This window comes from Chiroxiphia lanceolata, chromosome 9 (genome assembly GCF_009829145.1).
Source record: "Chiroxiphia lanceolata isolate bChiLan1 chromosome 9, bChiLan1.pri, whole genome shotgun sequence".
In the NCBI taxonomy this organism is placed as follows: Eukaryota; Metazoa; Chordata; class Aves; order Passeriformes; family Pipridae; genus Chiroxiphia; species Chiroxiphia lanceolata.
In genome coordinates this window covers 25945274-26016100 of record NC_045645.1, presented here as the reverse complement: position 1 = coordinate 26016100, position 70827 = coordinate 25945274, and the positions used below count along the sequence as shown (strand labels likewise).

General features: G+C 52.2%; 1 protein-coding gene across 2 annotated transcripts; it reads right to left on the bottom strand.

Moving 5' to 3' along the window:
- Nucleotides 1-21715: 21715 nt before the first annotated feature.
- Nucleotides 21716-64110, bottom strand: LMX1A (LIM homeobox transcription factor 1 alpha). Of its 2 annotated transcripts, XM_032697256.1 has the most exons (8): nucleotides 64035-64110; nucleotides 63266-63452; nucleotides 27801-28033; nucleotides 22831-23000; nucleotides 22601-22678; nucleotides 22421-22490; nucleotides 22121-22291; nucleotides 21716-21908 (listed from the first exon to the last, which is right to left on the bottom strand). In XM_032697256.1, exons 1-8 carry the CDS (start codon nucleotides 64108-64110, stop codon nucleotides 21748-21750), a joined length of 1146 nt encoding a protein of 381 aa, XP_032553147.1. In that variant the 3' UTR covers nucleotides 21716-21747. The 2 variants fall into 2 exon arrangements, with proteins under 2 accessions (XP_032553147.1, XP_032553148.1); XM_032697257.1 differs by lacking the exons at nucleotides 63266-63452; nucleotides 64035-64110 and having other exon boundaries at nucleotides 22121-22296; nucleotides 22411-22490; nucleotides 27801-27990.
- Between the last annotated feature and the right edge of the window lie 6717 nt (nucleotides 64111-70827).

Sequence of the window (70827 nt, the reverse complement as noted above, 5' to 3'; positions counted from 1 at the left end):
TCCAACCCCACACAGTCCTGCACCCAGAAACAACTTCTGTACACATGGCCTTTAAAATTATATAAAAAAAATAAAATTATAAAAAAACAGAAATATTTTTCAGTACCTCCAGCCAACTCTGGCTTTGCACACTTGGGTTTGCCTGGGAGAGACCTCTTCAAATCAACCTGGAGCAGGCAGATGGAAAGAGAGGTAGCTAGTGGCACCCAGAGCAGAAACCACTTTTTCATGCTCTTCTTTGCACTGTCACCTGAAGGTAAGGGAAGGAGGCCATGCCATCTCCCCCTAGTTCCAGAAGTCGCTGAAAACTGTTGCAAAAAATGGTTAACAAGCTTGAAGTGTCAGGGACAAGTGGGGCTGATGGGAAGGATTAGACATTAATGAGAGCCATCTTCCAAAGCATCCATCACTCCGCTTTCATGGGTTTCTTAATGTGGTGGGAACTCTGCCATGGCTGGATTCCTTTATTTAAAGCAGAGATAAAAAGCTAGAGTGGTATTAATATTAATTAAGAGACAGACATTCGCAGAAACTTTCTTTACCCCACGTCACACCCAGCTCTCAGTCCCACTTCAAGGAACAACCAGATTTTTTCCAGAAAGAACTAAACTGTTCTGCAGAATTTATGAGTCTTTGTCACTTCTGCTGTGACTTTCATCCCACAAGGCAGGAAGAGAAGGCTGCACCAGATGAAAGCTGCTCACAACCCAATTCTCTGTCCTGGGGCATCTTGCAAATGTTTCCATTTTTCTTGAAATTCCCTGTGGAATTTCTGAAATGGGAAAAAAAATTAAAAAATAATCCTGTGCTGATGCTGAAATAAGATCTTAATTTTTGAAAGGCAAGAAAATAAAGAAGTTGGAGGGAAATGCTGTCATTTTGCATGATCGCCCGGGTAGATGAGGCAAGGGGGAGCTCCAGGCACAGGGTGGTGCTGCTGGATGGAGAGCTGGATGGAGACCCGAGCCCTGCAGCAGTGGTGGGACCTCCACCCCGGGGTAGGGTATGGACTATGAGGATACATGCAAGAGGTTTCCCATCATAATGAGGTGCTTGGCCCATTGCAAGTCACCCCATGCTCCTCACTGGCCATGAGAAGGTTAATTCCCAATCCCCTCGGAACACCAGGTTTTAACTGATGGGTGTCAGAGTCTCTCAGCCCTGGTTAAAGGCTTCACTTTTAGCTGCTGTTTGTCTCTTGGGATTTTTGTCAAACTTGGTCTTTGATGGCCCTCCCAGCCAGATGCTCTGTGGGGCAGCTATCTCCGGATGAGAGCAGGTAAATTGAGGAGCTGTAGCTCGTGTTTAAATGAAATGATGACCTGGAAACACCTGGGCAGACATGCCATACCTGCACCATAACAGATGGGGGACAGCATAGACAGGAGATGCTCTTCTCCATGAAAGCACCACAAAGCCTCAACAGTCCCTCCTGATTTTCTGTATTGAACTTGAAAGCAGACGGAAAGCTGAAGGCAGTGGCTGAGGCTGGCACAAGCTCCCCTCTCTCCAGCTGACCAGAGGCTGTGGGGTGTCCTCTAGTTAACCAGGTTTGCCAAATCTGCAGGCAACCCATGAAAAATCCATCACAGGTGAGAATTAGGCTAGAAAATGGGTAGCATCGTGGTCTCCTCACTTCTGCTTGGTTTGACTCCTCCTAAGAGCCACTGAGGCTGCAGGACCCCAAGGCCAGCATGAATCAGCACTGAGAGAGCCCTGCAGCACAGGAGGACAAGTCAGAAATTAGTTGTCCTATGAAAGATGCCCCATTGCACTAAAAAGATAAAGAAAGGCCAGAGAGCTCATTATGTGAGCTGAGGATTTTAGATGACAAACCTGCTGGATGCTGTAAGGCAGAGCTGGTCTGCGTATTGATTAAAGGGGTTGGAATAAGGACCAGGCTGGGAAAGAAGGAAAGGCAGAACAAGCTCATGTGAAATAGGAAGCTGAGGCACACAGACAGACATGCCTCAGCCCAGGCTCACCAGGGTTAGCATTCCACACCCTCCACGTTTAAGGGATGAGAGAGCAGGAATGCACATGTTACAAGAGACCAGGATGGCAACCATGATGGGCAAATCCTGCCCAGGCACAGCCCCATTCCTGATGTCCCCAGCCAAGGGCCAGCAGAGTCTGGGGGGGGGTGGGAACCCAGGGCTGGTGGAGGTCCCCTCTCTCCTCTTGCCCTCAGAGCCAGGGCCCAGCATCCTTAGTGTAGGCAGAGGTGTGAGGATGCACCACTGCCTAATTTTACCACTCTGCCTCTTTGGTTGCCTTGGACCTAGCTTCAGAAATAAAAACTAGGAGGAAAAAAAATGTAAATAAGACTTGTAACCTTCTGGAAAGCGTTTGCCTGCTGAAATAATGCGTGCACAGAAGAGATATAAATAAAAATAATCAGCTCGATTGGGGGGTATTCGAGGAATTTGCAGTGGGTGAAAGGTATTTCCATGCCCAGTGAGGAAGAAGAGGGCTCTGGGTTGGGCTCCCCCGCAGCCCTTCAGGCAAGGACACAGCTTCAGGTCGTGGCCCTCCTGTCCCCCGTCTGTCGTTCTGGGCTCGGCCACGAGGTGGAGGCTTCTGCCCGCAGAGAGGAGCAGGGCAGACCTGCAAAGGCCCCAGAGAGGTCCCCAGCCAGCTGTGGTGTCCTCAGCCGCTGTCCTCATCTCCTGGGGACACACCGGGGCTGCGCAGGCACTGCGGTGCTTTGGGGATGGATTGGGAGCCGGCCCCGGAGCATCCCCTGAGGTGATCACTGCATCCTCATCCTCCGTCCCTGAAGCCTGGTCACCACCGGGGTGTGCTGCAAAATATAGTAGTTCAAGTCAGTGGAAAGCTGGAGCAAACAGATAGAAGAGGGCTTCTTCCCCCCTCTCCAGCACTGCTGTCCCCCTCCGGGCACACTGTGTAGGCAAAGGGGGCTAAGGTGGCTCCTGGCTGGGGGAAAATTGTCAGCAATTTGAGGCAGATATTCCCAGGGAAAAAAAAAAGCCACAAACAAACAAAAAAGAAAAACAAAACAAGTTTCAGCAATATTGTGACACTCTCCAGCTGGGATTTTTTTCCATCTGGCTAATGAAAAGACAACCAGTCTGTGTGGGTGCTTGAGGTTCTGTGCCTCTGGGGAGCTACATTGGAGCAGCAATGCCTGGCTGTGCCAGAGCAAACAGGACAACATCCCCAAAGTTCCATTTTCCTGCAAAAGAGAAGTCGTGCTCTCTGTATTATTTAGAATTTGCAGGTCTTACCAGTGGGAAGGGAATCCCCTTTCCTGCCTGCCCGAACCCCTTGCAGCTGCAAGCACAGACGTTGTGTCTCCCTGTCCCCCAGGGTTCAGGTGAGGTGCCGGGGTCTCGTGTTGCCTGATTTCCCACGGGGGCTCAAGCCGGGGTGGTGCCAGGAGGGATCCCGCTGATTTAGAGGATACTTGTGTCCGTGTGAGGGGTGAGAACAAAGCGCCCGGCTTTTCCAGCCTCTTCCTTGCAGTAGCCAAACCCCGACTGCATTAACCCTTGCTAGCGGAGTGACCCATCATCCCACAGACGGGACGATGTGGCTCAAAGGGGACAAACACCCAGCGCCACCCCGGCAGCGCCACCGCACCCTCCGCGCGGGGCAGGGGCTGCGGCGGAGGTGATTAATTAGCGGCGTGGCGGCGGTGAACATGTGTCGGCCTCCACATCTGCCCCTCGACAGCAGGGCGCCGTAAGCGAGGTGTCACCGCTTTCCCGCTCACCTCCCTCCCGACCGTAATCGGCTGCGACATCCGCGCCAGCTGCTCCGAGCGCCGAACACCCCGGCCGGTCCCCGCCCGGCATCCCGACCGCGGGCAGCTCCTGCCAAGGCGCTACGTGGGTGTCTGGAAGTAGGTCCCCGTGGTCAGCTGTGGGGTCAGGGGCAGCGAGCGGTGGCACCTGCGTGTCCCTCTCAGCGAGTCCCTTATGCTGAGGCGGGAGGGGAGCAGAGCCAGGTGAGCAGCAGCCATTCCCTACCCTGCCTCGCAAACCTTTGGATATCGGAGGAGTCTGGTAACACACTGGTTTCTCATGCTGCATTAGTAATTAATATAATCGTTAATAGCGTGCTGGGGGTGATTGGTTCAGCAAAACCACTTGCAGCTGCTGTTAGATGGGGTGGGATGATGACAAGTGTTTGGAGCCTTTGAACCAGTGCTCTGCAGGCAGAGAGGGATGGCTGGCACACACCACACTGTCCTGGTAGCTGCCATACACACAGGCAGGGCTTTTTATCCTTAAGAAATTTTTAAGGAGTTGATGAGACAAGTCCTGCCTTTGTTATCCACATGTGAGTTCCTTTGTGGGATGCACCAGGATCTTACTGCTCCGGGGTATCCTGTGTGAAATCCTACCCTTTCCCCAGCTGACCCAAAGTGGGAAAACCCCCGTTAAACATCATTCCCTGATTTCCCAAATCATGTCCCAGGAAGGGCTTCCCACAAACAAGGCAGCCACCGTTTCCTGGCTCAGCCTTTCCACCGCAGAAGCCTCATCACATCCTTCTCCTTTGCCTGTCTACTTTCACAAAACTTGCAGGAACTTAATTATCTTTGAGACTTCTCCCCCTGTCAAACCAGGCTGCAAAGGGCCAGCAGCTTTCAAGAGATAATAACGGGGATGGACAGGCGGTGAGCACGGGAGCACTGTCTCCTCTGCAAGCAAGGTCAAAACCATCCCTCCCTCCCATCGAAGCCCTGGGCCAAACGCAAGCGCGAGGGCAGGGCAATCCCTTCCTGACTGGCAGGGAGATCCCTTCCTCCCTGACTCACCGCTCCTGTAGCCACAAGTGGGAATTGGGAGGACGAGGAGGCGAGAGGTGCTGGTGCCGGCCGCCAAGCAGCGGGCCAGTAATAACCTCATTATGAGGCTGGAGATGCCGGGGAGGTGGGGCAGATGCCGTCCTTCTGCCGCCCGCGCACCACCGGCAGCTTGCGGAGCCAGTAAGTTGTCAGCCCGTCTCCTGCCTCTCACCTTGCTTCTCATTAGCTCCCCGCCGCGCTGCTGCACGGGCAGATGGGGCAGGTCCCGCATCCGCCTGCCACCGCCAGGCCGGGGGGGTGCTGCGGGGCACTGGCTAATGCACAGCTCCCTGACACATCCCCTCGGTCTCCACCGCAGGGGAGAGATGCTCTCCCCAGGACGGGGTGTGGGCACGGCTGGTCCGCATCGTGCTTCCCAGGCTGTGGATGGGTGGCTGTGCTCACCAGCTGCCTGGCCGAGGTGGTTCCTGTGCATCCGGGTGTGTGATCTCTCTGTCAGGAGGGTGAGCTGGAAGCAGGAAAGCAGTTGTGGCTCGGTGCAGTGCAACAGCCTTGATCATCCTTGCAGGGCCAGGATGCTCAAAGTACTCAGGCAGCTTCAACCAGGGAGCCAGGCCCATGCCCGAGGACAAGGGGACATCCTACAGCCTGGTGCTGTGCCTTGGGTGTCCAGGGTGTTGAGCTCAACAAGTCACCACAGGGTGCTCTTGAGCAGTCCAACCCCTACGAGGATGCACTTCCTGCCAAAGCAAGGCAGACATCCTCCAGCAACAGCAGCCAGAGCTCTGAGATACTGCCTGGGGAGTTCCAAAAGCAAGAGAGGGACCAAGAGATACATAAGCCCAAGCCAGGACTCACCGGCAAGGACCAAGCCAGGACAGGCACAAACAGAGGGAAAGGGATGTGAGGCTGGTTGGTCATTTCCTCATAGATCCCATCTCCAGGAAAGGTGCTCTTACACACTACCCCAAAGTCCCACACATCTCTTATCTGTCCAGGGCAAGAGACATATCTCCTGGGAACACAAGTCTGTGCTTTCCACAAGAACAAAGCAAAGAATGAGTCCCTGCATTTGACCAGAATCAGCAATGCTTCCAGGCTGGATGGATATTCCCAGCCACAGATATGTTACCCAAGAGTATTGCAAGACCTGACCCCACTACGGAGAGCAAAGGCTCTCCCACATTTATTACCTAAGCATCTCCAGCAGGCCAGATCCAGCAGGAGCATCACTGGCTATGGTGGCGTCTGCTCCCCCTTCCTGCAGGGTCACTGTTCAAGGCCCCCAACACCATGACATGACCCACTGCAGCTGTTCTGCCACACTGACTGTGTAAGATCCCCAGACCCACATGCCAAGGAAATGAGAACCTGGAGAAAGTATGGAGTTCTTCCCAAGCCTAAGCACCCCATGGTGCTTTTTCACCACCACTGAGGGCTTTCTCTGGTGATCTGAGCACTGCTCAGCCCCTGGGCAGCAGGGAGCTGTGGAGGGTGCTGGTAGTGCCATGTCACCATGTGAAGAGATGATCCCATGTATTCCTCTCATTCAAGTGTCCAAAGCCTGAGCAATTTTATCATGATCAGGATATTCAGCCACTCGGATACTATCTTTGGTCTTGGCTACCTGGCAACACCTGGTTCAGAGGCACCAAAGCATTGAATTAAGGGAGGATGGGGAGGGGACCATCCACACCAGCCAGCCTTCCCACCTTCTCCTGTGCCCAGATTTTTCTGCCAGTCCTTACCAGAAAGATCCAGCTCTCTTTCTAACCACAATGATTTCTCCCTCTACTTGAGGGAATTCATGTGCTGCTCTCACTGCAGCAACCCACACAGCCTAGACCAGCTTCTCTGTGCTCCTGCAGCCCTCCTGGCCATGCTGGGGGGTGGCCTTGCTCTTGCTGCAACCGTGGTGGTGACCTGAGCACCAAGAGTCATGGCCCAAAACAGGCACCCTCAAGCTAATATTTGCCTAAAGCAGCATTCAAGATCACCACAGATGAGCCCTCTCAGTTGTTCTAAAACAAACTAGGACACCTCTGCACCAAAACTACAGCAGCCCCAACAGAAGTCATCTGCCAAGCAGTGGCTGTTCAAGTTAGGGGAGAACCTGGCCATGAAAATGGGATTTTAAAATTTTTTTTTTATGATATCATGCACTTGGACAAAGCTTTAGAGCCTTTTTAGGAGGAGCAGCACAAATGTCACCTCAGTGCCCTCCAATTCCCCCACATCCAGGCCAAGAAGTTGGCTCAGCCCTGCTGGCCCCTCACCTCCCATAGGCCACCACAGGAATGCCTCAAGTACCTGCAGAGCTGAGAAAACACCTCTGCCCTGCAGCCACCACATTTATTGAGGTCCTCAACCCCACAGAGGGGACAGGGAATGGGGGGCAGCGAGTCCTGGTTCAGCCCAAGGGTCAGAGCCCCAAACGAGCAGCATTTCTGCACTAATTGGGGCAGAACGAGGCTTTTTTCCTCCTTTTGTCCACGCTGGCTGCGACGTGAGGGAAGCAGCTTTAAAGGCATGCGGTACCTGTGCGAGGCGGAGGGGGTAGGGGTGTGTGTGCAAGCGCACAGAGCTATTAATTAAAATTGCTCAGTCAGATGCTATAGAGAGATTAGTTGTCACATTGTGTTAATGGCAAGCTTGGCAACGCCGCGAGAAGGGGCAGGACTGCCCGCCGTCCCCTCAGCTGTTCAAGTGCCACGTTTATACCCAGCCAGAATGACTAATTGGCAGGTTTTGTCGAACAGAAGCCCCCTTGTTATTGGGAAGAGATCAGTGCCTTAATGAAGGAGAGGGAGGAAGGGGACATGCGGGTGCTGGGAAGCTGCAGCCACCTCTGAGGCGGAGGTCCCATGGGGAGGGAGAGCTGGTGTCCTGTCCTCGTGGCACAGGGAGGCTGGAAAAGCCCAGGGCCATGGAATGGCACAGCACTAGGTTCTTCACCAGTGCACCACACCCACTGCCAACCCCAGAGCTGGGTTCTTACAAAGAGGAGGAAATATCTTCCTGGAACACCCCCAGCTCAGAGGACGAGCACAGTGCAGGACCCCCCAGCTCTACATTTCATCCTCCTTCACAGGTATCAGATTCTCTCTACTTGTTTTTGTTCCTTGCCTCCTTTTTCTTGCTACAAAGAAGAAGAGAGCACAAAAAAAGGCTTGGGGAAGCTCCCAAATGGCAGCTCTAGGAGAGTATCATTGCCTTGGCTGCTGGAGGGTGCTCAGTGCAGGTTGGGCAAGCACAGAGCCCACCCTGTCTTGCATCAAGACATGGGGTAGGAGGCCCCCAGTGCCTGCTTCAGCTGTCATTTCTCCCTTTCTTCCCCACTGAGGTCCCATTCCAAATTTCTGCACGCAAATTAACTCCTTTTTCACATGGAAAGAGCTCTCCTGATCTGGGCCCTCTGTCCCCTTCCCTCCAGCTGGGACACAGATGTGCTGAGCTCTGTGCCTGGGCACAGTCCCTGGAGAACCTTTCGGTGAACACAGATGCTGGTGCACAGAAAAGCACAGAGACGTTTGTTATTAGCCCTGCAGCCTTCAAAAGGCTCAGTGGCAGGGGGCAATGTTTCTGCCCTCTGATGGACAACTGTACCCCAAAGGAGGAGGAACCAGAGGAAAACACTGTTCTCCCCATTTTGCAGAGAGCAGAAATTCAGATATGGAGCTACAAAGCTCTACGAGTGTCCAGCAGTCTCAGAGCCTACATGATTTACACACCTTGAGACCTTGTCCTGGTTGATTTGACAAGATGTCCTTGGAAAAGTGTCGGGTGTAAACCTGAGGTGCAGCATGACCGTGCCACCCACTCCAGGGACTCACACAGAGACTCCCATCTGGGTGTTTTCATGAGGTTTTCAAACTGGTGATCAGCCTGTTTAGTCTAACCAACACAGATCCCACAGGTCTGCTTCTGCCTTGAATAGCTGGTTCTCCTCCACTCCAAATTCAACTTTATTTTATTTTTCAGCCCAAACTCAAACTCTGTGCTGCCATACCTGCTTATTGCTACCCAGCTAGGCTCTCCTGAAGTCAGCTCATCCACCCTGCAGCCATCAGCTGTGTGTCACAGCCATGACTTCAACCTGACCACCTCACCCAGCCTTTAACCTGCCTGTGGATGGAGATGAGGCAGAGGGGTCACCATCAACACCATTTGATCCCCGAGGCCAGATTTGGACAGTGATGTGATAGCTGGAGACGCAGAAATGCCCACAGCACTGGTGTCATTCACACCTTCAAACAGCCTGGCCCTAAACAGTTTTTTAGGAGGTTATTGCATAATACCTACAGGCAGTCCTGCAAGTCTCTCACTTGGCCCCAGGGTCTACTTGCAGATGATCAATCAACTTGGTGTGTCATTCCTTAACACTGCTCCAAGACAGTTCAGAACAGAATGCTCACCTTCTCCATGTACTTTGCCCTACTGCTAGTTTCCTGCTATTTCACTTTTTTCCTAACTTTACCATTTCACCAGTCCTTACTAAGCAAATTTCTGCAAGTTACTCATTGTCCATCAGCAGACACAGTAAAGGATGTGTCCTGAAGACTTTGCTTCCTTTGCAACTCAGATTTCTGCAAACTTTATCTTTTTGTACTTAATATCTTGTTCCCAAGAAGTCACACTGACACTAGGCCCTAGCAAGGAAAGCATTGCATTGCACTAAAAAACCCAAACCCAACACAAACGGTGCTGGACCTAAGCTCTTCTTTTGCTCTCTGCTTTTGACCACTCCAAGTCATGCGCTACCATCTCCCATGCAGCAGTTACCTGTCACAGAAGACACTTTGTTCATGTATTTGAGGCCAAGTTCTAATCACTGGATGTAATAGGGCAAGATGAGTGATAGATTGACACAATTAATTTCCATGTTCCCACTAGTAACATTAATTTTAGGGCATTCAGTCTTTACAAGTCACTGAATGCAAGGGAAAACTTGGCTCTGATCTTTTCAGTAAAGGTCAAAAGGGTGCTCAGATCTCTGTATGAAAGCTCACCTGCTCAAATGCCCTTCAGGGTTTTGACATCTGCCCCAATCATGAATCTAGGAATTGCCTCTGACTGCATTTGCTGAGGAAGGACCCTCTGAGAAGGTTGTGTAGACACATCTCTAGTACTACTTGAACAGTCAAAGCTTCCCTGAGCCTCTCCACCTACAGAGCACAAGTAGAGGTTGAGTTCCATTGGCAGGTGATCTTCTAAAGACTGGCTCTAGCACCCAATCCTTTTCCAGCTTTCCTAACCAAGAGCTGATGTTGGCCAGCCCCATGATTTATTCCTACTGCAATGGCTCTTACAAGTCTCCCTAGCAGGATGTCTACCTACCCTTCCCATCCCAGCTCAACAGGAAGGCCACAGGTCCCATGTGAGCAGTCATGAACAAGCAGTTGGTGGATGCATGGGAGACAGGTCCCACTGGGCCTTTGCTCTGCTGCAAGGTGCTCAGAAATGAACCAGCCAGGAGTCTATTCTAGCCCCGCTTATGGCAACACTAGTCGTGTCCTGGCTTATGGTTTGGGGACTCCAGTTTGGGACCTGGCCTGATTTTTCTCAATGCAGAGTTGTGCACAGTCCCGTGATGTTCAGTGGGAGAGTGTTAAAGCAGCCTATGAAGACTGGTTTCACGGCTCATGCCAGGGGAAACCAGAATGCTTTAGACCCACAAGTAGGTTGAATCCAGTAACAAAAGAAGAAAGAGATTATTTTCACATCCAACCTGGACCCTTCCTTGGACCATCCAGCTCTGGGCTCACCAATCCTCTGGCCAAGGATACTCCCTGACTCTGTATTCCCCCCAGACCTTTCCCTGTCCCCAGGCTGCCCAGGGCTGCCCCATCCTCTCCTCTCTATCCCCCCCTCCAAACCCTCTCATGGAACAATGCCTGTCCTAAGAAAACCACCCCACGAGCAGGTGAGCGACCGCACAAAGCAGCCCTGCTATGCGCGGCATCCCCGCTCGCGAGCCAAGCCGGGAGATTCACCTGTGCGGCCCAGACAGTGAAGAATTGTTTGGAGCAAAACACTGTGCAATCAAGTGGAGATAGCAGAGGCAATGGGGTCAGGCAGGCTGCCTGGGGCATCTTTCATCTCCGACTTCGGGAGGTGGGGTGTAAAGTGCGCGCTGGCCGGGCCCAAGGCGGGCTCAAAGGCAGCCTTGTTCTGCCAGCTATCTGCCATCTCTCTGATGTCACACGTTTCATTTGGGCAGCTCACTTCAAAGGCCCCCTTCTCACGCTCGCTCCCTCCCTTTCTCTCTTCTGGGTTGGATTTTGCTATTGGAGGGATAATAGCCCAGCTTTCCAAAAAAGCATTTTGCTGTACAATTTAAAAAAAAAAAAAAAAAAATCAAAGATACTTAAAGAGCAGCTGCCCAAGTTAACCCAGTTCAAGCTGGGCAGGGCTGGGACAGTCACCAGGAAACCAAGGCCTCTCACTATCCTTCCAGCAGCAAATCTGGGCTTATCCTGGCTCCAAGGTACCCCGAATCTTCCTCAATTGACAAGAGGCTCCCCCTTGTATCTGCATCCCCCATAATTTGGTACAGGGACCTCTGTGTCCTGGCTCCTGCCAGCCACACATACCCAAGCCAGAGGTCCAGTTTTGGACAGAGTTTCTAGCAATCCCCTCCTTGAGCCATATCAAACACCACTTCAGCACACCCATGGCATCAGGACACACAGCATCCACCTCCACAGCACTTGCTGGGTGCCTTGAGGCACGTCCTGCAGGCAGGAGGCCAAAATACCAGCCGGAATACCAGCCATGATGTGTTGACCATGCCAAGACAAGACATCTTGCTCAGCTGCAGCCTCTTGTTGAACAACTGTATCTCTGCCAAGCTACACAAACTTGTCCAACACTGCACAAGAGAAAGATGGCATTTCAAAGGGCTAATAAGACTCTGGATGCAAATTGCCTACTGGGAGAATGTGTATCCCAGTAAGTGAAACCTAAAGAGCAGAACACATTCAGATACAGTCAGCAAGACCCAAAATAAGTACTAGGGGACTTATGGGTTTTGAGTTTAGGGAGTTTGGCAAAGGCAGTTTCAAGCTTTTTTCCACAACTGGAAGCTATCCAGTATAGCCAATATCTTCCTGCACAGCCCTTGCTTCCAGAAGCCGGGGATTTAGAAGGTGGGGAAAAAATGCTGTGGTAGGAAAGGAGTGGGGGGTGGGCTGGTACCCGGCAGAGGCCCAAAGATCCTGGACAGAAGTTATTTAAGTTGCACCACCACCCACTGCCACGCACCACCCCTTCACGTGGCAGCCACTTCACCACATGGACATCTGGCAGCTGTTCCTTGGCTCACCTCTACGCTAAGGTTGTTTCAGTTTTGGCGACAGTAGTAGGAAAAGGTGCATCAAAATTCAAATAAAAAGATTAAAAATTCAGCAGAAGGAAGAAAAATCACACTGACTCCAGATCCATCAGTCTGCTGACCTGTACTAGAGTACCTGGGCCACAGGCTATGACTTCTCTAGAAAAAGCCAAGCCTGACTGAAGGGCAGCTAGCAGCTTGTCTCAGTGATGCTCTGATCCTCAGCCACCAGACTGCAGCCCTTGAGGGTCCCCCAAATCACCCTAGGTTCTGCTCACACCCCAACACCCTCCCCTGGACAGGCAGGACCTGAGATGTGCTGCTGCCCCTCCTCTGCCCGGAGCCTGCTGGGGGACCTCCGGCCCCCTCTGAGCATCCCATGAAGAGAGGGGATCCATTTTGCAATGAAGAAGCTGTTTTGAGGCCTTGTGGAACGTAATGTCAGAAATCCCTAGAGGTCACTCCTTAATGCTGACAGCTGGGAGAGGGTCAGAGGTACCCTGAATACCAGCAGTGTAAGCAGCAGCCTTTGCTCTCCAACCCGAGCATCCACAGGAGGATTTAAGGGACTCACAGAACTTACTGGCAGGTATTAAAAGTTCACTGGGGCTGTAATAGCAATCTTTCAGCCTGCTGCTAATCCGTCTTGACAGAAACTTTATAAGAAGCTGAAGCGTGTTAAGTAGTCTGGGAGTTTAAGCAGAGCGAACGCAAGGAGGGTGATTTAAAGCAAAGGCTGTTTTCTGTGGACCTCTGACCAAAAGGCAGAGGGCCAGCTCAGGGTCTGACTCCCTAAATGGCTTCTCTCGAGGAGAAAAAGGAGAGACACCTTTAGAAAGCACCCACAGAGCACTGAGCGACACGCTGAGCACCTGACGGTCTGTCCCACGGGCAGCTGGCGCACAAGCAGCGGTGCACAATAGCGGCTCTGTGCGCTTGGGAGGCGGGGGACAGCACTCTGGAGGGGTGCTCACTGCGACCATCTGATGCACCTGCACTCACCTTCGAGTCAAGAATGCAAATAATTCACATCTGCAAATCCTGGGAAACCCATTAGAGCTGAAACTGGATCCGCTCGCCCCACGAGGGAAGTTTGCCCGAGCCGGCGCATCGCTGCGGTTTCGGGGATGGTTTTATCGGCTGGTTATGACAGAGCCCTCAGTCTGGGCTGAGTCACGCAGGTGGTGAGTTGAGAGCAGTGTTTTATGTCCTCCAATCCATGCATGTTAACAGACAGGACAACCAGGTGCACCCTCCTGGAAAAAGCAGCTCGGAGGGCCTCTCCTAGGACAGCCAGCCCGCCGCATGAGTGGCACACCAGCTACCAACCAGTATGCACCACACCAAAAGCACAGCTCAGAGTAACAGAATTGCAACCTGCCTGGCACTGAAGATCACTTCCCATTGCTCTCCAACATGAAGGTGAGGCTTCCAGGTGCATTGTAGATTTTATTAGGGACCAGCAGCTGAGATGCCACCTCCAGTGGGTTCCCGCACCAGCGGGACTGCAAACACATTGCCGGAGCAAGTTTGTGTGTGTTGGCACCGCTCTGAATATTCCCCACAGTAGGTTTGCTCTGGAGCAGATGGCAAAGTTTCATCACCATCTCTGTACTTCACTGCTCTATTTCCCATGGACCTCCTAAGATTTTTGCCTGTTAGCTAAAAGACCTGCTCCCTCACTGAAGCATCCCGTGCCCCACCAGGAACTGTTATCACTAGGGTGACTCAAGACTTGCACAAAGGAAGAGTCTTGCACACTGTTCAACTCCCAGTGAGAGCCTCCAGAGATTTTTTCAGCCTCATGTTCACTAGAACTTGCTGCTGAAAGAGGGGTGGAGAGCCAGACCTTTAGCTAGAAAAAAGAGTAAAGGATTTTATCACCCTGCCAAGACACTAGACACCTCGATCAGAGGCCAATAAATCCAATAAATAACAGCATGTTCAGAGCCAATAGAGAAGAATGAGCCAGTAGCAGTAACACATCTCCTCCACACTCCAGCACACCACATATGTGTCTCAGGTCAGCTGAGCAAAACTCATGGGGTTCCTCAGGCAGAGAAACCAGGACTCAGTAGCAGCCCAGCTACTGGGAAGCCTGGCCTCCCATGGCTTTGTGCATCCCTTGGGTGGGCAGCCATAACCCCTCCTCACACCTCAGCTGCAGGTGTGACACGATAGCAGGGCTTGCCAATGGAATTCCTGAAGTTCAGCAAGGGATGTGCTCCCACCAAAGTCTCCCCACAGAGGGGGAGAGAACAAGAAGACAGATTTATAAATCTCTTCAGCATTTCTTTATGCAAGATCCACATAAACCTACTTTTTAAGACCCATCAAAATTGGCTGAAATTAAGGTAACATTCCCCAAAATTATTTTGGCAAGGAGGTGACAGGCCAGGCAATTGCATAAGTCTTGTCTGAGCAGAAAAGCAAGGGAAAAACATTTGCCAAGGAAAAGAAGAGCCACCACCAGTCCTGCTGGGAATGCAGAGTGGGACCCATAAGAGTAGCTAAAAAGGGAGTACATGTCCTGGGGACCACACCCGTGGTAAAGCACAAACTCAACACAGCATTGCAGATGCCAGCAGGAGCAGGTAGATGCAGACCAGGTAAGCCACTAAAAAGCCCTTGCACGCTCACTGACTTCTTCCTTAGGAAGCACCTTGAAACAATCCTGGAGGAATTCAAAAACTGGCATTGTCATTTTTTTTCCAAGCCTCGCTTCCCCTCAGCACGTTGTCATTGTCTTCCCCAGGAGCAGAGTTGCTCCCAAGTAACCAGATCCCCCCCAGCCACAAAGCTCCTACTGTACTCCCACGATGCTATCAGGAGGGGCTGGCCGGGTGCACGCGGTCAGGCAGCACCTAAGCTCGGGTGGCCCAGGGCTGTGGGATGAAACAAGACTCTTCCTCCTCCCCCAGCACACCACAGCTTTGAGGCCATCACGGGGAGGACTGAAAACACAGCATCTCCTCTGCTTATTCATATTTCACGGGGAAGCTCCAGCCCTGGCTAACACACTCTCCACCAGGAGCTTCTGTCAATCCCTTCACAAAAGCCAGCACTGCCACAAACATTTGTTAGCTCCTCACGAGCTCCTGGCTGGAGGTGAGCTGGTCATATCAACAGCTGATTTTTATTTCAAGGAAAGGAAAAAGTAAACGAGTCAGGGAAACAGCTGTTAGACTGCAGGAATAATCAATTAGGAGGCAATTTCATCATCTTGAATAAGCTTGCTTGCACTTAAGAGCTTTCTGAAGGAGGTGATTAGCCTCTAATTTATGGGAACTGTAAAGCCTGGGAAAGAGGCAGAGCAGCTCAGTTTGTACAACCATTTCTGGGGCATGGCACAGGTCCCACCACTGCTGCCCCACTCATTGCAAAGCCTTTGAGGATGGCACCTGCCTTTGGGCTTCTTTATGGGTCTAACTCCTTGCCAAAGACTCACTGGTATTTTTCTCCGGATTCAGTGTCCCTTCCCCATCTCACACTCCCAGGTAACCCATCCTGACATGGGAAAGCCACTGGACAAACACCAGCCATGCTGTTCCCCTTCCCTGCTACCATTTACAGATGCTTGGCCATGATCAGCCAGCCGGTGCTGAGAATTGGCCCCATTTCTCATAGCTGAAATTTGAGGATCAAAACAGGCTTTCAGATGGCTCACGGTGCCTCTGTTCAGGCCTCCTGGTCACCCACAGTGGGGTTGCTCCGTTTGTTCTACCAGGAAGTGGCTGCCTCATCTTCCCCAACCACCCTGGTCCCAGCTAAATTACCCTTTTTAAGATAAGCTGCTCTGCCACATTTGTTACTGTCCTGTAACCACTGTGTCTCGTCTCAGCTTCCTATCATGTCTCCAGCCCTGACACCCCAGCCTTTGCTGAAGAGCTCCCTGAAAAAGCAGTCCTTGCCTCTTGGGATGAGGCTTCATGTGCCTCGGCCCCCAGGTCTTCTGCTGGGATGTCACCACTCCTTCCTCACCCCTCCGCCTACTCCAGGAGGAGACAGAGCAGCCAACAGTCAGTTATAGCTTCTGGCAAGTTCCAGCTAATCCTTTTGGAAGAGTTTCACCAGTCTCCTCTTCCCGAACTCCTCAGAGGCTCTCTAGTTACTTCCCAAATACCTACACACGCTCAGCTGCAGAGCCAAACCCTCCAACCCTGGGACACCAGTGTGAGGTTGTCAGGACAACACAACCAGCCACCCAAGGCACAGGTGTTACGCTGCATCTCTAGTTCCATGATCTCATGCTGTATTTTCCACACAGCCCCTGCCTCGTTGAGCAAATGGGTGGTTGCTCACTGTTTCCCATCTCCTCCTCGCTCTTTCGTGCACAGCCTCAGGGCTCTGTGTGCTTGCATATTATTTTGATTTTGTGTTGAGCACAGACTTGTTTCCTCGCAGATGCTCTTGGGAATGGGTAGAAAAGCCTAAGGCTTCATGGATACCTCCCTCCACGGCCCCTCCTCTCCAAAGCAGATATTATTGCATCTGTACCGCAAGAAAGGAGGGCCAGAGCTGCTGGGGGCCAGCCAGTTTGAGAGCACGGATCTGAGATGCCAAAGCTCAGCTCTCCAGAGCACTAATCCTGCCTGGGTTCTCTATGAGTCCTAAATAAGATTGGTCAGGAGCAGATTATCAGCTCTTCACCCCACTTGAAGCCATCAAACTGATAGTACCCTTGGGCAGTGCCTGCTGGGGTTCACTACCAGCTCCCCATCTCTGTGCCACAGCGCTGGCCTGCCTCCTGCCATGGGATTCACTCTGCCCCAAGACCGTGATTCAACCCACCATGCACCCCTCTGAATGAGCCCCCTGTTCTCGGGGTCATCACAGGAGAAATCTGATCTCCCCTCTGAAGCAGCAGCTCAGAGGGCCCGAGGCGGTGGGAATCTGCTGTTCTTCACCGAAAGTGCTGTCGGTATTTGATCACTTGGAGTGTTTTGACATGGTTTGCAGTTGGATACGCTCGTCCTCAGCCTGTGAACTTATGCATGTCAATCAGGCAAGCACATGTCAGCCTCCACATCAGTGTCTAGGAGGTCTACAGCTGACAAGATAACCTTTTCATGAGCAACACGTTGCTACTTCAAGGAATGGAGACAAGAATTCGGTCTGATCTCCAACAAGATAGGAGGCTATTACGCACCTTTTTACACCTGAAGAGCTTCTAACCCTTTTCTTGCCTTTCCATTGCAGGTCTTCGACACTTTATGAAGAGGTTTTGGGTTGTTTTGGGGGTTTTTTTGTTTGTTTTTGTGTTGTTTTTTTTTTTTTTAAATGAACTTTCCACGCAGATGACCAGCAGTGGAAGAAAAGACTTAGCAAACTCAAGTCACAGATTTGGACAGCTGGTGTTACCTGGGATCTTGCTCACAGACCTACCATAAAGCCAAGATACTCGTCCTCGGTGGTTTGAGCCCTGTCATGTGTCACAAGACAAGAATTTTCTAATGATGGGTGATTTTTAGTGCCCAGAAAAGCATCAGTGTAGGTATCAAACATCTGGCAAATTATTTCACCCTGGAAAAGTGATAGGAGCAACCAAAGCTTTGGCATTTTCCCACCAAAAAAACTACCCAGGATTTGTCACCTCCTGTGTCCAGTTCCAAGGAAAGAGCCTGCCTGTGGCTTCCTTGGGATGCCCTCTCCACCTTCTGTGTGCAGAAAGATGACCCACTGTTGTGGGGAGACGAGAAACATTCCTGCAGGTTCTCCTCACATAGGAGGGCCAGCCCACATCCCACCAGAAAGCAGCCCCCAAACACCCCATGCAGCAGAGACTGGGGAGATGGCCATGAGCTGGGGGTCACACATGGGTCTCCTCACTGCCCCAGGACCTTTGCTAGGTTTGGGGATTCCTCATGCCCACACTGCAGCTGGCAGGAGCCAGCACAGCTCCACTGATTTCAGCTACATGCTGAGCCAGGCCATTCGGAGCAAGGCAAGGATCCAACCCTTCATCTGGAGGTGGTTTTCCTAGACAGCAAGGTCACATCCTTCTAGGAAGGTCACTTGCTCCGGCTCCTATGTCTGTGCACTACAAGTCTCCAACAAATACCTGAAAATACCATTAAGATTCAAATACCCAGATGCAAGCTCAGCCAGCATTGCCCAATACCATTTTTGATTTTCACTCCAGACTGCATCTGCCACAAGCTCCTGTACAGACCATTCACAAAGAGCAAGTTAATTAACATAATATCACTCAGAGCTGGCTGCCTATCAGTATCATCTAATCAGTGTCCTCAACTGACAACTAATCTCTGACTTGATCTTTCCTTGGCCACCGAGCAATGCCTGAACAGAAGGAGCTTTGTTTTGAGTCACCAGAGACACAAAGGTCAGCTCCCAACCCGTTCCTGGCATTGCCCTTGCCTTGGAGAGCAAGGTAGAACCTGTTCTCATGTCAGACCTTGTTCTTTTCCTCCTGGCTTTGACAAGAAGGTATCATTTGTCCTAGGGAGTCACTCCTCGGGCTGAGAGTGGGCTCAGATATGGAGCACAGTATGGCAAAGCAGCACCACGAAAGGATAGCCCAGGGGGGCAAACCAAGGGACACTTGACAACCCACCCAGCCTGACAGAAGTCATCTGCCATGCAGTGACTCCACCACCTGCAGAAGATAAGGCCTGGCTAGTTTTGCTTTGGCAGGATCCATCCACACTGTGAAATAAAGCACAAGAGAATATGAAATCCAGATGACAGGAGGACCCACATCTGCTGCTGCATGGCACAATTGTAAACTGGGCTCATGTTTGGGCTGTGTCAAGCACACGAGCCAACTTCCAAAAAGAGAGCAGGTTTAAAAACATGAGTTCTGCTGATTTTACTAGTCAAAGATCTGCCCTCATCCACAATACTGATCCTTTCCCAGAATTATATACTATATATAATAATTTTATACATATACACACACTTACCTTGGGAAACTGCTATTATAGCGTGTCATTAGATTTTCACAAGATTTTAAAAGCAGGCAAACAGTCTGTAAGACATGGGTTTTGTGGGGGTTTTAATTTGGGGGAAGCAATTTGGTAAGTGTAAATTGGTACTTAGGCTGATGGAAAGCCAGACTGACGTACTTTAGCATTTTTCAAACAGGAGATAGCTGTGGGTGGGGAAGACACACCTTTTATCTTTAAAAGATTAAAAAAAAAAACCCCACACTGATTTAAACATCATGTTTTGGGAAGTATTCAAGCGAGGAGAATTTTTAAGGCAATTTTAACATCTACTTTTATATTGCAGGCCTGGGTGGTGTTTACCCAGCCATTGCCTACAGCTGGATCCCTATACTACACCTCTCCCAGATCTGCCCCCTTTCTTACACACCTGATGTGTGCAAGCACATCTACACTTTCAGTCCCCAGTGACTATGAGCCTCACCCCAGCCCAGATCCCCTCTGCTCCAATAGCACCAGCCAAGTATTTCTCCAATAGCACCAAGTCCAGTGATAGAGAAGCCTCAAGCCATGATTTCCCCAACCTGTCCACCACAAGTCCAGCTCTTTTCCCCGCTGCTGTCCTGAAACAGAGCAAAACCTCAAATCAACCCAGGAAATCCAGGCTGCTCCTAGGCTGCTCTTTATTTTACAACTTGTAAAATAAAAATCACAAGATGTCTTCATACAGTCACACCATCTTAGAATTTTTTTTTCCTGCATGTTGGACTTAGGAAACATAGCACAAGAGCAGCAGAGCAGTGACTGATGAAAGGCAGTAAGGAAAACACTTTGTTTTGAACACCTCAGAAAACGAGCTACGAATTCCCATCCCCATTTGGTGGCATCAGCACATATTTACGTAACCTATCCATGTCAGGGAGCTGTGATGAGAGCAACTTGCATTGGGAAACACCCACCCACACCTTTTAGGCAGTCCTACCACGGAGCATGGAGTTGCTCACGGTACTGCCATGAAGGGCTGGGGTTCATAGTGATTCTCCACCCATCAAGTGAAGGGGACACAGCACACAAGAAAAGACCAGGCTTTTTTTTTTTTTTACCAGAGATTTTTTTATCTTTTTAATTTCAACTTGGTACATGATTTCTGACAGTGTGTCAGCATCTCCCGCCGGGTCAGCCATCTCCAGACCCTGCTACATTCAGTGTCAGATCGTACAGGGGCGATGAGCCAGTGTTTTGAGCCTCACAGTCACTTGCATGTCTGTACGGGTCGTCACTTACATCGTTTGTGAACAGCAGCACAAAAGGACACAACGCATGAAAACGAGAGTGGGGATGAGGTGAGGGCCAGATGAAGGCTCGACCCCTAAGGAGAACTTTCCCCAGGTTCCCACAGCTCCAGCAGGGATGAACCTGAGCACGGGGTGGGAAAGGCAGGGCTCTCTCTCTTTTCTCCTTTGCTCGGGGGGTGGTGATAGGGGCTGCAGTGTTTTCCAGCGCCAGGACAGCAGCTCACACTGGTCTAGCACCCATATCTGGGAGCCCAGGATGGGGTCGCTGGTGGAGGCAGGCTGGGCCCCGCTGTGGGTAGGAGGAGGTGATGTAGAGAAGCACGGCTGAGCCCCGATGGGCTGTGATGTCCACCAGCTCCAGTAGCGTTGTCCACCCCACACTGACCTCCCAGGCACGTCCAGCAGTGGAGACAGGACCTGGCCACCACGTTGTCCCCATCAATCTGCTGGCGAAAGAGCAGGTTTCTGGAGCCAGCTCTGCTTTCTGTTTCAACTGCACCTCAAAAGCAGTGGGGCAACCTGAGAACACCAAAAATAACCAACCCCGAAACCCAAACCTATCTCCTGAAACGAACCGATGTTCCTTCCCTGCCACCGGGCTTTTGCAACCTAAACATAACGTTTATAAAAAGTAAATTATTTCCTCTTATAACTTAAGTGCATTGAGTCTTTCCTTAAATATGGTTCACGCTGAAAATAAAGTTACTTTTGCTGTACAGTAAATTTCTGATAGACTTAGAAATAAACTTTGTTGATACAATCTGGCAGGTGTGGCCGTGTAGTACAACACTCACAGCCACACGGCTCTGCACGCACGCATGTGCGTGCCCACACACACACACACATACACACACACAGCCCCTTCCTCAGGGACGATGTTAGGGGTTTCTAGCTTTCTATATTCACATGGGAACATCTATCTTAAAAGTCCCTATGTTTAAGCAGCGAGCGCTCAAACCGGTTGAGGAAACACAGGGGAAAAAAAAAAAACCTGCAGCAACATTTTCCCTCATGTTTCCCCAAAGCATTGTCAGCTTTTCAAATTTCAAAGCTCAGCTGATCCTGCAGGCTCTCTCCACGAAGATCAGCAGCTTGCTCTTTCTGAAGGTGGTATGGAGGGGATACGGCACTGGGATGCTCCTGTGGGACACTCCCCCTCCCCCTGCCGAAACGAGAAATTTGTTTCCCCGTTTGAAATTTGAAAATCCACCAACCAGCTGCAAAAACCACTCCTGTCCCTAATCCTAGGCTCCTAAGAGAAACATGAAACTATGCAACCCATAACTTAACTCGCTCCTTGGGAATCCCAAGCTACAACATATTTGACAGCATCCCAGCAGTGTTGCTTCTCCCTCCCTCCCAACCCCGAGGGCTCTGTAGCCCCTTTTGGGGCAGCACAGCAGTGGTAACTGCCCCGTGCCAGGGACCACGCTGCACTCAGGAAGTGAAGTAGGAGTTCTGCATGGAGTAGAGGTGGTCGATGGGGTTTCCCACTCGTGCCTGGAGTGGCCCCGCGTCCGCCGTGGCGAGGAAGCAGTCACCCAGGTTGCTCAGTGAGGTATCATCGCTATCCAAGTCGTGGAAGAGGGGCTCGGCACCTTGGGAAGCAGGGAAGGAGCAGAAGGGCTTCAGAGCCTGCTTTCTCCTCCGGCACCTTGGCAGTGCCTGGTACCCCCAGCTTTTGTAGAGTAAGGTATTTTTAGGGGTGAGGGGACCACCAGAAATCGCTGCATCCCCCCACACATGCCCCCATCACAGCTCAGCATCTCTCTGAGGCAGAGAAGGCAAAAGGCAAATCCTGGAGCCCTACCGTAGGGATGCATGTGGTCTCCAGGCATTTGAGGTGGGGTGAGCCCTTGCCGGAAGGGGTCGGAGCCGTAGACGCTTTGCTCCATGCCCAGCAGCTGCTGGGGCGGGGGCAAAGTGGTGTAAGGGTTCAGCATCCCCTCCAGCCCTGTGCTGCTGCCGCCGTTTGTCTGGCCTGGAAGATAAGATCAAGTCACCAGCACAGTCAGGCTGCTGCTTTTTGGGTGGCCCAATAACACTGGGAAGTCTGGAGATGGCTGGGAAACAGGGAGACCCCAAGCATGGGGAGAGCTTGGGGGGGTACCTGAGCTCAGGCGCTGTGTGTTTTGCTGATCCTGCTGCTGCTGCTGCTGCCTCCTGGCGAGCTTCTTCATCTGGCCGGGAAGAAGGGGGAAAAAAGGGAATGAAGCCATCCCCTGGCCAAAGCCAGGAGGGAGGGAGCCCCATCAACAGCCACTGCTGGGGGCTTACCCCTTGTACCCACCTTTGCTCGCTGGTTCTGGAACCAGACCTGCACCACCCGGACGCTCAGCCCTGTCTCTGCTGCCAGCGTCTCCCGCACCTGGGAGGGAAGAACAACAGCGGTGCCTCAGCCCACTCAGCTTTTCAGGGGGACTTTAGGAGGTGGCAGAGCACTCAGGACAAGTCCTTGTCCAGTATCCAGGACATCCATGAGGGCTGGAGGCAGCTGGGCACGGGCCCTTCTCCCCATACCTTCCTGCAGGGCTTGGAGGAGACCTCAAAGGATGCCTTGAACGCCCTCCGCTGCTGCGTGGTCAGGATTGTCCGGGGCCGCTTGGGCCGTTTGTGATCCTTCCCATCCTCAGCGCCCTTCCCCGAGGCTTGGCCCAGTTTGCAGATGCTGTCCTCATCGTCACTTTTGCCTAAAGAGGGGTAAAAAAGCAGGTCCTTAACAGACAATGGGCCACACACACCATTTCCAGTGTGTCCAAAATAATCTGGGAGATTAAAACAAGCTGGTGTTGGTGGAGATCTTCTTTTGAACGTGTACGAGAAGCTGAGGTTTGGGGCTGGCTGCCCTATGGCAGCTCAGAGAGGGGAGAGCTGCTGTCACTTGTAGTTTGTGGTTGCTCAGCCAGCAGATGGGCTCATGGGTTCTTCTTTTCCCCAAGAGTCTGAGCAGCTGCCATGTGAAACCCTGGGACAGCTGATTTTCCCTCCATCAGACCCAAACCCCTGACTGCTCCTCAGGAATTTCCAGCCAGGCCACAGCTGGGGACATATCTGGACAGAGACACAGAGGTCACATCCACGTGAGGGGACAGCAGACATCGAGGACCACTGTGTCCCTGGGGCTGTCCCCCAGCCCAGCTGGTGACAGACATCGGGTGCCACAGCCTGGGCAGCCCAGGCTGGGGAAGGTCAGGGTGCTGGGTGAGCAGGTATGCTCAGAGGGGGCAACATGTTAGACAAGATACCCTCACAGACTCCCCCTGCTTTGCTCTACCCTGGAAGACAACTACATTTAGAGCACAGACCTTTAATCACGCTTCTAAAGGACACTTTCTGCCCTACATTTCCCCCTTTTTGTGGATTTTTAAATCTCCCTAGACAGAAGTCCAAGATCCTTCAGGCTTCACCCCTCAGGTACTTGCTGTGATGTGCTGCTCCACCGCATTCCCAGGCACTGAGGTATCTCCCTGTTGCTCTCCACCACTCAGGCACAAGGAGCCTTCAGGAAAGATCTGCTCCAGGAAAGTGGACAGTGCTGCCCTGCCTCTTCCCAGCCCTCCTCGTTTACTGCATTGCCACTGTGCTGATGACCTCGCTTGTTCAGCTGGTGTGGGAGGGCTGTAACACAAGTTTGATAGCACAAGTCCTTTCCTCTCACTAGCTATAGAGCCTTCTCCAGAAAGTTCCTGCGCTATTCTTTTGGGAATCGATAATGGAGCTGAGGTGCTGGTTTGATACAGATACAGGCTGCAAGGCTGTTGCTTGGCCCAAGTCCATCCCGGGGCTGCCATGGCTCTGGGAATGCACCAGGGAATGTGAGCCTGGCTCAGAGTAATTCATGGTGAAAAGAGGCCAGGTCAAACCCTATGGCAAGAGCTAATCATGGACCATACATCAGAAAACTGTAAATCCAACGGCAGCCCAGTTGGGAATGCGGAAAGATGGGAGAACATTTCCAGGATGAGGGGTTGCAATGACCCCAGTGGAGCAGCAAGGATGCTCTCAGGTACCAGTTCTCTCTTCCTTCTACACCACTGGGCTCTCTCCTGGGCTCACCAGTCAATACAGAGACATTCCCTGTGGCGAGGGTCGGGAAGGACGGGACAGAGAGTGCTCTTCATGCTGGCAGTCCCCAGACAGATGGGACCTGGGTGCTGGCCCCTGCAAACCAGAGCCTTGCTGCTGGCTCAAGCTCCCTGCTCACTCATGACACACCCATGGCATGCCCACAGCAGCAGGAAAGACAAACTTCTGTTTTCTTGCATGTCCCAACACCAGGGATGTAGAACTGCAGCAGGTCTGAGAGCTCCAGCACTGGGGAGGCCCAGGGTGTGGAGTCTCTGACGGCTAGTGGGGCTGAGCAGTGGCTGATCTCTGCTCCACTGGGCTGCCTGCCTTCCTGAAACCTGAAGGGGTTTAATTCTGATGGCAAGGTAGAGATTTTTACACATAATGTGAGGAGGAATGTCAACTGGTGCCTGAACCCATTGGCACCCTAGCACGAGGTGAGCACCCCACTCCCCTCCAGTCTGGGAGGGGCAGAACCCAGCATGGTAAAGCCACAGGCTCATGGACTCTATCAAGTCCATGATGCTCAAAACCCACTCCAAGGGGGAAAACATGCTCAGAGCAGCCCCTCTGAGCCCTCCCCCCGCCAACACCTGCTCCCCAAATCCCTCCGAGTGTCAAAGGGAAAGAAGGAAAAGTGAAGCCGGATTTGGCGGGGTATTACTTTTAATTAACTCTCCCTTTCAAGCCTTTCCCCACCGAGGAGGGGGGAGAAATTAATGAGTGTCTGGGGCTGCCCCTGACGTCACCTGGGAAGGGGCCGGGGCGATGGATATTGTGCGGCGTGCCCTCGGTCCGACCCGCCGAGCCCACATCCCGCCGCCGGGGCCAGGACATTCCTCGCTCAGGAGGATTTAGGGAGAGGAGAAACGTTAGGACGCTTTTAATTGGAAAGCAGGGTCCTCTTTCAGAGGGGCTTGTTTACTCAGGCTGGGCGGCGGAGGCTCGGGGGAGGCAGTAATTGAAGCGAGGGTTTGGGAGATTACAGACAACATATGGCTCGCTTTTTATCTGTGCTTTCTCATAAAGTGGCCCTTGGTGTGCGGCAGCCGCGGGGAGGGAGGGTGGGGGGCTTCAAAGCAGCGAGGGGGGGACAGGGAAGAGGCTGGACGAGCACATTGCTGCTGGTGAAGGGCATCTGGGACTGGGGTCGGAGTGGGGACACCCCTCTGCATCCCCCCTCGGCATGGTAATGGGTTCCCCATGGGAGGATGCAGCAGGAAAGGGAGAAGCCACACCACACTGACCATACGCGTGGGATGTGTACCTGGGCTGCCCCCAGCCATGCCACTGTCCCCAGAGCCACACGGGACAAACTGCTGGTGCCCACCAAAAGCAGGCAGGGATGGTGGGGGGGGCTAAGCTATGGGGTCTGTGGGGAGATGGCAAGGGCTGGGACCCCCCAGTCAGAGGCTGCCAGGGGATGTCAGGGGCTTCGGGTTGGGTTTCCGACCAGCCAAGGGGTTGCCATGCCCTTTTGACTCCCACGCTGGCCCTTCGCATCCCTTAGGCCTCAGCTGGAGTTTCTACTGAAATAAGTATTTCCCCTGGAGGATTTTGCTAAGTCAAAGCTCTTGGTTTGGCCGGAGCCCCTGGCAGCAGGGCTGGACCACAGGCCAATGAGTCACTGGGGAGGAACAGCTCCCAACCTTTCCCAAACTGCCCTTTTCCCCCACTAGGAACAAACCCAAGCCATTGTGGCCAATTTACTTACTCTCGTGCATGACATCTCCTCATTGGTTCCTATTTTAACTGAAAGAGTCTGCACATCCCAGAGGAAAAAAAAATAATTCTTCAATCAGTTAAGGACTTTCCCAGGGATAAGCATGCTGGATCCTCCTGCACTCCTGCCTCTTCAGCTCCTCCAGCACTGGACCATCATCACTCACCATCTTTCCCCAGCCACCTCCTCCCATGGCCTCACTCTATTTTTTAAATATCATCATTATTATTTGGGGGGAGGATTTTTTTTTTTCCTGAGCCAACGGGTTGCAGAGCTCGGACAGAACCCACAAAAGCAGTGCTGCAAGGCAGCCAGGCTCTCACTGCAGAGGAGCACAATATTAAAGAGAAATACAGGCTTTGGGAAATTTTTGCTCCAGATCTACCAAAACCATCCCTGTCCCTTCACACACCTTCTCCCAGTTACAGCATTCCAGTGCCAGGCTTTGTCGTGTCTATGCTTCACACCTTAACACTGCACTCCTAATCTTGATTTCTACTTTTTAAATTCCAGTGGTTTGCTTTAGCAGGGAAAAGACAGCCCCCTGCCAGTTGCTGGCAGCCCTTTCCAGAGCACGGCATTTTAAAGGTAAATCCTCCCCTCTGCAAAGCAGATTTTTCCCCAGTGAGGGTTTTTAAGAGGAGCTGAGAGAACCAGGCACGGGGCTTGCCACCCTGGCGAGGAGCAGTGCTCTGTGGAGACAGCATTAACACAAGCATTTCTGCTAGCAGATCATTTCCATCCCCCTGGTCCCCAGTGCTGGGCTTTCTTACTAAATTTGTCTTCCTGGGAAACATTTGGATTTGATTTGCACTGACTGTGGATACATATTTTAATGTTGATCCGATGCTCTGGGCAACCTAAGCCGGCTGTGTCACCTTGGCTGGAGCAGGATGTCAGCCCCCTGCCCACCTCCAGCTGTGGTGACACCTCTCCTGCAGTCCCCCTTGGCTCTGTAGTGTTCCCACAGTGTCACCATGCTGGCTCAGCAGGCTGGTTCTGGCCATCAGCTGCCTGGGAAGCTGCTGGGGACACAAGATTTGCAGTTTCCCTGCTGCCAGCTCACATTTTAGCTCTGTGCCTCAGTTTCCCCTTGTTATTAAAAAGGGCAAGTGCAGCAGAAGCAGCTCACTTCTTTCACTCAGCCTTTCCAGGGTCCCAGGCAAGAGCAGTGAGGCACAGGGGAGGGACACAAGTTTAGCCCAAGGTAGTGGAATGCTTGGAACTGTGATTTTTTTTTTTTTTTAGGAAGAAATCTCTCAGTTAGAGTGTATTTTACCAGGGGCAGTTCTTCCATTCCCCCAGGTGAGAAGGTGTGACATGTCATTTCAACCAGCATGACTCTCCCTCCCACAACTGGGGAGGCTGTACACCCCTCAGGATGGGATGCTGGTGCCCTGCACAGGCCAGGATCACAAACCCTCATAGAAATGGGCCTAATGAGATGGGATGGTCCACAGAGCATCCTCTATCCATGCAGCCCCTCTCCACTGCCAAGGTCCCCGCTCAAGCCCTTGTCACTGATGTGGGGGAGACTCTGGCTGGAGGACCCAACAGTGCTTATAGAGCTTTTCCCCTCAGACAAAAAGGCAGAAGTTCAGGGCAGCGAGCCCAAACCTCACCTCCAGACCCCACCGTGCTCGCAGGGGCCTCGGAGTGGGACCAGCCAGGGAGACGCCGGGCGCGGGCGGCCCCTTACCAGAATCCGACAGAGCCGGGCTCACCAAGCTCAGCAGCTCCCGCTCCTTCTCGTAGTCGCCCTTACAGAGGAGCTGCCCCTCCTTCAGCACAAACTCGTCGCCCTTCTGCAGGCGCCGCTCGCAGACGCAGCAGCAGAAGCAGCGCAGGTGGTAGACGCTCTTCTGGGCGCGCATCACCAGCTCGCTGGGCGCGATGGCCTCCAGGCACCCGGCACACTTCACTGCAAACAGCCTGGGGGAGCAAGAGGAGATCCCACTGTCACACCCAGCTGCACCTGGGGATGCTGGGGACAAGGGAGGGGGCACCCATGGTAGGGAGATGGGCATCGGCACGGGATCGCTGTGACAGCCCCTCGGTGTTTGGATTGCATTGAGGGGCTGGGCACAACGGTGCTGGCACCCCTCAGTGACACGGCAACGTGCTGCAAGTGCTGCACACTTGCCCTGTGCCAGTGGGGGATGCTGCCTTTGGGTCAACTTCAGCAGTTTTGGTTGACCTGTTACCAGATGCTTACCATGAATGCAGTCAAATGATGACAACCCCAACATCCAGATGCTCAAGATAAAAACCAAACAGGTGCCAAACCCAACAGGTAGCTCCCCCAGCTACCACCATGAGAAGACACAGAACACAACACATCCACATGAGTTTTATCAAGCCAGCTCTACATGTCCACCTGCCTCCAGCTCATGCCTAGACCTAGGGAGATGCTGGAGGTGGCAGTGGGGCCAGTGAGCTCATACGTGCCTCTCCACAAGCACCTACAGGAAGCATCTGCACTGTCAGTCACCCACAAACTACCCCATCCCTCTGGCCTGGGTCACTGGAACAGCCCCCTTCCCGCTTGCAAACACATCGGGAATGTCTAATATATCATAAAAATCTCCATGGCAGCAAGTTTGGGGTTAAGGCCAGTGACAGACTGAAGACTTGATGTGTCAAAAGGAAAAGAAAAAGCTCAGCTTGTTTCTTGACATTGATGTGACAGCGTTTGAGGCATCCCTAATTAAACTGTTCCCAGGTTTCAACACACTGGCTTTAGACTTAAAAGCCAATAATAATAACAGCAGTAACACTTTAGACTGAAACAGAGCTTTTCTTTCTTCAGCTTTAAATGTCCTTACTGAGAATGATCAACGATTTACAGTTGGGGAAACTGAGGCAAGAAAAACAGAGATGGCAGCACCAGTGTTGGACAGAGAAGACCTGGAGGCACCTGGAATTAACCCTGGGCTGGATATTTTAAGTGAATGGGATGTTTTACCCAATAGAGATGTTTGAAGGTATCAAACCAGAACCTCTTTGCCACCCCCAGATGCCTGAGTTCTTGGCTTGGACCCCATAAAATAAAAAAACACTGTTTACCCAGTCTTGTTCAAAATATCTGTGGGAACTGGACATTATTAGTCCCCTGTCTTGACAACTTTGGCCCAGAAAGAGAAGTCAAAAGTCAGCACACATCCTGCAGAGGTTATCTCCGAGCATTGCCTGAGTCCCAGCCTGGGGATGCCCCAGGGACCCACACAGGGAGTGCTGCATCCAGTCTTCCACTGGCTCCAGATAGCTCCCACTTCCATGGTCCACATCCCATGTGTCACCCCTGAGGGGGATGTAGAGGGGCTGGGGCTGGCTAGGGAGGGTATGGGCAGTCCTGCAGCCACCAGTGAGCTTTCAATCCTTCCTCTTCCTTTGGCCGATACAAAAAGCACACAGGAAACATGCCAGATCAGCCCCATTCCTACAAGAAGATGTCCAGATGTAAGCAAAACCCTTGCAGGAAAACCATCAGAAAATGGGGATCATTTAAAGAAGTTTTGGTGATGAACAAAACAGGGATATGGAAGCAGAGCAAGGCACATGCAAGTCTTTGTGTCCCAGAGGCGAAGGTACCTCTAACACCAGAGATGCTGAAGGCACCAGGGCACACTGACACCCACCAGCAGTGCCCAACAGCTTTTAGGGCTGGGTGTCAAGGGTTAGGAATGAGGTCTGCAAATGTACCCTGTTTTATCATCATTTTCTCCTTCCCACATTCGGGTTCTCTCATGGACACTTCATGCCAGCACATGGGCTATGCCTGTTCCCTCCCAGGTCTCCCCCAAACAGTGTTGGCAAGCACAGGGATACGTGGTGCATCATTGTCCCCGTGCCAACCAAATTCTGGGCACACTCAACAAATTGTAGCATGCCCAAAGAAGTGGGAAAGGGGTATTATAAAGCTTTTATAAAACACTACTGTCACCACAGAAAGTGGAAATCATCAAAGAAAAGGTGGAGGTTAGGGAGTTTATAATTCCAGATATTGCCATTATTAGCTTTTATTTTTCTACATTCAGCTTTAATTTCCAAGGTTCACATACAACTGCCTGTCTCTTAGATGTATGTATTTCCAACATCCCTATGACTGCCCCGGGAGGAGAGGGATGTATATTCCCTTGAAAGCATCCCTTCCAAAGGGTCATTTTTTTCTTGTTCCAGCTCCAAGAAACACTGGTTTGTGTTAATATTTCTGTAGTCACTTCATCTTTAATTATGTCTCTTTTATGTCAAAGTGGAGGCAATTTGTATTCGTCTGGTAACACATTCTCATCTTATTTAAATGATGTTTAAGCCCTACCTGTTGGGATTACTAACTGTTCCCAGTAATAAAATATTGATAAGCTACTACATTACTGCTATCTAATCTTCATAAATGAATGCACCCAAAATTTGTTTCCAAGGCACTTATTAGAGAGCCACAAACCTTTGCCAGTCAGGCACAGCAGCACCAGCCCAGTGATGGATGTTTCCAAGTCCAAAGCATGTTGCAAAGCAGGAAGGTGTGAGTTTTAGCTAAATGGCTGCCTAATATTAAATGCATAAAGCCATTTATTTCCCAACTGCTGAGTCCCCAACAGCTCTCACTGAGGGGTGCCAGTCAGATCAGGCGTCTTTCACTGCAGGACTTCCCCATCCCTGGGCAATCTGAGAGGCAAGAAATCCCAATAAAACCTCTTCCACAGTAGGAAACCATAAAGAGCTCCTTATAAACACACAATAAACTGAGAGCTTAGGTGAAACACACAATAAATGGAGACCTTAGGTGCTAAAATGTCACAGGCAGAAAAAGCACAGCTTACCATGGGTAGTAATGGAGAGGGAGCACAGGGCCTCACTGCTGTCCCAGGTCTCCCGAGCCCTGGACAGTACCAGCTACTCTACAGGGACTTGGAAACAACAGCACGCATGGATAACCCCCTGCACAGATAACCCCACAAATGGAAAACCCTACAAATGGATAACCCCATGAGTAGATACTTCCATTCAGTAACAATCCCATACAGGATAACTCCAGCATGGATAACCCCTGCATGCATAACCCAGCTGAAACACTCTTGGTCAACCTGAGATGGGGCCGAAGGAAAATTTTCTTCCAGCACCACATCTAGCAATTAATTTAACGTTTTAGCCTGAGCAAGACACACCAGCCTGGATTCAGAGGTTTTCCTTCATCTCTGGGATCTTCAGCTCTGTGCCCAGCTCCCTCCTGCTCCAAGCAGGCCACAGAGCAAATGCCATCTCTTCTCCCCTCTCTTTGTGCCTCACTATATCTGTGGAAGGGACTTTGAGATTACATTTCCCTACAGGAGGCTGCGCAGAAGTGAAAGAGGACAGGCTGTGCCCAGGGACTTCAACTTCAAACCAAGGGCAAATTGCTACCCTCTGAATTGCAAGGGGAGCACCTTCACTTCTGCCATCCTTGGGGTGCTGCCAGCTTTAGTTCTCAGTAGAGGGGTTTTTTTCCCTCCCTAGGCTGGGGTTCCAAAGCTAAATCAGGCCTGGCTGGCAGCGGTGAGTTCGTTTAGCCAGGTGGGAAGCTGGCAGGCACAGGCCAGGGCACCAGGCAGGGAGACCTGCTCAGCACTGGGATGCTCATGGAGTCCCAGCCTGTCGCCAGCAGCTCAGTAAACGCCTCATTGAAGAGATGACAGCAAATGTTTGTAAATGAAAAAAACCCCCACTCAGCTTAGGACAAATTGGAATGAAAAAATGGTTATGTGAGCAATTTTTATCACAACATGCAGCCTTTTGTGTCTGATCTTAAAAATGTTCCTGTTCCTGCATTGATTAATCTGCCTTTTTTTTTTTCCCCCCTAACGTTTAGGTCCCTTTTGAAATGACAATCTGCTGTTTTGAAACAGCAAGGTGCTGGTGGTGGCTTTCAAGAAAACCTTGAAGCAAAATATTTGGGCATTTCCAAAAGCACAACATTTCTATGGTGTTACAGATATCCCCCCTTCCCCAAGATGCAGTCCCACTTCTCCACACCATTCCTCTTCCTCAAGACAGCAGCACCTCAGTCCTCTCCTTTAGGATCTTCCATCCACACAGCATCCCTGAAACCTAGAAATGTCGAGGTGTAGCCAAAGGCACCCCTGGGGTGGTGCATCCCACATCCCTTCCCAACGCACCGGTACAGCGGGTGGGGTGCGGGCAGCCCCAGTTTCCCATCGGAGCCACCACCCCCTCTTTCTCCCTTTATTTTGAGGTGACAGGCTGAAAGGGGCTGTGATTGACGGGCGCTTCCCGGCTGCTGTCTGTCTGCGTGCGCCGCATACAAACACAGCCCTGCGGAGCCTCCCCGGGGAGGGGCCGGCGGGTCAGGGACGCCGATATTAAATACTGATGGACAAACCTCAATCGCTGCGCCGAGGGTTGGCTCAGGCAGCGGGTAAGGTGAGGCAGCTCTGCCGGGAGGAGGGATGCTTTCCTCGCTGCCTGCACCAGCCTGCCCAGAGATGTGATTAGAGGCATAGGGGCAGCCCCTGTGTGACCCCACAGGCTCCCGCTGGAACGGGCACTATTGGCACCGGTCCCTACAAAGCAGCTTCCCTGCTCACCTCCCTGCCGGGACTGCCCACAGCAGATCCGCAGGGATGCTGGGTTTTCCAATACTTCTGTGCAGTGACCTGACCAACTCATCTCCTGCTCTCACCGTGGCCCAGGAGAAGCCTGAGCGAACCCTGAACTTCAGGGCTCCGCGGGGAGTGATGACACCAGATTGAGTTGTCTTGGCACTTGGTCGTCATCTCACTCACTGTCACTTGTTGGAAGGGGGGACAGCAACACCGAGTTCTCGACAGGCTGGCAGTGGAAAAATGCCAGTCACTGTCAACCCCGCACCCATGGCCTGGGAAAGGGACGCTGTCCTGCTGCTGCTGGGCTCACGTCACCCTGTCCCCGCTCTGGCCCCTGTGGGGCAAAAGTGTGAGGCACAGGGAATGGACCGTGGCCAAGCAGGAAGGGGGGATGGATGCACCCCATGTGTGGTGCCAGTGAGGGCATCCCCCAGCTGCAGCCAGGGGGTGGACCCTTGGCCCTGACAGGAGGGGTGCTGAGGCCATGGGAGCAACCTGGAAAAGGCTGAGTCCATCTCAGTGCTGTGGAGAGCAGGCTGGCACATCCTGGGCATTCAGAAGGCAACTCAGCACCAGCGATCCTGGGGACCTCCAGGGATCTGGGCTCCCAAGCCGAGAAAGGAAATCACCCACAGCCGCCCCTGCTTCCCTCACTGTGTACCCGAAGTCCTCGGAGAACTCTCCACCGGGACGGAGGAGAGATGTTTTCCCCGGGGCTCTTCTCCTGACCCTTTCCCGTCTCCTGGCTCCCTCCCCCCCACCCCGAGGCGGACAAGTGTTCGCTTTACTGCCTGGCAACGGGGCCGGGGCTAAGCTCGCTAAAATATGAGTGTTTTTTGGCTGGAGTACCAGAAGGCTGCAGTCCTACAGAGAGAAAAAAATTGAGCACTCCATGCCATGGCTCCAGAAAGGGGGAGAATTAGGTTTCACACCGAGCAGGCTGGACCATGGCATTCTTTAGTTAATGCTTAACAAACGCCCAAACAAAAGCGGCCAACTTTGCTGCATGTTTGTAAAATGTATTCTCAGCAGATTCGGGTTTATTGGAGAATTCACTCACTTTGCAGCAAGTGGCGTTTTCCTTTTTTTTTTTCCCCCTTTAATTTCCCTTCTCCTCCCTCCCCCCCCCAGCTCAAGCCCTTCTCATTCCTGCTGCCTGAATGCATCTTCCGACACTTTGAGGGGACATGGCAACCGGGCTGAAACGGGCTTATTTCATCCTGGGGGCTGATGTGAGCTCGCCTCCCTGGCCCCAGGGTGCAAGTTCTCCCTGGGGTCCAGGGAGCCACTGCTGACAACTGGGAACAGGGAGTCCAAAAAGCCAAGCCTTGGCCTCTTGCAAATTCACCCCTGAGCAGCTCGCTGGTGGCTGCCTACTCTGAGAGGCCAGGAAAGTGAGGCAGGGAGGTGAAGCCTGAGAGTCCTGCTTTTCACCTTTCTTCACCCAACCCAGCTCTCTTGCGGTTCTACCCCATCCAGCATCCTATTCTGCCACGTACCCCAGCACTGCACGCCTCCTTGGACAGCCCATCATGGCAGAGGGTGCCAACAAGCACAGCTTACTTTCGAAGGCAGGGGCCATGTCAGGGATGGATGAGATGTGGAGGAGGGGGACAGCCCCATACAGGGACCCCTGAGGCTTTGAAGGGGTGAAAGTGAAGAGGTCCATGCATGGGTATTCTGCAGGAGCATCCCTAAACAAGCTCCAGCCCTGATGGAAGTACCTAAGCAGCCCCCTCTGGAGCCTGGTGCCATGGCAGAGGACACTGGTGATGAGGGACACACTGGGGAGGTGGTAGCAGAGAGGAAAGGAGAGCATCAGAGGAGAGGGGGGTTTTAACTCTCCTTCTGCTACACATGAACCATGCAAGTTTTCCCAGGAAAGGGCACTTTCATCCCTGCCTCCTGAACGAGGTCCAAAAGTGGTCACTTAACACCTCCCAGACCCTCCAGAGACCATGCTGTGACACACAGGGGCACTGCTAGAATGGTAGGGTTAAGTAAACAGACAAACAAAGCCTTCCCAGCAAACTGCCGCTGCCAAAATACACCAGCAACCCTCAAGCCTTCTCCACATCGAAGTAAAAGGTTAAGCAAGTACACAGCTTCTAAGGCTGCTTTGAGTTGCTCTATTTCTGATCAAGGACATACTAGTAAGACTTTCACCAACGAAGTCCTATAGCAGCTCATGGCTCTGTGTCCCCTCCAGAAGCCCGATAAAAATCCTCTGCTGGTTGCAGGAGTGGCCAGAAAGTGATCTCCTGGGCAGGACCAAAAGAACAAGACCAAAGTGCCGATTTTCCTCCCTGTTTCCCTGATGCCTGCTTCTTTCTGTGCCCCCCCCCCCCCTCAATAACAGTGTGTCACATCAGGCAGGGAGCCGGGCCCATCCCAACAACAATCGAGCACCTGGTTTTGGAGGCAAGAGGCGCACGGGTAGGAGGGGGAGAGGCACACACCTCACCACACCCAAGCCCAAATGCCCTCCCAGTGAAGGCAACCCAAGGATCGATCCCATTCAGCGCCCAGCACAGCAGTTCTGCATCCAAGCGATGCATCTCCCACCAAGCTGAATTTTGAGCAGCGACCCCCCTCAGCCCCCCCCGTGCCCCCAAGAAAACAAGGATAATTGAAAAACCACAATATCACTAGTCAAATTTAATATTGAGAGTGAGTGAGCGGGAGCCAGAGGTCAGAATTAATTACACCCCACCATATTTCAGCACGCTGCCGCAGCTCCGTGTCCTTTCCTTGGGGAGCAGTGCTTCCACAGAGAGGTCGACAGACATTATTAGAAAGGACTGATTTAAACGTACCCCCAGGAGCTTTTCAGCTTGTCTCTTCAGAGCCTTTGTTTGTACTGAGATTAATGGAGAGGCAAATGATGGAAAAGCAAAATCACCAGGAGCAAGAGGATGTGCCATTGCTGCCGCCACCACCCCGATTTGGTCAGCTTTGTAAGCGGGGCAGGAAAAACCAGGAGAGAAGGAAACGCTGTTCATGTCATTCATTTTGCAGATAAAAATGTCATGATCTTGAAAACTAATTTTTTTGGTTTTCTAAGAAATATATATCCAGGCTAAAACCTCCTGAGGGCTGATTTTCCTACCCCCTTGGGGATTTTACACACAAACTTTTTTTTTGATGTTTCCCACCACCATGGGGGGAGCAGATATTTTCATCCTGGTCCAGCTTAAGGTACCTTCTCTTGCAATTCATTATATTTGGTTCTGATATTTTTTTAAACCTCCTGTAATGGAAAATTAGTATGGACACAAAACAAAATTAAACCTTTCTATTTTCCGTTCCTATTTTCAAAAGGAGAGTTACAAAAAAAAAAGGGAAAGAGGAAGGGAAAGGGAAAGGTATTCAGATCAAACAGAAAAATCTCCTTCCTCGGGCACAGCCGGCACTTGACTGGTCCCAGCCCTGAGCAACCTGATCCAGTATCCAAGTCATCTCTATTACATGCAGAGGAAGGACTGGGGACTTCCAGTCCCCTCCAGCCCCAACTCCTCCATGATGCCAAAAATTCACCTCCACCTTGTACCAACAGGTTCAAAAAGGAAGCAGGCAAATCCAGGGGACTGAGTTCAACACCAGCTGGTCCCACAAGTCCAACCTCACCCTTAGGACCTCCCATATCCCTACTGCTTGGAATAGCATGGGCTCCTCTGTCCTTTGGGGGGATTTCCTGGAGCATCACCATCAAGGGCAGTGCGGGTGGACGTGCATTGCGTCCAGCAGTGCCACCAGCACTGGGGCTCCCGGCTGCTCTCACGTCTCCTAGGCTACAATCAAGGCTTATGTTTTCCTTTATTAAACAGAAAACCCATGTTCTCCCCCAAGGACTCTCCGAGCTCTCGGGGATGGGGCTGCAGGAGCCGCCGTTTCCCAGGCGTTTAAAATTCACGGGGTGTTCGTGCCGATGTGCCAACGCGGCGAATTCTCATTAGGAGGTGGCCAATATCCTGTCGAGCTTCCCGGCGCTCCAGCGGCTATAAAAATCGCTCGGCTGTATAAAAGCTAAACAGAGTAAACTAAGTTGGACACAGAGACCAGCTGCTTCAGACCAGCTCGGCAAACAGAGATCCGCGGGAGCACACCGGGCGCTGCCGGCAGGGAGATAGCGTTCTCCCGGCTGGGTTATTTCTTGCCTTATCTTTTATTTCCCTGTGCTCCAGCTCACCCTCAAGCGGGGTTTTGCATAAATATCATCTGCGTGTGTTGTCAGGTTGTTGGGATGGGGTTGAGGGTTTTGTTTTTTTTTTTTTCAATAGCATTTCCACAATGGGAAGCAGCTGTTGTGGTTAACAGGCTGCTCCGGAGCAAAAGCTGCACTGCACATCGAGATATCTCAGAAGAGGCATCCTTCATACATAGCTCTGTGCACTAGAGAGCACTATAACATGTGTTTCCATGAAGTTTGTTAACTACTCAGCTAAACAAGCGCACTGGAAATGCCAGAGGAATATGCTCTGGAATGAATGGAAATATTCATCTAAAAAGACATTAAATTTAAGCCATCTTTTTTTCCCCCCTGCTCCACTGAGCTCACGTTGCTGCACTCTTCTAGCGTGTGCTCTCGGGATGGGGTTTTGGGAGAAACAAATGCCTGGGGTGTATTTTCCAACCTCGTGGCACCTGAGACAGGGATGAGGTAACAGACGACGGCACACAGGGGGGTTTCTCATGCCATCAGTGGTCTGGGGACACGGCAGCAGAGCCAGCCTGGCCATGGGCAGCAGGTCATCAACCGTGATCCCTGCAAGCGACCTGCTCCCAAATGACATCTCGTGTGTGGAAAACCAGAGCTGCTCTGCCTTTTGTGGGCCTGAGCATCAGCTTCCCAGAGGTATTGAGCATCCATGGGGTTCAATAAGCCCCGATGGGCTCAGTCTTATAATAAACAGGAATAGAGCCTCAGGAAATTTTGATTATTAACTGTTCGAAATTTGCTTGCTTCTCTAGAGCTTTTTCCTCTTCAGTGTGAGGATGTTTGGGAGGGAAGTTCACATTTTTAACCAACATGCTTTTGAGAAATTCAGTAATACACCAGTGCAAATTCAAACCTCACTTTGATTTCTGCGTAACGATTGTGTTTTAATGTGACTTCAGTAGCCATGAATGCCCCCCAAAAAAGGCTCTGTTGCAGTAGATGAGCAGCAGTCTCAGATCCTGACATAATCTGAGGGGTCAATATCCTCCATGGGGAGAAGATGCTCAGAAGGCTCTAAAAGCAGCCTAAAGGTGCTCAGCACTGGAGCTGGTTAAGAGTTATCCCATAAAATCATTTCCCTTCATTCTGCTTGCTCTATTTTATACAAATACATACATATATATATATATATACACACTCACACATATATATACATACATTTAAGATTTTTTTCTGAAAAATCTTAGCTTTCCACAGTTTTTTTAAATTCAGCCATGAGCCCAAGGGAACCTCTCTAGTTCAAGTCACTTGGGTACTGAAGGGCTGTGCCCAGGGATGCTGAGCCACGTGGAAAAGAGGGACTCGTGTGCTTTGCTCCCACTTGGCCAAAGCCTGGGCTGGATGCCATCTCACCACTTCCTACCCAAAACATTTTTCTGGAGCTTTTTGATCTGAAAAAATATATTTTCTTTTTTTTTTTTTTCCTTAACTATTTTGATTTTCACACCAAGGCATGCTGAGGCTGAGCACTGACATGCTGGAATGTCCTTCCAGGCAGGAACTATTGATGCTCTGCCCCACACACCTCTCACACCACACAGCACCCAGAGCATCCTCCAGCATGTTCCATCACCAGGGCACCAGAGAAGCCTGAGTAGGGACATTGGAGCAAAGAGCAGAGACTCCTACAAGGGGAGACAAGGGTGCAGGGACAGCCCTGTCCCCTGTGCCACCACTGGGTTTATCCCACAGTCATGGTTGCAGGGGTGTGGGGATGGTGCCAGCTTGCCAGGCTACCTGAGACAGGTCCCAGTGCTGCCAAGGCACCAGGATGAGCTTTTGATGGATTAGAGGGCAAAAGCAAACACGCTTTCTCTAGGAGACAGGTTCCTGCCACTTGTCTGCTCAGGGTTATCACAGCGTCAGGGGCAGCAGCCCTTCCCAGCAGCCTCCGGTGGCCATAGAGGCAGGATATTACTTTGTTGCTTATTCATTTTATTGCTTCTGCTTTCTAAATATTTGCTTGGCAGGGAAAGGATTCCCTTTACACCGTATCTGTTTTTACAGGTCAATTGAATTTCTGGCGCTCTCAATCCCTCTTTCCCTCCAATTGCATTTGCAAAACAAATATTGATTGTACCAATTAGCTGCGAACCCCTCGTGGAAGATATCTCAATGCCTTCAGCTGGGAGAAGGCTCTCCCAGCTACTGGATGTGCCAGTGGAATGGGAGTCCACAGAGCAGCAATATCAGGATAGGGCTCTGCAAACCCCCAGCGGGACCCTCTGGAAGACAACAGCAAGAATGACATTGCTAATCCTTTTAGCTAGAAGGCAACACCTTTGAAGGGTATTAAATTGAAACTGGGGTGTCCCCTCACACCTGAGACAAGTGTAAACTACCCTGTGCCTACTGTTCACTCTGGAACCTAATGACTGAAACCAAGGGAGACCACTAACAGCACCAACAGCAACCACAAATATATCCAGGTAGGAGATTAGATCTGCTAAACCACAAAGCCCCCCATTCCCAGCAGAAGCCTCATGTCTTTCACTGCAACACTAAACACACCAGCTCATTCATTAATGGCATGAAGCTCTGGCAGGGGAGGTTTAGGCTGGATATTAGGAAAGGATTTTTCACTCAGAGGGTGGTCAGGCTGGAACAGGCTCCCCAGGGAAGCGTCACAAGTCTGCCAGAGTTCAGCAAGCATTTAGACAACACTCTCAGGCACACGGTGTGATTGTTGGGGCCATCCTGTGCAGGGCCAGGAGTCAGACTTTGATGACCCTTGTGGGTCCCTTCCAACTCATGATTCCATGATTTGGGCAGAGATGGGATAAGAAAGACACCTCCCTCCCACTACTCAGGTGTTGGGAAGTCCCTTCTTTTTCTTCCCCCTTTTGTCTGCTCTGAGATAAGCAAGTGGCTCTGGGCAGCAGCATGAGCACAGTTCTGCTTGCCCCAACATCATTTGCTCTATGGAAAAGCTGGCAGATGCCTTTTTTTAAGGGATGGACTAGGTCATAACGATAAAGGAGTGCATTCTGGGGTGCTTGGCTGCAGAGCAAAAGACCATGCTGACACCTTCTTGCCAAATCACATCCTTTAAATAAAAACACAAAAAAGTTTTTCCCCAAGCATATCTTTAGGGCTTCCCTATGCAGCGCTGGTCTTTTCTGAGCTGTCTCACAAAAAGAAACAGGTACGTTCAATCAAGCACCATGTCACACCTCATCACAATGATTTCATTAATCAGGGTTTTATCTATGGCTTCCTTCAAAGGTTTCATCAAAATCCCCAACTGCCAGGGGGAGAAGGGAAAGACACCTTGGTGGATAAACAGCTGGTGTTAAAAACTTGCTGTGTTTTGCTCTGACACAGTCTAAACAACTTAAAAAGGAATGAGATGACTGAATCGCAGGATGGTGCGAGGCACGGTGGGGATCCTTCATCCTCACATGCACCAGCCTTTGGTGACTCTCATCTTCTGCTGGCTGTCTCTGGGACAAGGGTCTGGGATGGCGATGCCAGCCCTGGTGTCACTCTAGCAGGAGCTGTGACACAGCCCCACAGCTCACAACCCACTGATGGCCACTGGCAAAGCATTCAGAGCACACTGTTAAATGTGTCCTGCCTGTGTCAAAAGTCACAGCCCAAGGCAAAGGCACAGGGCAGGGGGTGGCAAGGGGGGGCTGATGGATTAGCCATCGAGGCAGGACACGGATTAGCCAGTCCGTTTGCAGCCTGTCAGGGCCAGGACGTGGATTACCCTGCTGCAACAGTGCAGGAGAGATGCTGGGCATGGCCAGCCAGTGGTCCGTCCCGATGAGGACTCCCGGGCTGCCCAGTCTCAAAAAAGCCTCTTTTTCCAACTCTCACCCTCAAAACAATGCTGCAAATCCCAGAAAGCACAGACAGTCTTCAGCCTCCTTGATAGCCCCTGCAGCCTAGGAAAGGCAGATTTCCCAGCCCAGCCCAGGAGTGCAGGATAGGCCCTGGGAGAAATGCTTTTTCCCCCAAAACATGGGATGTTTTTTCCCCCACATTTCTCTGAATCACAGTTGGTAGAATTCAGCGCTGGGGTAAATGAGACAAGAACATTCCCCCATAGCCACACCAAGGGCACAGGGCCTGATACCCACAGGGTGGTCAGGTCCCCCCTTCAAGCTTAGTTACAGCCAGGACAGAGATGTGAATATATAAGATGCTGACATAAGTATATGAGCCAGTCCCCTCTGATGAGAGCATGCACACATCCAGCGTCCCGGGGTGGAGGGTGGGAAGCAGATGCCTGGTTAGAGAAAGGAGGGACCAGCCACGAACCACTCACACTACTCTGCAGCTTGGACAAGTACAAGGCTGTTTGGCTTCACGTTTTGGGCTCGAGCCCATCTCTCCAGTTTAAAGCAGTTGAACAGAGCCCAAAGGCTCATTAAGTCGGTCTGCCTAGAGCTGGTTCCATCACCAGGATATTTCATCCCAACACGACTCTGACGTTCCCCTTTGTGGCTACAAGGAATTTGGGGCGAGTGAGAGGAGGCAGCCCCCATGGCCAGGGCAGTGCTGCCAGCTCCCAGTGTTTCACCTAAAATGCATGACAGTGGGTGCTGGAGACCTTGTGCCCACAGCCCGGAATTGGGCGAGAAGCCCACCTTTTTACTTTTTCCCTATTACCTCCTCCCATTTTAAATCTCCCTGGGCTGCAGCAGGAACAGGAGCTCTCAGGACAGCAAGTCCCACGATCTTGGAAACAACCAAGCAAAGGCAAAGAGCCTGGTATTTATCCTCAATCCATGTCAAATGACATGATGGGAAAACTAAGGTCAGGAGCAGTTATTTGTTTTGCCAGCCTGTCTCCGGGACGCGCAGAGCAGAGGCAGCCTGAATCCCCCTCCCTCGCACCAAGCAACACACGCACCCATTCCCTCCCAGTGACATCCCTAAGAAGATGTCACTGTGCCACCTCCCAGTCTTGATGGACCCTCTAAAGGTCAGCACCGAAGGCATGTCCACCACATATGGTTATTAGTTCTCCGTGGGTCCATCCATCCCTCCACCACAGCTGGGTGAACAATTCACAGTGCATAAATTTATCTAGCAGATCTCAGCCCACGTGCTGTTTGCTAACAGTCTGTGGAGAGGCTATATTTTATCCCTTTGGGTTTCTTGGCCAGCATTCAAGCTCCTGACCCTGATTTATTCGCAATCGGTCAAGAGCCACATTTCATCTCCATAGGCCACGTCTGCACGCAGCTATTCAGAGCACGTGGCTCCACGTCCCACAGCAGCGCTGGGACATCTCGCCATAAGGCAGCCCTGGCTCTCTGCAGCACCTCCAAGAGGTAACTGGGGATGGGGGGAGGGGGGGGGGAGTTGTGTTCAAAAATAGGCTCTGTGGGGGCAAACCTTGCCTGATGAGAGCAGCATGGCCGGAACAAACCGCACCTCTTCTGCGCACGAAGGCGATGAGAGCTCCAGATGCCGGCCCAGGCTGGCTCACCGCCTGTCCTCATCCCATCTCACCATCTCTTTGCCTACCTCTCTGCCTATTTATAGTCATGGAAGACCTTTGCACAGTGCCCAAGCAGCCAGAGGGTTGAGTGTATAGGCGGGATGGCAAATGCCGCTCTTTAACTTTCCAAAGCCCTCTTCTTTTTGCCTCCCAAGGGGTTTGCCATGGAAAGCCAGGCATGACTTCATCTTTGAGACAAAACCTTGGGACCAGCTAGAAAATGTCTCTCAGAGCTACACCCTGGCCCTAGGGGTTTATAAAGCACCCTACGCTGCATCTCAGCAAGTTTTTCCTAAGGGAGCAATCCCACCCCCACACACGTGAGCATCCATCTGTGGAACACAATCAAGATGATGATGAGAGAGGTACAGACTAATCTGCAGAATTCAGAGGAAAAGAACAACGTGAAGGATCAGGGTTAGTATTGTGAAGGAGCAGGTTTAGTATCAGCCCTGTCTGACATCTTCATTGGCAATTGCAATTAGGGACTAATTAGCATGTTAATAACATTAGTAGGAGATAATAAACTGGAGAGGATGGAATGGAGCAAAACAATTTGAAGAGGACCCTGGAGAGACTGAAAAAAAAAAATAACAAAGGAAATTCAGCTTGGAAAAATGCAGCTTCTGCTGTTCAGGGGAAAAACATCCGGAGCAGATGCTGCAGCGGGAGGAGGAAGGCGGGAGCAGGGAAGCGGAAAGCAGCTTGGTTTGTCGGGCCCAGGAAGGAGGCAGCCCACCAGCTCCCCTGCAAGCCAGGTCCCAGGACTTGCCCATAAGCAGCTCAGGGAGCAGGGCAGTCTGCGAGGCTTCACCACAAGAGTGGAAGAAGGACCAGCACCACATGCTGGTGGTCAACAGGGCATCCTGCTGGGGTGGACTAGCACCGTGCAGGGAAAAAAGTATCCCAAGCAGAACAATTACATGCAACTTGACTTCCTCTGAAGCTGTTTCCCCCTTGCCTGAGCTTGGGAAGCCCCACTGCACGAACATTTCCCCTCTGAGCTGCGGCTCTGTGCCTGGCTCCCAGGGGGATCTACCCCATCTGGGAAGGCAAAAACTGTCAGAGAGCTGCCCCTCTGGCCATGCTGAAGCCCCCTGTGTCTCCTCTATCACATGAGCCCCCAGACCACTTGGTGAACACTGCCCCATCATTGTTTTATGGGCCATTGGATGAGAGGTGGACCCTGAGGGTGGAACACCTCGGTGGTCCCAGTCGTGGTATCACTGCTAGTCTACACTTAATAGTAAAATGGATAGAATTGTTTTCTTGTGTGAAAATACTAGAACTAAATGACCAAAATGGAGTAAGCCAAATGCCTTTCTTACAGAGATCCTCGTGGACCTGTGCCTCTTGGTGCAAGCCAGGTGGCTGCAAAACCAGGCAGGACACAAGTGTTCATGGAGGGGAGGATGGTGGGGCTGCAGCCACTCTCCCATTGCTCTGAGAGCCCCAAATGAGACAGACAAAATGGCACAAAGCACCCCTTCAGCGGTGATCCTAACCTCTCCATTCCAATGGCAGGAAGGACTTTGCCCATCCCTGAGGTGTGCAGGGTGAAGGGGAGAGCTCAGACAGGCTCGCCTGATCTCTGCAGCTCTGCTGCACCAACAGCTCCTTCTGCCAAATAAAAAACAGCAGCTGACAGGATTGCAGGGAAAGGGCTGGGCTCATTAAAACACCCTTCACCCTGACACACAGCTGCTCCTTCGCCTCTCAGCTAGTTCCTACACCCTCAAACCCTGGTGCTCCCCAGCTGGCCATCCCTGGGATTCCCTGTCTTTTCTCCCAGTGCCTGATAATCCAGGCAGACCAAACAGGACCTGAGTCACTGCCACTTGTCCCCACGACCTGGGGACAAGGAAAGTAACACCAGCCATGTCACAGTGTCTCCTCCAAACGGCTGCGGTCACCTCTGATGTCTCAGAGCTCAAGTCCTTGCCTGGACTATTTGAAGGGTTTAAAAATAGAACCAATTCAAGGGAAACCCAGAATTCTAACCCGCCAGAACCAGTCCTACAGCAAGCACAAGCTCTGGGCTGTGCAGCTGACCCACAATGGGAAGGGGCAGGAGTTTTATTGTCCAAAGGGGGACTGAAGTGGTTCCTGATGCTCAAGGATCTGGAGGCAGGCAGGGAGGAGGGGAGATGCTTTCCCGTGATTTGTGGGCTGTTCTTGGGCTGTCCTTGCTGCCAGGTCTTGGGCAATTTGATGACTTTTGTTGCAAACTGGAAGAACAGGAGACATATGTGAAGGAGGAAACTTGCATTCCTCTCGCCTAAGAAATCCCTTCTCACTTTCCCCCAAATCACACATACACCCAATCTCAGCCTCTCCGGGCTGGCTTGGACACCAGCTCCCCTCCCACACCCAGATGACCTACTCGTCCAGAAATGGCCAGGGCCCGTGGCTGGGGCGTTATCCTCTCCTCCTTCCCTTTCCATGTCCTGCCTGCACAGCCCTGCTGACAGCCAGGGCAGGCAGGGGAACCCTTCACCTTCTGCTGCTGAGCCAAGGGGTGCAAAACATCAGATAAAAACAGCCTCTCCCAGCAGCATCGGTGCACAGGGGACCCCATGCCTCCGAAGCTCACCCCAGCCCCTCTGCAAGCTGCATCCCAAGCACCTCCACACCACCTCTTCCAGAGATGTCCCCGGGGGCTTGCAAACGCGGATGTTGTATTTCTCTGTCCCTGTTTCCCAGAAAACAATCTACACCAGCCATTCTCTGCCTCTGGGAGTGGTGGCCCCCGAAGCCAGACATGGATGTGACCCAGTGGGTGGCTGGACATAGTAGGGGAGGTGGCACACCAGACCACCACGCCTTCATTTCTGCAGCATCTCCCTTCCTCAGGTGGCTCCTCTGTCCCTGAAAATCCTCTGTGGGATGCAGAGGTGGGAAAGGACACACACAAAGCTGAAACACAGCGGTAACATCACCTCGGCCATGAGGCTGTGTATGCACAGGCAGAAAGCCAAAGCCAGCCCAAGTCTGCTGTGAAAGCCTGTGGGGAAGGCATGTACCAGGGGCAGAACCATCTGAGCAGAGTCCAAATCAAAGCAACACAGAGCCCTTGGCTAGGGAACCAACTGCCAAGGGATTCTCCTTGCTTATTTCCACAGTGTGTTACAACTGAAGCCTAAGGATGTCACCTGCTGAACACCTTCTGAGGTGGGGAGTGCAAAGAGTGACCTGCATGTCACCAGCATGGAAAGGTTCCTCCAAGCCACCTCCTGAGAGGGAGAAAGCAGGGGACTCATTCCAAAACAGCCTTGTGGCCACCACAAGATATTCCCACATCTAACTACATCTCACAGAAGGCATCTATAAGGCTGATTAAAACTCATCTCCAAAAGGAAACTCCATCCCCCAGGGCCAGCCATGCCTCTCTGGGGAGCTTCTCACTGGTGAAGAGTTGAAGCTGAGACCTCACATGAAAACTGTGGGGAGAAGCCCAGCAGAGCTGCGTTAAGCAAGTCCCTGCAATCTGGCCCTGGGTGTTCGCCTCCGCAATCTTGGCTTTGCAACAGGTTTGCAGGTCCATTTAACAAAGTGAGACAGAAAATTGGACACCAGTGCCTGCTCAGTGGAGGGAGAGCCACCCTGCTCCAGGCCCATCTCAGTGAGGCCTCCTGAATTTCTTTTCCCCCCTTTCTAATGGAGAATAAAGACAAACCCCAAGCTCAGATCCAGACCAAACACAACCTCACACGTGTTCAAGAGGAAAGACCAGCACCAGAGGGGTAGGAGCGAAGCACAGTCCTCACATAGACCTTTCCACCCACATTTCCACACCCAGCTAGATATAGGGCTTCCCAGCTGGGGTGGGACCCTTCTGGGTAAGAGGAGAAAAGGCTTTGGGGTGGATCTTGCCATTTCCTATTCCAGGAAAGCCAGAGCCTCTTTGAACTCTGTCCTTCTGCTGGAGAGAGCAAAATCTGGAGACACAAAAACACACACCCCGGTGCTAATTTAGACTTACACCTTCCCCAGTGTCAAGCACTGGCATCCTGAACACATCACCGACCTATGCTTGTGCCAGACAATTCCACAACAGACGGACAAGCAGGATGTGATCTGCTACGCCAACATTAACAGGCAGACGAATATCAGCCACTAGATTTGATCTTTCAAGCCCCAGTGCCTTGCCCCAGGCAGCCAGCAAGACTGTTATTATGACTCAAGGCAGCCTGGCCTCTGACTGCTTTCCCTGCAAGCACTGCCCCATGGAAGGATGTGTAATTCCCACCACGGTGCCCCTCATTGCATAGATATTGGATTTGGGAAATACTTTTTTGCTGCAGGCGAAACAGCTTCTTTCCCACACCTGCCCTTTCAAATGAGAGTAGTTTAAGACTGTTTGCTGAGCAAAAAAAAAAAGCCATCGGCATCCCCGAAGCTGGCCCAGCCCCACCTCTCTGGTGTGGGGGAGCTGAGGAAGAGCAAACCAGTGGAGGTAGCAAGCAAATGAAAGATGTTGCTGGAGGGGGGAGGCAGCAAACAGCCCCACGTGCCAGCATCTCCCTGTGAAATAGTTCAGCAGCCCCATCCGTGGGCTGGGGAGTTGGCAAGGAGGGGCTGGGGCCCCCCAGAAACCTGCAAACAGCTTTAGAACAGCTCACAGCAGGAGCAGAGAGACAGATTATACACCAGGGCAGACTGTGAAAGCGAGGTAGACACCACCTCCCTTGCTCTAGCAGCTAAATGTCCTCCTGAAATGTCTCCCTGAGCTGGGGTGAGCTCACAGAGGCACAGGACCCACACAAAAGGCTGCAAGGTGCTGCAGTGCTGCTGCAATAGGTGCTGGATGCAACAGGCATCCTCGACCCAGCACAAAACAGGGCCCTCCCGGGCTGCTCTTCCAGGAACCCCTGCGGTTTTACAATGCACCTTTGGATGTAAGAGGACCCTGTTTGCTCCCTAGTGTCACGTGTAAAACAAACCCTCCGATAATCTCATTTTCCAGGTTGTAAACTCCCTCAGTTGCTGAGGCGAGGACGCGCGGGGGCCTCCCCCCACCACCCTGTTCTGATGATCTCAAGATCCTCGAGGGGGAATCGTGCCCGGTTTCTGCAAACTATGACCTAACCTAATTCCCTCCATCCCATTACTTCGGGATTCACAACAGACAACCTCCCCTGAAATGGTTTCTGGTAAATTCTTTGAAAGCTCTTCTGGTCCTCACATCATCGTCAGGGTCAGCCACGCATTAATGGCAAAGCATTTACGTGCCAGGTAACTCGTTCCCCAGCAAGTGAGTTTGCTTATGCTTTTTAAAATCAGGAAGCAATTAATAGTTGCCACAAAAGCATCGTGCTTGTCTTGGGTGAGGGCCATAAAGCCCTGGCTTGCCTTGGGGAATTCCGATGCCTCCGTCTCCACAGGCCCCTTCCACAAGTGTGGTGGCTGCAAGATAAATTGTAATGCTGAACACCTGATGCTAGGAAATCTTCATGCACCCACTGACCTCAAAGCTGTGACTCCAACTTCCCGAGCCAGCTACAGGTGACCATTTCAGGAAACAGCATGGCCAGCATCAAAAAGTCAAACAAACACAAGACCTGAGCATCTTCCAGCTTTCCTTAGAGCCAGAGGGCCAGAAAGGCTGTTTGGCAGTGAAGATAGGGGAGGACTTCACTGAATCCCCTGACTCTTGGACTTACAGCTTTAAAAACCTAAAAGCCACAGATAATGAGGATGAAGCCAGGCTCCCAGCAGAAAGGTGGAAAACCCTGGTCCCTGGCATTCAGCATCCTCTGCTCACACTGAAAACCCGGTCCCTGGAGTCCAACAACCTCCATTCACACTAAAAAAAACCCTGTTCTCCATAGCCCAGCATTCTCTGCTCAGACTGAAAACCCAGTCCCTGGAGCTAAGCGTTCCCCACTCACCAAAAAACCCAATCCCTGGAGCACAGCATCCTCCACTCATGCTGAACAACTGCAGCACCTGGAAAGTGGAGGCAGAAGCATCCACCCCATGGTGCTTTCTCCTTCCTGACCAGCACAGATGACTCTCAGGGAAAGAGGATCCACTCGCTGCCTCCCACTAAAAACATCAGCCGGCTGCAGAGCTCCCCAGGTTTTAGGAGACAAGCTCCCTTTCCGTGCTGGCCCCCTCTCAGCCATCAGAAAGCAATGATTTCCAGGCTCACCCCTCTGCACTAGACTTCAACCAGCTGCAGACAGGCCCAGGCATATCCTCTTCCTAATCCTTCATGCACAATCCCTAGACAGTCACTGGCTTTTATTATTTTCTGGCAGGAGATAGCACCACGTTAACCCCCGTGTGCAGGCTGCAGCCTGAGCATCTCTCAGCACATCCCAACTTGGGTCCAAATTATAAATGAAACGTTCATGTAACAAGAGAACTGGTGAGGGCCAATTGCCCATTAATATTTTAAACATTTAATTCTTATTTAACGATCTGTCCAAACAGTCCCTTCTAATTGCTTGATAAAGTGATGGGCCTAAAACATTTATTTATTGATAGAGACCATGGGAGCCTCTTCCCTTGGGGATGGCCATGCTTTCCTGTGGGATGTTGAAAGCCAAGGGACAGAGCAGGCAGCAGCATCGCTGGTTATCCATTGAGACAAGGACCCTGAGCAACTCACCTCTGCCAGCAGACCCTTCCCTACTCAGCAGTTCCCTTGGCTTAAGGGATACAAGATAAATTCCTTGCTGCAACACGTTCTAAAGCATGGCGAGTGAAAAAATATTGTCCACATGCATGCTGGAAGGCCCTGTCCTTGGCACGATGTTGTAAAACTCTCAGGGGATAGGGCTGCACCTGCACAGGTTCTGGCTAAAGGCAGTTGTTTCCAGATGTGGAGACAGTGTGTCAGTGGCACACGAGACACGGGCAGGGTTTGCATCCCAGGAGCACACCCTGCAAGGGGAGGTCCTGAGATGGGGTCTGCAGCCTCACCAGACGGGAGCAAAACAGCCCCCATCTCCAAGCCTGAGCTCCTGAGGCACCAGAGGCTTTATCCTAGGAGGGAGGAGAGCCCAGTGAGAGGCCCAGCAGCCAGGAGAGGCTGCAGCCAGGAGCTGCCCCTCCGGCCCCAAGCTCAGCACTGACCTTGAAACGCAGGGCGGGCGGCTGCCATCGCTGGCATCATATGATCTGTTACAAAACACGACGGGTTCTACTTAGAGGTTACGCGCCACAGGACAAATTTAACACCCGAGAGCGTTCCCGATCCCACTGCAAGAATTCCTGGCAGGGGCTCAGTAATCGCCCACTACTGTAAGTGGCCAAGTGCCATCACATTGGTTTGGCTCCAGGACCTTGTTCCTTACTTCTGGTGGGAGAAACAGTTCAGCTCATGGATGACACCACACAAGATGACGAATGCCCCAGGGGCAGGTGGGTCCAGAGAGCAAAGGGAATCTGGAAAAGATGCTGTTCCCAAAAGCCTTCACTTGTCTGAGAAGGTACTTAAGGGCTGCAATTAAAAACTTGCATTGAAGGCAGCCTGAATGTGCCGCTCTCTCCATGAAGAAATCCTTGGCGACAATGATGGGAGCATCATCATTCAGAAAAACAAGAAAATGGAATGAAGGCATCCTTAAAGGATGTCCAGTCCATAGAGGCCAATGGCTGGGGACTTTCTGGCCCAGACATGAGAAATAAAATCTCAACACTGGGAGAAACTGTTCCTGCTGCCATCCTACCAGCTGTACACGAGCTCTTCCAGAGCCACGCTGGCTGTTTCCGGAGGTGGAGCAGGCGGATGCTACTCTGAAGCAGAGCTGTGGAACAGCACAGGGCAGGCAGGGTGGGAGAGCCTCTCCCAGCATCAGATCTGGTCACAGCTCAGCAGCAAGCCAGACCCTGCTGCTCCCTCCTCCTCCTCTCCTTCCCTTTCCTTTCGACTGGCCCCATCCCTGCATTTCTGGAGCGGCAAGAGTCAGCTCTGCCGATGCTGCTGAAGGGCCCTGAGCCAAGTCCAGCTATAACCTCAGGATAAAAACATCAGCTCTGAAACACAGCAACGGGAAAAACAGACAGGCAGCCACGTGTGTGCACATGAGGACTCCTGTAATCAGACGAGCTCCCACTTTAGCAGTGAGGTTTGCAGTAATGAGCAATTTGGACTCTGATTCTGGAGTAGAGGGGTCCTGGGTTTGGTGAGGGTGGGCTCACAGTGAGTGAGATGAATGGTGTTTCCTTCCGGCCCCCGTGAATACAAACCCTGGACCTGCTGCTCCTATTCCAGTTTGCCCTCGAGCCCACACCACCATCCAGTGTGAGTGCTGTTGTGACAGGCAGGTGAGGATGCTCAGAGCAGGACCATGTTGGGTCAGGCTGCGGGTGCCCCCCAGCACCTCATGAGAAGAAAAGACCAGGTTGGGAGCAGCAGCATGGAGGCGATGGAGCCGGGTCAGACCAGTGACAAGACGATAGAAAACGTCGTCGGGTCAGCAGCTATTTTTATCTGCAAGGACCAACACTTAATACTCTCCTATCTCCCACAAAATGTCACTTGAGCTCTGGCAGAAAGTTTACACCGCTCACAGACAAGGGCTGAAACCCGAGCACGTAATCCCTGCTCCAGTCAGAAGTTTTAGTGGGATTCGCAGCGTCTGGACAGGGAAAGCTGAGAAAAAAAAAACCTTTCCCCTGAGAAATGATGGCTGTGGCAGAGGAGAAATGGGATAGGCAGGTCCCCTCCTGGCACCATGTCCCTCTGCAGTCACCCACCACATCTGCAAGGCACAAGGGACTTTGTGAGCCCTGGAGCTACATTGTGGCCTCCTCACTAACTCAACCAGACTTTAGCTACCCTTAGAGGGTTTACAGCAGAAGTGGGAATGGGGAAAGCAAGGCATTCAACACCCTGCTCGCTAAATGCCACAGCCCCCAGGGAGATGAAGGGCCAGGAGGAGGAGGGTGGGTTGGGCAAAACCCACAGGGGGATTTTGCAGAAGGTCGGGGGCAGGACACACCTCATCAAGATATCACTGCCACCCCTCTTGGCGAGTCCCCTCTCTCCACCAAGCAGTTCTAATTACTTCAAACACTTCCCCCACTCCTCTCCCACCTCCATCCCCTCTCATACCGAAGCCCAGACCCAGATATGCCTGGGGTGTGAGGAAAGGAGGCTTTCCTCACTTAATAAAGCCAAGGTAGAGAAACACCGTTATTAACAGCAGCCTGGCTCCCCTCCCTGCCGACAGCAGGAATATTGCACCGGCAATCCCATGGGAGCACCCTGGCGCTGCCCTGACAGCAGATGCAATAACACAGCCCTGGAGCTGCCCTTTCATATTGCAGTGAGTGTAAACGCCAGGGGGTCCTCTCCCAGGTCCCCCCTTACATCACAAACAGTGTTTAGCAGTAGGGATGGATGGATACCTCCTCCCTGGTCAGGCACAGATGGGATTTGGGACAGCATCCTCCGGAGGGCTATTTCCAGCAGGGAGCAAAGAGGTCCGGGCAGGGACTGCAGCAGGATAAAACATGTTGTGGCACAGATGTGTCCAGCATGCTCAGAAAATTAGGGTACCGTGCTAAGGGCTTCCCAGAAACTCACAGGAGGTGAATTTTAGAAGGGATAAAAGGCATGAGTTCACGTGTGCCTTGGAGCTGCCCCTCAGCTGCCCCCAGGAGGCTTTTTTCACATCACGCTGTCTTTTTCTTTAGATTAAAAAGACTGTACAAAGCAGACAGGATGGAGATACAGGCAAGGAGAGGAGCCAGCAGAGGACAGGGCTGGGCAAGCCCCCGTGGGCTCCGCAGCCCCCGGGAATGCTATGGGATGCCGAGGAAAGGGACGGCCATGGCTTCCCAGCAGGACACAGAGCAACTCGGCACAAGCAAATAATAGATAGTGACAAGGAAAACCAGCTCCACTAGCCCCAGAAATCTTCTCTTACAGCAAGGAGTGGAGTAAAAACCTCAGGGAATATCCTGGAGAGGCAAAACTTGCATTCTTGAGATGGCCAAGAAGTGATCACATCTATCCCCCTCCATCTCCCATTTCTAAGAGCCATTTCTGAAGCATCACCGGCCAAGAAACTTTGGTTCATTGGACGTGGTTAAAGAGAAAAACGCACACAAAAAACCTTATAGCTGAAACTTAAATAGTCTCCACAAGCATCTTGCATATTTTTAAGGACACTGAGGAAATTCACTTTTTTTTCCCTCCCATTTTTTGGACTTAAAAAAAAATGCCTCAAGGGAAAAAGTTATTTAGAACTACTTAGGAAACACAAAGGATAAAAAGCCTGTAATTATTTCTCTGCCAAGGGCTTGTCAGTTTGAAAATCCCCGCTCTTGAACCACTAATCCTTATGGAAAAAAAAACACAGCGCCGGCAAGATACATCCATGGTCGACTTTTGCTGCACTTTTCCAGCACAAAGACACTAAAGGGAAAGGCATAGATTTGGGTGTCATTTCATTAGCACCCTTCACCCACAATGTGCCTGAGACATGTCCTTGGCTGACTAGGGAGACCTGCAAAGCACCACCCCAAGGCTGCTCTGCCTGGGAATGGTGCTCTGCAGGCATCAGGGAGGGAAGGACCAAGGCTGACACTTGGAGGCAGAAGTGCCAAAACAGGCAAAAATAAATCAGTTCAAGGTGGGGGTATACTTACTTTAAAAGCCAAGGATCCAGGGAGTTCCTAGGATTTTTTTGTTATGTGGTTGGAAATAGCATAAAGACATTATTGGCAGAGAAACAGCACTTCCTCTGGAGAATGGGGATGGGCCATCCCAGCAGAGCTGGGTGGATTTGGGCCTCTGGTTTAGCAGCCAGATTCATCACTTCACATCCTCCTGCCTGGATAAGGATGGGTGGTATCAGTGCCTCTGAACCTGGTTGGCCATGGAGAAACAACACCACAGAGCTGATTGTGTCCCACCCCAGCAACCCTCCCCAGCCTGGAGCATTCCTGACAGGCACTGAGAGAAGCAAATTACACCAGGCAGAGCGAGTGAGCCCCTGGAATCCTGCTGCACCCCAGCACCCATCCACCAGCACTGCCTGGGCTTGGAGCTGCAGAGCAGAGGGCATCTGGCACACAGGCATCTGGTATAGGAGGGGACAGAAAAGTTCGTCCCTGTCATGGGCAGCCTTCCTCCTGCCAAGCATAAATATCTCTCCTGGAACTACATTCCCCATGCAGGGCCCTTCTCTCGTCTCTGATGTCTTCTTTCATTACTTTCTCCTAATCCATCTCTGTAACAGCACCTCCCATCAACGTGGGTTTTAATGTCCTTGAGGTAATGCATGCAGGAAGCCTCTCCTCCTTTCTGGTTAACCCTCCTTCCTGGGGCCAGAGCTGAAACAAGCTCAGACTCAAAAAGCCCAACCTATAAGACTTCAAGCTTCATTAAACTTTTAAGTCAGTCCACTGAGACTGCTCTCTCAGCCTTCCGTAAATATGGATGCAGAAGGAAGGGGCAGCATTCACCTGAGCAGGCATCAAGGAGATTCAAACACTTAATGGCTTTCCTAATCAAGCTCCCACATCCACATCACTGTTTAAAAGGATCTGCTCGATATCACTCTTGTGAGCTGCCGGGCAGCAGAGATGGTGAGATACATATAATTCAATATTTCGGTTGTCCATCACCAACCCAGCTGGTCACACACTTGGCACAGGTGAGACTCAAGACACATGAGCCTGGGCTGCTCCACCACTCCAGACTCCACAGGCACCCAAGCCAAGAGGATGGCTGGGTTCATGGACACTGTTCAGGTGAGAAACATCTTGCTCTCTCTGCAGCCAAGTGCTGGAGTTCAGCATCTCCACTGGGAAATTCAGACCTTTGCTTGGTTGAATCCTGTGCTCCAGAGGAGTCTCTTCCTCCCCTTCAGCCCTTTCAGGAGCCTACAGAAAGCGGTCTGTAAGCAGAGAGGAGACAGTCATTCCCTTCTCAACACTCAGTGCAGGGCTGGGGTCCTGTACACCCGACATACACACAGCACAGCTGCCACTCCTTCCTCTCTTGTTGACTGGATTGGTCTTCTCCAAGACCAGAAATGGAAAAGATACCCTGGAAGTATGTTGCAGGGCAGTTCAAAACCAGAAGTCATTGGGCAAGGGTTTGGGTTTGTGCCTTGACAAATACCCACCTCCACTATCAGCACCCATGAAATTATTCATCAAAATCACTCCCATGGAGGCAACTGCAAGCATGTGCCATTTCTCTCCTCCTGTTTAGATAAATCACTGCAGAGGTTAGCAACTTCCTGCCTAGCTAAGAAGTAGTTTTCCAGGAAGAAAGACTTAGCAGGGCCAGCAAATGTCAAGCAGAAATTTTGACAACAGAAGCATCCCTATGATTTTACAATGGCAGAGGTTGGAGGAAAGAAATGACAACACTGACTCTTCCAAATAAAAAAAGCTGCTGCGGCCGAGAACTGCCTTCAGGTCCCTTAACCTATTTCTCTCTCCTTTCCAAGTTTTTCGTGTCAAAAGTTTCCCTGAGCTTTCAACAGCAAAGAGAAAATTCCCACCTTGGGCGATGCTATACAGTGAAAAATCAACTTAAAACATGGCCCCACTGGCCTCAGGCAGGGAAGAAGTCATCCTGAGTACACACAGTCTCCAGGTTCACCCAAGGAGCTCTGAAGCACAAAATCAGAGGAGAGGATGCACCTCCCAAAGAGATCAATCACATCCAAACAGTGATTCTCGGGGAATGACTCTTGCCTCTTGCTGTGTTTTTAAGACCCCCACTTTGCTCCCTTGCAGGGCAGAGAACCTTGCCCAGAGGGATTTCGGGGGCTCTCCACCCCACTGAGATGGTTGGTTGTCATTCCAGAGGAACAGACGTACCAGGGAGAGAGATTTTGCACGGTGCCGGCGGGGGCGGAGGACAATGGGCTGAGCAGCGATGGTCGTGTGAAAAGGGATTTGTTCCGCTGTCAAGGACAGCATTAGGAAATGAAGCCCAAGAGGGAAGAAGAGGGGTAGGGAGTGGCAAGAGACAATGTATGGACAACGGTGACAGGGAGACAGCTGGGAAGGATCAGTGCCGAGCCCTGACGGGCTTGCAAACCACGAGTACCGACCGAGGAAGCCTCGTCCAGCATCCTCTGCCCTTCCAGACATTTGCCCCAAGGAAGACAGGATGCCTCCATGCAGGGTGAACTTAAATCTGCAGCCATAGAGCCACAGTAACCCTCGGACAAGGATAAGCATCCCTGCCTCCTGGGATGTGCTGCGGTACGGAGGAGAGAGGTTCTCCTACTGATTTGTGCCTTCTGCTATCGATCTGTACCTTAACCACGCCAATTTGTGCCTGGGAGAAGCTGGCATCTCTGCAACACAAGCTCTCAATCACCTTCGGTCAAAGGTAGCCCAAGGTGGAAAATGCAAAGGCAAGCATGACATAAAAATTAGGCATATCTGGAGAGTGAGAATTCATATCCAGCATTCAAACTCGCCCAGCAAGATACTCAAAGCACTTATGATGATGATGAAAAAAGCCTTTTTAAGCTAGATTCATATTTTCAGCTCCCTTTCACGGGTAAAGGAGCCAAGTCTCAGCATTTTCTCCCACATGCAACTATGGTCCATGGTACCCAGAGCAGGTACCAGCACAGGAGACCTGAACCCAAAACAGGATCATATTCATGGGCAGGGGAAATGCTCTACTGAAAACAGGTAGGGGCATGCAAGTACAAAGTGCAATGGGAGAAAATAAATTGTTTGCATTGAACAAGACATGATTTCACCCCTGTATTAAGAAACACATGTCATCCTCCTGAAAACTCCAAGCTTTGTCTCTCCAAGGGAGAAACCCCTATTTTCAGGTAGCCAGTCTACAAAACGTGACCCTGCAGGATCCCTGACAAGCTGAAGAAATTGGTCTTTTGTTAATAAGACCCCAACAAGACAGATAAGCAAGAAGACAGAGCCACCTGATAGAAAACACCCCAAACAAATGGAGCAGCTCACACAGCCCCGGCACAGCACCACTCAGTCTGCTCCATGCCTTTTGCAAAAGCTTCGACCTCTGGCTGTCCGTAAATATTTGGGGTGGGAAGCCAGGGATTACAGAACCCCTCTCCTGGGCAACCAAGGTTTCATGATCTTAAAAAAAACACCCACAAAAACAAACACCAAACCTCAAACAGAGCTGCAATGAGATGCCTGCCGGTTTCGCAGAGACACGCGAGACAACCCGGGTGCATCGTTTGTCCCTGAGGAGCAAGGAGAAGATAACCAGAGACCAGCTGCCTTCTTTTTGTCTAGGCAGTATTACTTCCAGGTTAAAAGTGTTGAGGAACAAAACTGAAGTCCCAGGCCAGCGTCACGGTGGCCATAGACTGTCACACGTCTGCTCAGGGTTTGCTACATCAGGGAGTGCCGCTAGAACCCCTCACCTCTCCCCTTCTGAAATCTCAAACAAATATACAGAAATTCAAATTTCTCATAACAACACATTTATGAGAAAAAAAACCAAAATTTTTAGTCAACACCAGTATTTCACCCTAGCAAAATCCAAATATTTTCTCCCTGCTTTAAATACATTCTTTACGCCTGTTACAGAGGAGGTGCTTGATTAAATTGCAGGCAGAGGCACAGTTCTCCAGCCCAGGTTCCCTCTCCCTGCTTCCCATTTGCATCTGTAGAGGGCACGAGCCAGAGACAAAACAGAGCACAAAGGGACGAAGAGCATCTTGAGAAGAAAAATACCCAGGACACTCCTCTCATTCCCACCTCCCTCCATCTCAGCAGAAACCTCTTTTTCTGCAGACAGTCTCCAGCACTGAGGGATGCAGAGAATCCCCCTGGCTGCACGTCATAGGAGTCACTAGAAGTGGGGTACTGTTAATCCAGACCCAAATCTGATCCAAACCATTGGGTTTTCCCCCTCCTCAGCCAGAAGTGGGACTTGCACCCTTGTGAGTAGCAGAGACCAACTCTCGTCCCATGAAGTCCCATTTTTCCCGCTCCAAGGCAGAGGGTGCTTTGGGGTTCCCCCAGCCACAGCTGGGGTGAGCGTGCAGGATCAGAAACAGAAACCGTAGCTTTGGGTATGTTGAGGCCACCCCACTGCTGCCAGTGGGGATGGGGGCAGCCAGTGGAGATCAGGCTCCCCGTCAGCACACACAGCCACTAGCAAATCCTGCCCGTACGCTGAGCAGCCTTCAGCACAGCTCACACCCAAGACCACCATCCCCTCCGAAATCAGCTGGGGGTAACCACACCACCAGATTCAGAGCCTGCTGGAAAGCTCCCCGAGGAAGCACCGAACAAGAAACCAAACTGTAGGCTCTCTGAAATCCCCGGCTCGGCAAATCCCTGCCTGCGCCTGGTGGCTGCGAGCAGGTGAAGAACTAGCGAGGCAAGGGCTGGCGAGCTGGGGCAGGAGAGGACCCCAGCTGTCTCTCCAGCTGGTGGAGACAAAATTCTCATCAAGATGAAACAAAACCTTCTTTCTTCCCCAGCCGATTTCTTTTTGGTGCCTTCCTCAGGACTGCAAAAATCTGAAGTTCCCCCAGCTCTAAGTGCCCTGTCAGTGCTTTTTCTTTCCCTGTGGGGTGGGGAAAGAAAGAAAAAAGGAAAAAGGGGGAAAAAACCCCCCATAGTAGGTCCAAAATAAGATGACAGAAGCCATGAAGAGTCCAAAGGATGCTCAGGTTGTGGCTCTGATGACACCGACCTACAGTGTCCAGGGTCACAGTGCCAACGAGCAGGAGAAAGGGTGATCCCAAAGCCACCCCTTGGTCCCCACCATGGAGGGACAGAAGATGAGTATATTCAACTGCCTCACTACCAGTCTGCCAAACAGTGCTCCCTTCCAGGCCTTTCTATGAAACATTAATTGTAAAATACAAATCTAATTAAGGGCAAAGAGAAGGGGCAAGATGCCAAATCACTTCTCCGCTCCCTTTGGAAAGGGGGAGCCCCATGAGCAGGAGGACAGGGGTTGGTGGAGACAGAGGCAAGGTGTATTTTGCTTGCCTGGCATTTCCAGCGTGGATCCCACAGCGGCCTCCGTAATGCCGCTCTCATCACTGCATCCCGCTGCTTCCCTGCTTTTCCACGCCCCACTGGCACAACAGGGTAACTTAAAAAACAAAGGACCGGCGCCTGTCCCAGCCCAGCCGGACCAAACATGGTGGGGGTGAGGCCAGATTCAGCTGCCCCACAGCCACACTCATCCCAGCCCACAAAGAGTTGGTACACTTTCCTCCAGGAGATGTGGGTGAGGACAGAGAGGTGCTTGTTACAGGAGATGAGGTGCTAGGTGAGGATGGAGAGCAGGCAAGAAGCAAGGAAAGCACTAGAAGAAAAGACTGAGGGACAGGAAAAGAAAGATCAGCAAGAGGAACGTTGTGCTACAGAGCTGGCATGTGCTCTGTTACCCCATCAAGACCAGCCTGACTGTTCCCAGTGCCTGGCCAGCTGGAGAAACCCAAGTTAGCATCATCTTCTCCACAGGCTGCCCTACAAGAAGGGAAAAGGACCTACTGTTGCACTCTAGTTGGGCTGACCAGTGGCTCTCTGGAGGGACAATTCTCTCCCATCAGTCACAAAAAGCACAAGAAGTCCCACTTCTCTGGGCGAGCAAAGGCAAAGGACTGCAAATCACCAGGACAAACCCATCAGACCGCAGCAACTCTCCAGCTGGTGGGACTAGGCTGTGCTAAAGTGTTCAGCATCACCTTCTTCGCTCAATCCATTTGGGATTATCCCCTCACAGCCCTTCCGGGCTGGGGAAGCAGCGCCAAGGTTTGCAGCTAATTGCACAATTACATTCATTACCCACGTTAAGCAAGATAAACAGCCACCATGCTCCAAACCTCTTCCCCCTCTCTCCTCTACAGCAGCAGCTGCCAGAGGAGCCTCCAGCGGGTGAGAGGAGACTGCACTGCCCCAAGCCAGAGGATCCATCCGCGGCCTGGCAGGACCACACTGCCAGGGATTCAGGCTCATTCCTCCATACGAAGACCCCGGATGTGATTTTAAAACCCAACACTGATGGGTTTCTCTGCACACATGTTCTTTTGTGCTCAAACCCAGAGGGTGGAAGGATTTTTTTTTTTTTTCCTTTGCAACCGGATGCAACTTCTCATTTTATTTCACAAAGGAGGAGGTGGATGCACCCACGCAACCCCACGACTCCAGGAGCAGGGGATTTCGGAGCCAAGCAAGGGGAGCTTTGTGATGACAGCGCAGAATCTGGCAACAGCACAGAGCCATCAAGCCGTGCGAAGACAGGGCGAGCATCACACAACTGCCTCCCTCGGCCGGGGAGCCCGGCATGGCAGTGGCGGCTCAGGGGCTGCAGCCGCCCCTCCACTGCCGGCGCCCACATGCCAGGCCTGCTCCGAGATGTGCTGGCCATCTGCTCCTGCCAGCCGGGGCTGGGGCCGGGGCTCTGCGCCGTGGCTGGGGACGTGCCAAGCCGTCCCGCCGTCGCCACGCTCCCCAGCTGCGCCCCCCGTCACGACCGCACCGCTGTCAGCGCTCCCAGCCCCCAGAACCGGCCGGCGGGGTTCCCGCACACCACCAGCATCACCTGCAGTGGGGTTGCCCCTGTGGCTCCAGGTCGTCCCTATGGCTCTGGCTCTGTTTGGCCCACGCAAACCCACTGTGAAACACCTCTAGGCAGGCAGGGCTCAGCCATTCTTGTCCCCATGCAGATTTTAAGCTTCTGGAGCAGTCCAGCTCTTCCCGTTGCTTCCAGTACTCCTCCCCATTTATGGCCAGGTTTCATACTGCCCCCCAAATCTGCCACCACAAAAGCCCATTCCCCTGACCACCACCACAGGGGCCCCACGGCCCAGGGCATGTCCCCAGGGCCACTTTGCAGTCAGGGAGCCAGCCAGGGCGAAGCCTGAACCTTGTCATAGTTGAGAGTTATCAGGTTTGGACAAGCGCCGGGGGCTGCCGCGGGATTCGGGATGTTCTGTAACGAACGTCCTCTGCCCCAAATAGATGCTGTCCCAGGGGCACAGGCTTGAGCCGTCCCTCTCCAGGAGTCCTCCCAACCAGCGCTGGGGAAACTGCTCCAAGAGTGACCCCCAATTCCCCACATTCCTGGCCAGCATCGCTATCCAAACTGCTCATGGGTCCTGCGCTACAGTACCCCAAAGCAATGCTAGCCTGGCATCCTCAGTCTTTAGTCCATCGCTCTCCAAGTCCTCTCCCAAGGTCTTCCTCTTTGTGTCAGACAAAGAAATATAAAACATGTGTTTTAACAAATTATTCCTCAATTTCTAGAGTCCGGCAAGTCAGATGCTTGCTTAAACCCATCTGTAACACTTTCCATGGGTGTATTTATAACTGAAGGCATAACTCTGCCGTCTTACACTCTGTCATTAATCCTCTGCAACCTTGTTACAAACTGAGCTCAAACAGAGAGTAAAGAAACACATCAGAAAATACCGCGCCTACTCATCTCGGGCAAAACACCCCAACAGTCACCACCCGGAAGAGAAATCCCTTCTTTCAAATTAAAAAAAAAAAAAAAAAAAAAAAAAAAAAAAAAAAAAAAGAAAAAACACAAAAACACAACCCCAAAACACCAACACCACAACACTGGCAGGTTGGATTCTGACCGCTGCCCCAACACCCCCAGCATTTTACACACAGACACCCCAGCCCTCCCACCCGGCGAGCTCCGCTGTGTCGACGGAGAGGCCTCGGGAGCCCGGCTACGCCACTGCCGCAGGGACCATCGGCCCCTTTTACACCACTGCGCTGCACAAGGAGTGTCAGTCACTTGTGGTAATTAACCAGCTATCGGCTCGAGATAATGAGCTCAGTCTGAGAGCAGCAGCTCTTGCTCTGCGTGTTTCACACTGAAACCCCCATTATCGGCATCGGCACCGCAGGCGGAGCAGGCACAGAGCTCCTGCACTCGGGAAAATGCTCAGGCCTAAGACAGGACAGGCAGTTTGGGCAAAGAAAGAATGTTTTTTGTTAAATACAGAGTAGTATGTAAAGCTCGGCAAAGCCCAAACAGTTCCTTGGGACTCTGCTCTGCATCCTTGCCATCACCAGGTAAGGAGCTGGAGCACCAGCACAGCAGAGAACACTGACAGGGGGATGGAAGAAAAAGGGACACAGACCCGCAGCCCCATGCCAAAATAATGAAATAAAATTAAATTCAAGGGGACAATAACATGACAGCAAGGGGCAGGTGGGTGCAGGAGGGCGACAGGCCAGCGGCAGTTCAGGGCTAAAACCATCACACCTCAGGGAAACCGCCCGTCAGGGAGCCTGCTCCCCAGCTCGAGGAAAAGTCACCAACCCAAACACAACTGGAAAATAACCAGGATAAATGGTGCTACCACTGGAGCCTGGGAATAATTTGTGACATTTTTTTTCCTGCAATCATCCTTGTCCATCCCAACAGTGAGATGGGCACAGCAAGACACCAACTGCGGCACTGATTTCTTTCATGGCCAAGAGACATCAGAGGAGGGTTTCAGGTTGGAGCCGCTTCCAGAGCTCAGAAGCTGCGGTCAGGATTAAAATCCATACATGCTCCAAGCTGGAAAGGCATTTCTGGGTAATATTCACCCCAATTCCCCCTCGATGCTCCAAACAGAAACACCAAAAAAGCAAAAAATGAGAATTCGATTGTTTTGGAAATGTATGGGAATCAGTAGCCAAATTTCTACGGACAAACAAGCAGCACACCCAATTCCAACAAATTTTTGCTTACAAAAAACCCACCCCGTAACACAGCTCTGTCCTTCCCACTCTGGCGGCAGCTAATTCTTCCGCTCTTTCGTAAACATTTGAAAACAAGGTCACGCGCACAAATTCTGCTTTCAATTTGCCTCGTATCCATAGTGATTAAACTCAGACCCACAATACAGGACTTAAAGGAGGGAAAACAAAAAATAAACAAAAAAAAAGAAAACAAATTTAAAAAGGCCTGGAGCCAGGCTAGCCCCCGGCACACTCGCCAACTTGCTGAAGGCCAGGGACGAGAGCACTGCCGACGACTGTTTTCTCGTGTAACAGTGACATGGGAATTAAATCCTCCGGGCTCCAGCAGCCCTGCTATCACCATAGTGAGGGATCCAGCCCCCCACCTACAACCTCCTCAAGAAACAACCAGCCCGGAGGCAACAAAAATTTAACGGCTTCGAAACCCAGCCGGGGAGTGAGGTCCAGAAAGGACGGCAAGAGCGGGATGAGCAGGAAAAAACGAAAGCAGCTGCAGGAGAGGAAAGACTCCGCGGCCTTCTCCCCATTCCCACTGGAATGGTTTTTCTTTAAAAAAAGGAAAAATAAATTTTCTCACTGTCTTTCCCCCCAGCCCCACACTTGCCAAAGAGAGAGAGTCGGGGCTGGAAGCTTTAACCACTTCCATCCAAATTTCCTCTCCATCATAGACCTGGGCACAGGAAAAGGCCCTGTGTGACAGTCAACATTCTGAATTCAGTAGGGCCTTCCTTAGTTCCCACCGAGTGCCTCAGTTTCCCCATCCGACCCAGGGAGGAACAATAGCATTTCCCTGCCTGTAAGGATATTAGGAAAATACCCTTGTCCAGGACTAGGTCAGGGAGGATATAATGTTCCTCCTCTAGACACTCAGCAGGAAAATAAAGCCAGAGGAGATAGGAAAACACTTGGCTCCATCCCTGGGTAGACCTGGGGTTTCCATGGGTCTCACAGGCTCCTGACAAAACATTCCTCAACTCCTAAGGCACAACCCAAGCACAACAAAACACCTCCAAAGAGGGGAGAACCAGGGTGCACCAAAACTGCAGGGGAGAAGCACAGCTCGCTGTACAGCACAGGAAGGGCTGACACCTCTTGGGACGCACAGGGCAGGGGAAGTGGGGAACAGCGGTGGGACACCAGTCTCCCCACCCCGTCAGCAGGGCACTGGGGCTTTGCAGGCAGTGGGAGCAGAGCAAGGGGGGGCTCTCCAGGGGCAGAGGGACACTTACTTCTCGTAGTCCAGCTTGCAGTAGAGCTTCTTGTCTCGGTAGAAGCAGGTGGTCTGCAGGGGCTCCTTGCAGGACGCGCACTGGACACACTGCTCGTGCCACAGGCTGTCGTTCAGGCGCAGCAAGAACCGGTCCGAAATCACTCGCTGACACCCTTCACACACCGACTTGGGGGTCGCGGCTCTGCCTGTGGGGAAAGACCTGGGAGTTGGTACGGGTGGAAGGAAAGGCAGCCGGGGAAACGGGGACGGATGGGGGGGGTCCCGCGGCTTTCGCTTCCCCCACCCAGGCTGGTGGGTCGCGGGGGTACGGGGGAGTGCGAGGAGCCGCCGCGGGATCCACGGGGGACCTGTGCCTTCGGGCAGCTCCGAGGGGGGCACGCCGCCCCCAATTTCGTTCCTCTCGGAAAGGCGGCAGCGGCGCCGCGGCTCAGAGAGACGGCGATTGTTTCAAACCGATATTAAAACGAAGATAAAAAGAAAAAGTAAATTATTTATTGTTAGATACGAAGGAAAGGCCTTCGCTACATGGGGGTTAGGAGGGCACACAATTTAATGCCATCGCGGAACGAACCGGGCGCGGGGAAGGCGGGCGCCGGGCGCACTCCCCGGGAGAAGGCAGCGGCGCCGGGCAGGGCTGCGGGCAGGAACGAGCTGGTGAAAGCTGTCCCCGGGCCCCCCGGACCCCGGCGCCCATCGTTCGGGCCCGCCCGGCCGTGCCCCGCCCTAGGGGGGGTCCCCGGGAGCGCAAGTGCGGTGCCCCGACTTACCCAGCAGTGAGGAGAAAGGGGCCGCGGGATCCAGGGCGCTCTGCAAACTCTCCTCCATCTTCAGCCCGTCCAGCATGGTGGGGAGACGGGCCGGGCGAGGGGCCGCGCCGCCCGCCTGCCAACACAGCCCGGACACACCGCGCTCAGCCCGGCCACCGGCCCCGCCGCCCCCGGTCGGGGCTTCGCGGCCGTGGCCGCCCGCTCCCCAGCGCCCCGCTCCCTCCTCCCTCCGAACGGGAGAACCCCCCGGGCCCCCGCTCCGGCTGCGCAGCCGCTGTCCCGGGCGGGGTCGCAGCGGCCCCCCCAGCCCCGCGGCCCCGACGTGGGGGGCGACCGGAGCCGTGTCCCCCGCGGCCGCGGGACGGGAGGATACGGGGCTGCCGTCGGCGGGACTCGGCCGCTTACCTGGGGCGGCCCGGGCGGTGCCTTCCTACGGGGAGCCGGCGGGAGAGGCGTCCGCTCCTGGGGGGTCTTGCGGAGGGCCCTCCCTCCCCGGGCTGTCCCGTCCCCCCCCCCCCGCCTCCCCGCCGCCGGGGCTGCCCAGGCTGCGGAGCAAGCCGCGACGCCCTGGACGGCTCCGGAGCGGAGCTCACCAACCTGCGGGGAAGCGCCCGTCCGACTGCTGCCAAGGCACATTTCCTGGAGCTGATACCTCCCTGCTCGACCCCCACCCCCTGCCCTGCCCTGCCCTGCTCTGCTCTCCCCTCCCCACTCCACCCCACCCCACTCGGAATAAGTTTCCTCCCCGCTTTCCTACCTGGCTGCAGGCACTGGCCCCGCCACGCCTCGAGGGGCCGGCGGCGCTTCCCGGCTTCGGGGTGTACGGCCCAGCCGCCCCGGCTCCGCTTTGCTCCCTGGCTTTTTTTCCTTCTTTTCCTTGAAAGCCAAAAAGACGAAAAGAAAAAAAATAAAAGGTAGAGGGTGGTGCCCCACCACAGCGTCTCTCCCGGTAATGAAACCAGCTGGACTTAACTCCCCTTTCCAAGAGAAGCCCAGGCCGGGAGTTTTTGGGGAAAGCCGGTGCTCTGCCCGGGGCGGTCTCCGGTGAGGATGCGCTCTCCCGCGCCCCGCATCGCCCCCGGCGCCCCGCTCCCGCTGCTCCGGAGTGTTTAAGAAGAAGGAGTGCTGGGAGGAGAAAAAAAAATAACAAAAAAACCCCAAACCGTAGAGCTGCCCCGCAGGGCTCGTCGCCGGTGATCGCTGGCGCCGAGCAGGGCTCGGTCCGCTCCGGGCGCCGGTACCGCGGGGGGAGGCGGCCCCGGGGAAGCGGCGCTCCGGCTCCGCCAAACCGCATCGGTTTCGGGGAGGGGAAACCCGCGGAGGAAAGATCCCGCCCGGACGGGGAAGCTGGAACTTGCAGCCTTCCCGTAGTCCCGGCGCTTTCCCATCCTGCCCAGCTCTCCCCTTCTCTCCTGCCTGGGGGAATTCGCTGTTTTTCGGGGAGTTTCACGGCCCCGCAGGCCGGGGCCGCCCGCTGCGGGGCTGGGACCGCGTACCTGCCGCTGCCAGAGCAGCCTGGGCAGGGGGCTGCGGCTTCCCCGGCACAGAGGACGGCTGGGTCTCCCGTCTCCGGCTGGCGAGCGGGGACACGGCTGCAGAGCTGTGAGGGACCCGCTATAGGATAGTGGAGGATGGGAGGTTTTTAGGGACCTCACCTCCTGTGTTTCCCGGTGACCTTGGTACCAGGGGCAGGAGCACTCCCAGCCCCTCGATGGGGCATCCTCGTCACCAAGTGTTCCCCTCACACGATGGCGTGGGTGATGCTGGGACCCAAGGTCATGTCATTTGGGAATTTGTTAGAAGGAGAGAGGTCACAAGTTAACACAGGTACCTCACCACCCTGCCAAAATCCTGTGGGAGTTGGAAACAGTCCTGGGACAGCCCTATTCTATCCCAGCATAACTACACTCGGGCAGGAAAGCATTGGTACCATCACAGCTCATCGTGTAACAGCTCTGATCCCTCACACCCAGGAAGGCTGAGCTGCAGCTGGGAGGCACTGGGCTCTGATACCTCCATCTTTGGCTCTCTGGAAGGTCTCCGAGCAGCTCCAGCCAAGTTTCTGGGTAACCAGATCCATTGGACCCACCTTGCCCAGACACCAGCCCAGCAAGGACTGCAGCATGATCAGGAGCTCCAAGCACTGCATGCTGCTCATCCTGCCTGTGCAAACCAGTTGTGCAGGGCAGTAGATTTTCCTTACACAGCCAGAGGAGGTCAGCCCTGTGGGGTGGGAATACCATTCATCAGCACTGCTAAAAACTGTGTCCCTGTGCAGGGCACCTTGCTTATAGACTCATACCACCCACCCAATTTCCTCTGATCAGAGATGCAGGAGCAGCTGGGAGGGAAGTGGTTCCTTCCTAGATGTTGCCACCCCGTGGTGTTGTTCCTCTTCCTCCTTCTCCTCCATGTGAGGAGGGGTCTGGAGACTGCCTTACCTTGGAGCTCTCGTGCGCAATTCCCAGCTCGGTCTGTGAAGGATCAGGTTTGACAACTGCAACACTCCTCAGTGCAACACTGAGGAGGCTGCAGCAGAGTGTTGCTGCTCATGATTTACACATCCACCAGTTTCCACACATGTCACAGGTACTGGAGCCCTCCTGGCCTAGTGCAAAGGATGGTCACCAGGTGAACCAGTAAAACACACAAGAAGTATGATCCAAGTCCCCTCGCTCCAAAAGCACACCTTCACCACGGGCAATTGGCCTTACAAAAGGTGGGAGGGTATTTCAGGCAGCTCAGTGCAGCCTCTGAAGACCAGGCTTTCTATGATTAGGTCACCAGGGGCTGAATTAGGTGCAGCAGCCCACATCAGCAGCTGAAGGGAATTAAGTCAGAGGAGAAGCAGGACTAGGCTTTCTCCTTCTAGCTGTAGGGTCTGCAGGCAGCCAGGTGTTGCAAAATCTGGGTGGTCTGGGAAAACTGCATTAAGCAGAAGCTGTCAACCAAATTAACAAGGCCACAGCACTGGTAGAGGGGCTGCACATCTTCCCCAGCCATCACCCTGCTGGGGCTGCCCAGCTGTCGTGTTTTGTGCTGGTCCCCACTGTTCACTGCTGGAAGGAGATCAGCAGCACTCAGCTCCCAGGGCAGGTATCCACAGTCACAGCACCTGACATGGCTCCAGACAGCAGCAGCCAGATCCCTCCTCCAACATCACCTTAACTCTGCCCAGTGAAGCAGATGCAGAACCACGCCGGGGCAGGGAGGGCTGAACCCAGAAGCAGGCACACAGGAGACCAGGGAAGAAGGTGGCTCTGAGCCACCTCCCCTAGGACAGGAGTCAGTGGGCCAGCTAGCCAGCATCATGCAGGTGCCTTTAATGCCTGAAGCTAGCTTGACCCAGAAGACAAACACCTGCCCAGCACAGAGATATCCCTCTATACCACTCATCCCTGAAAGGACCACACCTCCCTCTCCTTCTGCTGCCCTCACAGCCCTTTATAGGCATCAGCTGCTGCACACCCAGCTGGGCTGGCCAGTCTGGCAGAGAGGCAAGCCAGAAACCAGCCCACATCCACAATGCTGTCAAATAGGTGATAAAATCCTCTCCTTCCCCCACTGAAATCCCCCAAACTAAGCATGTCTCAGGTAGAGTTAATTGCACAGAGGGCATAAGGAGAGAGGTATGGAATAGCAGCCACTGGCCTTGCTTAGTTATAGGTTGGTCCTTGTCCACTAATGCTGATAAACACCTGGGGATTTTTCAGGGCTTCCCTGTGTCATGCTTTCCACCACAGTGTACCTTGCCATGGAATAAAAGCCATCATCCCCTGAAAGAGGATACACACACTGCTTCCCACTGCCATCAGCAGCTCTGGGGAGCCCCATTCTCATCAATGTAATTCCTCCTCTTCCTCTAACTCCTCGTGCCCTCTAGCGCTCCAGGAGGCTCCAGGTCAGCACAGTCTCCCCAGCCTCCCAGCTGAGTCTTTGATGGAACAGCAGAGATGCAGGAGGGATGGAGAAGGGATGAGCAGAGAAACCAGGCAGCAAAGAGAGCATCTCAGGGGAGCTCAGGTGTGATGGTGAAGGCAGGCCAGAGTCCAGTTCAGACAAGAGGTCATGGAGGAAAGTCCAATGGTGGTGCCACTTGGTTCAGAGTCACAACATCAGTGTCTGGAAGTCACATCAGGTCTATAGGACTTGCCCTTGAATCACTAAATTCAGCAGGGAGCACAGAGCTGAAGTGAACACAAACCAGCTCAAACTTTTATAGCTTGGGATTTATTTTTTTTATTCCCAGTCCAGAAGTGCTGTTGTTGGACTTAAGCAGAAACTGAAGCAGCCACTACAGAACCCAAAACAGGGCAGGAAAACTCACCAACTTGATTTCTGGGTGAGAAACAAATCCAGCTTAGCACAAACAATGGAGTTGAAGGGTTTTTCATTTCCCAAGGGCCTCATCATAAGTGGCTAAACCTACTATTTTTTGAAGCCCCCTCCACAGAGCACTGCAGAGCGAGCAGCTCAGAATTAATAAATGCTTTGGCATGTTTGGCCTGTGCACCAAAACAAAGCTTGTCCATGGTGGGGGGGACCTGCTGCTAACTCAGGAAGCCCATGAGATGTAGAAAATGGTAGGAAAGAGAAGACAGCCTTGCACCAGTCATTCCCAGAGCCTGGTTTATTTATTAATCTCAGAGCAAGGAAAAAAATCTCGGAGTTGAATCTGACACTATGAGAGGTTTTATGGGGTAACCAATGACTGGCTATTCAGACAAAGTTGTGGCAAGACCCAGCAAGAAGAATCTGACAAGAAAAAAATTCGGGGGAGATAGGAGGAGCCAGGTTTCAGTAGGAAGGGCAGGTAACTGGACCCTGTTACACTTTGCTCATTACAGCTGAACAGTGGCTGATGCCTGGATTTTGAAGGCACCCTCATGGCATAGGTCTGCAAGGAAAAACAATCACATTAGAAGGGACCTAAACTTTGCTCTTTCTTGATTTTTTGAGTTATTCAGTGCTATTTTGTAATAATTTGTGCAGCTGTAACTCCACACAAGCTGGGACTGAACATACATGCAAGGAAGGAAGTTTTTCTCAGCTTATTCCATTATGGTGATTTCTACTATTTTATGAAAATCAGGTTTTTGCAGGGCTGCAGATTGAGGAAGCTCCAGCCATGCCAAGCTGCTGTTCTTCTGCAGCAATTCATCCTGAAGAAAAACTACAACAATGAGTTTCTACTAACTGCTCAGGGATTTGTTGCTCAGGGTGTCCACAGGGACTCACCCCTATGCTTTGCAAGGCTTGGGGAAGCAGAGCTCTTGGACAGCACTTTGACACCACCGTACAGAGGCCCACACATGAATGAGGAGTCGATGGTTAGGACCAAATCCAGGACATGACATCAAACCTCAGGTTCCCAATGACTGCAGATGGAGCTCAGCTGTTCGATGACTCGTTTCCTCTGCACAGGACGCTTGTCTGCTAGTGACACTTCTAGTGGTCTCTTATTCACAGAAGCCACACTCTGTCTCATGGTCTCTGCCCTGCCAGACACAGGGTGGGGGAGCATGTGGTGGGGTGTGTTAAGCAGATGATCAAACCTACAATTTTTAAAAAAGAACCCCACACTAGTCATCTGCAGAAACAGGACAAAGCCGTGCTCAAACTGCAGCATGGAAACCTTATGGCCCAGAGCCCATTTTCCAGAGTCTCGAGCCAGACTGCTGAGAGTGAAGGTGTCTAGGAGCCACAAATGGTCACTTAGAGACTTCCTTCCTCAGTCTTGGTTATCATATCCCATCACTTCCAAATGTCAAAAAAGTGACTTGATATTGTAGGTAGTGGACTGAGATCAGCATCAAGATATGTGAGGGGAATGGCTCATGAGGCTTAGCAAGCTCTCCTTGCACTCACTGCAGTGACATGTGCAGTGCCATCTGGGATATGTGTTGATCTCACTACTCTGTCCAGTTTATTTTTCTCTGTTTCTCATGCACTGAGATGTTCTGCCAACATGGAATATCAGGAACTCTAAATCCCTCATCACAGACTCAAATTAAGCCACCAGGAGGCATCACACTGTGTTAAACCTCCATCAGAGAGGGTTGAGCTTGGCCCAAAGCACTTATGGATGTTTTGGCCAAACTAAACTCCACCCTTGCAGCTCCATGTCAACACTTGTGATCACAGCCACAGTAACTGAGTGCTGAGAACAGCCTGTGAGCTCCTGAAAGAGACAGCACTACTGGGGTGGAAGCATCCTGTCCCCTCCAAGGCCAAAGCACACTGAATTACCACTGAGGGCTGCAGGGCTCCAAAATAGCACTCAGACACCACCTTAGCAAGAGATCTGCTGCAGGCATGAAGACCCTCAGGTTTTCCTCCACATATTTCAAAAAAACCCATGAATGCCCCAGGGTTTGTCTCCAGACAGTGGCATCAGCTCCTGCAGCCCTTCTATCACTAAAGCCTGCTGATGTCAATCAACTTCCTTGATTTAAACCATCAAACCAGAGAGCAGGGAGGTCAGGAAAACCTCAGGGCTTTATAATCAGAAAAGAAACCCAACCCAGCCAGCTGGAGACCAGCGTTTAGAAGCTCACAGCTCTTAAAGGGGGAAGCCTGAGCAGCCCAGGCTGGAGGTGACCCCTTGCTTTGTCTCACCAGCAGTGTGGTGTGGTACCATCCCAGCACAGCCTCTGTGCAGCATCTCAAACTCTAGCAGTAGTTTTACAAGGAGCAAGTTGTGTATTTGCTGTCTTTTAAATACTTCCCTGTTAACGGAAAAATATAATTTCAATTAAAAATAGCCCTTCGGCCAATGCTTTTCACTTCTTTC

Coding starts and splice junctions, on each gene's coding strand:
- LMX1A (XM_032697256.1), bottom strand. CDS start 64,110: ATGCTGGACGGGCTGAAGATGGAGGAGAGTTTGCAGAGCGCCCTGGAT. Junction 22,292..22,420: donor CACACAGCGCCTGAGCTCAG/GTACCCCCCCAA, acceptor CTTATCTTCCAG/GCCAGACAAACGGCGGCAGC. Junction 21,909..22,120: donor AGACCACATGCATCCCTACG/GTAGGGCTCCAG, acceptor CTGCTTCCCAAG/GTGCCGAGCCCCTCTTCCAC.